Raw genomic sequence first — 65,405 nt, 5'->3', positions numbered from 1 at the left:
TCGTGATTTTCAACGTTTAGTAAATGAAATTTTTTTCGTCCCAGAGTCATACCTAAAGTGTTAATTTTGGGACGGTCTCATACATTCGTTAGTTTGGTTGTTAAGTCTTCCGTTAACTGATGACGTGGTGCTCATGTGGACAATGACTAGGTGTCACGTGTCTCCCAAATTTAAAATATCAAAATAATTAATTAAATAAAAGTAAAAAATAAAATAAAAAATAAAATTCCCAGTACCCCCTTCATATTCCCCACCCTCCATCCCTGTGAAACCCTCATAACCACCACTGTGAAACCCTCACAACCCCCTCATTCCACCGTGAATCTACACAAAATCCAAGAACCCAAAACCTCCCTCTTCGTCTTTACCAGAAAACCCTAACAGCTGCATCTTTCATTTGAGAAAAAGATAAAGGTCTTATCTTCTTCGTGGGTTTCTTCCGAGCAATGGGTGATATGGGACAGTTTTAGAGAAATGCCTCTGACTAGTTTTCAGTGCCGGCGTCTCTTGGGTTGAGTGGGGATGGCAGTTTGGGTCTCCCAGTTCCTTGAGTAGACAAGGGGAACCCCGTTAATCGCGCATGGTAGCATCCTCGACCTTGGTCAGATGACGGCGACTATCCTTGATTGTAGGTCTAAGGCTCTGTTGGACTATGTGGACCGAGAATTTAAGGAATGGACGCTCAGACATCTCTGATTTGAAGAAATCAGGGAAATCAGAGGCGTTGTTTGGGTTTTCTGCGAAATGGAAGATGCAGTTGTTAGGGTTTTTTGGTAAAGACGAAGAGGGAGGTTTTGGGTTCTTGAGTTTTGTGCAGATTCACGGTGGAGTGAGGGGGTTGTGAGGGTTTCACAGTGGTGGTTGTGCGGGTTTCACAGTGGTGGTTATGAGGGTTTCACAGGATGGAAGGGTGGAGGGGGTGGAGGGATGTCGGGTGGGCAAGACGAAGGGGTTTTTATTTTTTTATTTTTTATTTTTATTTAATTAATTATTTTAATATTTTGACACATGGCGTCCAATCATTGTCTACATGGGCACCACGTCATCAATTAATGGAGACTTAATAGTCAGACTAACTGATGTATGAGACTATCCCAAAATTAACACTTTAGGTATGACTCTGGGACGAAAAAAACTTCATGTACTAAATGTTGAAAACCATAAAACTTAAAAGTAGTAAATTAAGATTTACCCTTTAATTTATGTAAAAGCTCATGAAAAAATTTCAAGGATGCTATCTGATTTTCTTTCAAACACTTCACAACTTCCATATCCTGATAGTCTAATACGGGTTAGTAAAGCTTTGGAAATTTCAACACAATCTAATCGGAATAATTAACAAATAATCTTTTTTTAATTACTTTTCAAAGGAGGGTAGGCATGTGGCTATAAAATGATGACTCTTTCGGCGGTCACACTTTTGAAACCTTTAAACAAAGCTACTTGCTGACACACCTCTCTCTCTTCTAGTAACCTTTGTTATAATATTGCTTCTTCATCCAAGCCTTTTCAGCTCATGACCATTTCCAACTTTCAAATCTTACCAACTTTACCAAAGTTTCAGGTTTACATTTTTCTCTGTATTCACAATACAAATTCACTACATTAGGGGTTATAATATAAATAAATAAATAAATATTTTTAGTATCTCTTCGTTTATAATTTATATTAGTGTACCACCTTGTGTTCTACGGGTTATTGATAAATTGTCAATAACACATGAATTCCATCCAATATTAACAGTTAACAGGTAATGAGTTTTTGTTTCCACAACTTAATTTTGAAGTGTTTTTCACTAACATTACCATGTAACAATTAGAGGAACTGCACTAGTTAAATATATCTTTCAAATGGGTAAATTATTATTAGGAAATATGAATACAACTTTAATTTACATTTTTTGTTTCTTGGTGCTAGAAGCCACCTTAAAGAGCAGCCGAGTTGAGCCAAGTCAAAGGCTAGAGCCATCTATTTCCATGAAGAGCCCTTACATTTAAAATATATATACATTATATATATATATGTATATATTTAATGTCACACTTAGAAAAAATGTCATATTTTTACATGTCTATATATATACACACACACACACACACATTGCTTAAGCTAATTGATTATCTAGGTTCTACAGAGATTAATTAGGTGCACAAAACTCGGTCTTTGTCTTGGCAATGGGCATCAGAGAGTGGAGAAATTCACGCAGCCAAAGCATAAGGCTGGGACACAACTACGACATGCCAAGCAACTACAACAAGTCTCAACCAGGGTGGCAAAAATTCTGGAAACGATTCAAGATCGAGAGGAAAAAAAATTTCGGTTCAAGTACTGTCACGCCGCAGGCGCAGACGTCTTATGATCCGGAAACATATTCGAAGAATTTTGATCAAGGGACGGGATGGATGGAGCCGGATAACTTGCCCCGGTCTTTCTCAGCTCGTTTTGCTGATCCTTCTAGGGTTTTGCATGGCAATAGGAATTTACTGGATTGATGCTTTGAATGCTGAAGAAACTTTGTGTATATAGTTCTTGATCTTGGCACGTTGTAATTTTTTTTTTTCTGAATTTATTTGCTCCCTCTCTCTCTTTCTCTCTCTCTCTCTCTCCTCTTTCACATTCATCGTTCCATATATACAATAGCTAGTTACTTTAAATTTTGTTTAAGCATCAATATTATTGACCACATAACCTATAGGAAACGATAAAACTCTCCATATGGAAAGAAAATCCATGTAAAATAATTGAATTTGGCCAAGGTTTAGTCTTTGTACCTTAGCCTTATGATCTCAACCCAAGGAGAAAGATCTTTCCTACAAAGAGTATGCCACTGTTACGGCATTCTAAACAAATCGAACACTGTTATTTATTTTAACTTTTTTATGCAATAATGAGTAATTAATTTGAGATACCACCGCATTACATTCGGTATGTTTAAGTTTCTCTTAAATAGAAGGTAAAACCACAAGCTGAAGAACAACAAAATCTTGGTGGTGTCTGGAATGAAAAGACAAGAGGCAAAAGCTAAACATTAGATTGGTCCAACAAATCATGGCCGTTGATGAGAATCCTACGACTGAAAAAACTTTGCCAACATATTAAGCACACCAAAAAACCCTAGAAAATCAACTCCCAAGTTTCAACTTTCAATCCATCAAATCAGATCAGAAAATCAAACCAAATAATACAAAAAAAAAAAAAAAAATACAAGATAATAATTCACACCAATCCACTGCCCTCAAAAATTGAATTTTAAAGCAGACTGCCTGTGACTTGTAGATAAAGTAATGAACAATAAAAAAGCCAATATAAACCCAACGCGAAATCCGGTGGCCGGTGACTCAGACGATGGTTGCCGGTGATTCTGTGTTCACCAAGAGGTTGAGAATTAAAAATTAAAAGTTTATTCATGGCCGCACGATTGGTGTGAACGGTCAAGATTGAATGATCAGGAAAATATTTCCCTCAGTGGTGGAAACAGAATATAACAATAGTTGGGTTGTGATTTCTATATAAAAAAAGTTCATTGCACCATTCCATCAAGCATCTAGAGGGCACCTATCAAAATTTACCAACATTCGTTGAAAGTTTATGATGACATCTATCAATAGCTCCTTGTTCTTCTAGCATCTACATCTGTCAAAGGCTGGCAGACTGTCAAGACCTGCCTGCCAAGACTTTCTAAGCGAGCATTACAGCATCATGTGGTGCGCACAACTGGGTTGCAAACAAAAAAAGGAGAAGGAAGACAGGGGAAAGAAAGAAGAAACTTGGAGAAGGAAGAAGTAACGCTAGGCTGTAATTCAATGTTATTTACTCTCTTTAGTTGGAATCAAAGGTAAATATACCAACAAATAAACATAGAGTTAGGTAGTTGTTGGGGTCATAAGCAGCCATTGACGTCAGACTCTTCTACTTATCTCTCTTGTGCTATATATCATATATGTGCCTATGAAACTTGCGTAACTGTAAAGTTTTGGTGCTCAGCAAAATGGAGAGTGAAACTACTCACTGGAAAATGTTCTCAAAGAAACGCTGCCTCCACCGGATTCTGGCTGGCTCCCATGCACGGCTTATATAGTTTGAGAGAGAGAGAGAGAGAGAGATCATCAATAATCTCCACAAGAACACGAGCCGTCCTCAAACTTGTGAAACCTATTTGCATCTCTCACCAAAAACACCACCTTCAAAACCTTCGACAAGCCTATGATAAATGCATGGCAATCCCCACACACTCTCAAGTTCTTGAAAATCCGAATCGTCTTGTTCCCCTTCTCTGTCTCACCACGCACCAACGCCAGCCCGATTGCCAACTTCTCACTGTGAAATCTCAAGCTCTCCTCCTTCGACTCCTCTTCAACATCGTGCAGCGCAAACCTCACCCCGTGAACATAACCCAGCTCCGATTTTACTCTCTTCTCCATCTCCTTCAATACTTGATGAATCTTTTCTGTAAGCGGATGCGTCTCATCTCCGTTGTAGAAGAAGTAGACCTCCTTATCGATCTCCACCCAACTGCGTCCAGCCTCTTTCCTTAACCCTTTCATCTTAAACTGTTTTCTTATTTTCTCGCACTCTTTCCAGTACCCGGCATCAGCGTAGATGTTTGACAGCATCACATAGTTGACAGGGTTACTGCCGTCCATTCTCAGAAGTATCTCTCCTACTTCTCTACCTATTTCCAAGTCCCCATGTATTCTACAAGCACTAAGCAGAGTTTGCTGTATTCCAACGTTTGGTTTTAAAGGCATGGTGTCGATGAGATTCTTAGCTTCTTTTATGCGTCCGGCTCTTCCAAGGAGATCAACCATGCAAGCATAATGCTCTACATTCGGTTTAGAGTAATGCTATTCATACTATATTTTTGTACCACATTTCTATACCACTTTAGATGGCATCTGATGGGGACAGCTACATCATTTGAAAAATTTTGCAAAACCCAAGAAAAGGAATAAGAAAGACTCATCGTATACCACAATCATCATTTAATTAACTAGTTTTTCTTAATTATTAGTTTATTAAATAATGAGCTAAATTTAAAAATCTGATTAATTCAAATAATGTAACTGTCCACATCAAATATCAACCAATGTGGTATAAAAATATGATACAAACATATGGTATGAATAGCACTACTATCCGGTTGTCGCAGCACAATCTTGAGAAGTATTCTTGGCATTCTTTGACTAGTCCAGAATGGCTACAGGCTGAGAGCACGGCTAAGTAAGTCACTCCATCTGTATTCTTGCATTTTCCTAAACAAAACCAAAGCTCTCTCCCCATTTCCTTCAAGTGTGAATCCGGCTATCATCGCGTTCCAACTGATAAGATTCTTAACTGGCATCACATCAAACATCCGTGCTGCTTCGCAAAATTTTCCACATTTCGCATACATGTCGAGGATAGAATTGCTCACCACTGTCCAAGACTATTGTGTCTTGGACAGCAAGGGTTTCAGGGTATACGAAAATCTGGTGCTACGCGGATACTTTGGATATTTTCTGGCGAATGCAAATACTGGGTATTGAAACCGGATGAGATCAGTTTTGTTTCCGTCTTGCTGGCATGCGCGCAGCCTGGAGTCGGTTTGTGTTCGCAATTCCCCGATTGAAATTTATGTGAAATGTGGCTGCACTGACCACGCTTGGCAGTTATTTGATCAGATGTTGGAGACGTATGTATTTCTTGGAGTACCATGGTTGCAGGGATGCCGAATTGCGGGAAAGCTCGCGGAGAGGTTGAACTGTTCCAAAAGATGATGCAAAGAGCAAAGGTTGAGCAACCCAATGGCATTACATTTCCAGGTCTTTTATCAGCCTGCAACAACGTACCTAGACACGTGGCAACACTACAACAACGTTCCTAGAGTCCCCCATCGACTATATACAAGAATGAGGGGCTCTGCTCACTCATGAAAGGAGACTTCTCTCCCACAATTAAGCTCTTGGATCTTAGGACCACTAGTCCAGGCTTGGTCCTCTACTTATGCTTAGACCATTCCATTGTATACAGTACATTATTAATGAAAACTCTTATAAATGTGGACGTAGTCACGTACCCTAACTTATGATGAATCACTTACATCTCGTGTTTTATCTCTCTATCCTTATCTTTTTACATATGATATCACTATAACTTAGTGACCAAAGCACCCTTGCAAAAAGTTACCAAACCACTCTTTACGTTACCTCAAGGTCGACCGAATTTTGTACATCAACAAAGTCAACAAATTTCAGGAAAAAAAAAAAAAACTTGTTCATAAACAAAATTCAAAAGCATTTGTAGTTATTTATATATGCATGCTGTCGTAAGCAATTTTAATTATATAAAAAGCTCATGACAAAATAAATAAATAAATAAATAAAGGTGCTGTCTGATTTGCTATCAAACACTTGATGACTTCACATGTTTGATAATCTAATCCAGTTTAGTATTTCAACACAATTATGAATTAACAAATAATCTTTCTTTAGTTACTTTTCAAAGGAAGATAGCCATGCGGCTATAAAATGATGACTCTTTCGGGGTTTACACTATTGAACCCTTTAAAGGAAAACAAGGCTGCTTGCTGACACACCTCTCTCTGCTAGTAACCTTTGTCTCATAATATGCCTTCTTCATCCAAGCTTCTTCAGCCCAAGACCATTTCCAACTTTCAAATGCTGACCAACTTTACCACAGTACTAAATCTAGATTTTTCTATGTATTTGATGTCATAATAAAAGTGAAAAAAATAATATATCTTTCCGAATTCCTCTATTTGTATTAAGTAGTGTACCATCTTGTATTTCACGGATTTTTCACAAATCGTCACTAACATAAGAAATATTAATTTGAAGAAAAAATCCATATGAAACACCCAGTGTTAACAGTTAACAGGTAATGAGTTTTTTTTTTTTTTTTCTTTCTACAATTTAATTTTGAAGTGTTTTGCACTAATATTAACGTGTAACGGATAGAGGAACTGCACTAGTTAAATATATTTGTCAAATGGGTAAATAATTATTAGGAATACAAGGGTAGTTTATATTTTTTGTTTTTTTGGTGCTAGAAGCCACTTTTTTATTTTTATTTTTTTTAAACAAACGATATTATCTACACTAAAAGGAGGAGTGAGTTAAACTTAAGTTAACAATAATGTAGAAGAATACTACTACATTACTAGACCTAGACGGTAATACTAAGTGGTAGAAGGCACCTTAACCTTAATCCAACTTTAAGAGCATCCAAGTTGAGCCAAGTCAAAAGCTAGAGCCATCTATTCCAAGAAGAGCTGTGTGTGTGTGTATGTCACACTTAGAAAAAGATGACATATATATATATATATATATATGTCACACTTAGAAAAAGATGTCATATATATATATATATATATATATATATATATATATCACACTTAGAAAAAGATGTCATATCTTTACATGTCTATACACACACACGCACATTGCTTTAGCTAATTGATTATCTAGATTCTACAGAGATTAATTAGGTGCACAAAACTGAGTCTTTGTCTTGGCAATGGGCATCAGAGAGTGGAGAAATTCACGCAGCCAAAGCATAAGGCTGGGACACAACTACGACATGCCAAGCAACTACAACAAGTCTCAACCAGGGTGGCAAAAATTCTGGAAAAGATTCAAGATTGAGAGGAAGAAAATTTTCGGTTCAAGTACGGTCATGCCACAGGCGCAGGCGTCTTATGATCCGGATACATATTCAAAGAATTTCGATCAAGGGACGCAATGGATGGAGCCGGATAACTTGCCGAGGTCTTTCTCAGCTCGTTTCGCTGATCCTTCTAGGGTTTTGCACGGCAATAGGAATTTACTGGATTGATGCTTTGAATGCCAAAGAAACGTTGTGTATGTAGTTCTTGATCTTGGTATATTGGAATGTTTTTTTTCTGAATTTTATTTGCTCTCTCTCTCCCCTCTTTCACGTTCATGGTTCCACATATATGATAATTACTTTAAATTTTGTTTAAGCATCAATATTATCGACCACATAACCTATAGAAAATGATTAAACTTTCCATATGGAAATAAAATCCATGTAAAATGATTGAATTTGGCCAAGGTTTAGTCTTTGTACCTTAGCTTAATTTTTTATCTCAACCCAAGGATAAAGAACTTTCCTACAAAGAGTATATATGTCACTGTTTCCGCATTCTAAACCAATTTGTTATGTGTTTCAACTTTTTTACGTGATAGTGCATAACTGACTTGAAATACCGTCACAATGACATTTCCGTGTATATAAGTTTCTTTCATATAAGGTAAAAACACAAGCCGAAGAACAACAAAATCTAGGTAATCTCTGGAATGAAAAGACAATAAGGCAAAAGATTTAGATTGGTCCAACAAATCATAGCCGTTGATGCGAATCTTACAACTGAAAAACTTTGCCAACAAATTAAGCACACCAAAAACCCCAGAAAATCAACTTCCAAGTTTCAATCCATCAAATCAGATTAGAAAATCAAACCAATAATACCGAATAAAAAAAATAAAAGAGAATAATTCACACCAATCCACTGCCCTAAAAAATTGAATATTAAAGCAGATTGCATGTGACTTGTAGATAAAGTAATGAACAATAAAAAAGCCAATATAATCCCAACACGAAATCCGGTGGTCCGTGACTCAGACGACGGTTGCCGCACTAGTGGTGTGAACGGCCAGGATTGAATGATTCGGAAAAGTTCTCTCTCATTGGCGGAACCAGAATTTTACAAATAGTAGGGTCATGATTTCTATAAAAAAAAAAAAAAAAAAAAAAAAAAAAAAAAGGTTCATTGCACCATTTCATCAAGTCTTTGGTGGGCACCTATCAAAATTTACTAACATTCGCTGAAAACTTGTGATGACATCTATCGATGGCTGCTTATTCTTCTAACATCTACATATGCCAAGCTGCGCCTAGGCTAGCAAACTGTCAAGACCTGCCTGCCAAGACTTTCTGAGCGAGCATTACAACATCATGTGGTGCGCACAACTGGGTTGCACACAAAAAAAGGAGAAGGAAGACACGGGAAAGAAAGAAGAAACTTGGAGAAGAAAGAAGTAATGCTAGACTGTAATTCAACGTTGTTCACTCTCTTTTTAGTTGGGATCATAGGTAAATATACCAACAAATATACATGGAGTCAGGTAGTTGTTGGGGTCATAAGCAGCCATTGACCTCAAGCTGACTGCTCTACTGATCTCTCTTTTGCTATATATCATATAAGTGCGTATGAGACTTGCGTAACTGGAAAGTTTTGGTGCAAAATGGAGAGTGAAACTACTCACCGGAAAATGTTCTCAAAAGAAACTCTGCCTCCACCGGATTCTGGCTGGCTGCCATGCACGGCTTATATAGTTTTAGAGAGAGAGAGAGGTCACCAATAATCTCCACAAGAACACGAGCCGTCCTCAAACTTGTGAAACCTATTTGCATCTCTCACCAGAAACACCACCTTCAAAACCTTCGACAAGCCTTTGATAAATGCATGGCAATCCCCACACACTCTCAAGTTCTTGAAAATCCTAATCGTCTTGTTCCCCTTCTCAGTCTCACAGCGCACCAACGCCAGCCCGATTGCCAACTTCTCACTGTGAAATCTCAAGCTCTCCTCCTTCGACTCCTCTTCCACATCGTGCAGCGCAAACCTCACCCCGTGAACATAACCCAGCTCCGATTTTATTCTGTTCTCCATCTCCTTCAATACTTTATGAATCTTTTCTGTAAGCGGATGCATCTCATCTCCGTTGTAGAAGAAGTGGACCTCCTTATCGATCTCCACCCAACTACGTCCAGCCTCTTTCCTTAACCCTTTCATCTTAAACAGTTTTCTTATTCTCTCGCACTCTTTCCAGTACCCGGCATCAGCGTAGATGTTTGACAGCATCACATAGTTGACAGGGTTATTGCCGTCCATTCTCAGGAGTGTCTCTCCTACGTCTCTACCTATTTCCAATTCCCCATGTACTCTACAAGCACTAAGCAGAGTTTGCTGTATTCCAACGTTTGGTTTTAAAGGCATGGTGTCGATGAGATTCTTAGCTTCTTTTACGCGTCCGGCTCTTCCAAGGAGATCAACCATGCAAGCATAATGCTCTACATTCGGTTTAATCCGGTTGTCGCAGCACAATCTTGAGAAGTATTCTTGGCATTCTTCGACTAGTCCAGAATGGCTACAGGCTGAGAGCGCGGCTAAGTAAGTCACTCCATCGGGTTCAATGTCATCTGATAGCATCTGGTCGAAAAGATAAACAGATTTCTTTCCAAGACCATGCTTTCCGTAGCCAGTGATCATAATCGTCCAAGAAATTACATTCCTCGCTGGAGTTTCATTAAACAGTCTTTCTGCCTCGTTTGTCAATCCACACTTGAGATACATATCCAGAATTGAATTAGTCACTGATATGTCTAAACCAGAGGGGATTTTAATGGTGAAAGCATGCATTTGCTTACCTTGTTCTATAAGAGCAAAATCAGCAAATACACCCATAAGGCTTGATAGAACAAACCCGTCTACTTGATGGTCGACACTAACCCTGAGCTGCCTAAACAAGTCCATAGCTTGTAGTAGATTGCGTTCTTGAGCATAACCAAGAATCAGGGAACTCCAGGACACTAAATTTTTCTGTTCGATTTGATCGAATACTCTCTGAGCTTCAGTTAAGTGCCCGCATTTGACATACAGATCAACAAGAGCACCAGCAACAGTAGTCCGAACTGAACACAGGAATCCTCTTGTGATTAAGGAGGAATGTATTTGGCTTCCTTGCCGAATTGCTCCGAGGCCACTACAAGCCTTGAGCGTGCTTGTAATCGTATACTCATCGGGCACTTCCCCAAGCCCTTGCATTTTCCTAAACAAAACCAAAGCTCTCTCCCCATTTCCTTCAAGTGTGAATCCGGCTATCATCGTGTTCCAACTAATAAGATTAACTGGCATCACATCAAACATCCGTGCTGCTTCGCGAAATTTTCCACATTTCGCATACATGTCGAGGATAGAATTGCTCACCACTGTCACCCATTCAAAACCAGATTTGATGCACATATTGTGAATCTGCATTCCATTCTCAGCAATTCCCACAAATCCAGACGCCTTGAGATTGATTGAAAAAGTGAACTCGTTTGGTTTAATCCCTGAAAAACCCATTTTGCTAAAATGAGACAGTGACCCACTGGCATTGCCATTCTGTAAGTAGCCACACATTAAAGCCGTCCACGAAACCACATTTCTCTCAGGCATTCTATCAAACAATTCACAGGCAATCCCCATTCTACCACATTTGCCATACATATCTATAAGATCATTGTTTAACATCAAATCAAACCCGAATCCCATTCTCATCACCATCCCATGAGCCTGCATTCCCTGATGAAGTAGCAAATTCCTCGAACAGTTTCGAAGGAGATTCGCCAACCTCTGCCGCTCATTCATCCTTCCGAGCAACCCCGTTCCGCAAAGTCCCCGACGAGAATCAGCGCCTTGTCTGTCAGAGAATTGGAAAATTCCTTCGTACCCAAGTTATTAAATTGCAAAATCACAAAAGGGTTGCAGAGCATCCACGCTCAGATTGTGAAGCTCTCGTTATCACAGAGCAATTTCTTGGTTACCAAAATGCTGGATGTGTGTGACTGCATTGGGGATTTGCGCTACGCTGGTTCGTTATTCAAGCAAGTTACGGAGCCGAACGTGGTTCTGTTCAACGGGATCAGAGCTTATACGCATAATCACATATATGATTTAACAATCAATTTGTATAAGCAAACGCTCAGAGAAGCAGAGAACCAATTTTTCCTGACAAATTCACGTTCTCGTTTGTGATAAAATCTTGTGCCGCGATTTTATATGAAGTTTTGGGGAGGCTGGTTCATGCCCAAGTGTGAATTTTGGCCGAAGTCGCATTTGCTGATAGAGACGCGTTGATGGGTTTGTATACGAAGTGATAATTTAGAAGATGCACATAAGGTGTTTGATAGAATGTCTGAACGGGATGTGATTTCTTGGAATAGTCTCCTTTCTGGGTATGTTAGATTGGCGCAGATGACAAGGGCAAGAGCTCTGTTTGAAGAAATTCCTAACAAGACTATTGTGTCTTGGACAGATGGTTTCAGGGCATACGAGAATCGAGTGCTACCTGGATGCTTTGGATATTTTCCGGCCAATGCAAATACTGGGTATTGAAACCGGATGAGATCAGTATTCTTTCCGTTTTGCCGGCATGAGCGCAGCTTGGAGCTTTGGAGGTTGGGAAATGGATTCACATGTACTCGGATAAGAAGTGGCCATTGCAGTCGGGGTTTGTGTTTGCAATGCCCTGATTGAAATGTATGGGAAATGTGGCTGCATGGACCAGGCTTGGCAGTTGTTTGACTGCAGGGCTGGCGAATAACGGGAAAGCTCGCAAAGCAGTTGAACTGTGTTCAAGAGATGCAAAGAGCAAGGGTTGAACCTAATGCATTACATTTCTAGGTCTTTTATCAGCCTGCGCACATGCTGGTTTATGGAATGACGGAGTCAAATATTTTGATTCTATGGGAGAAGATCATAATATAGAGCCGGAAATTGAGCATTATGGTTGTTTAGTTGATCTTCTGGGACGTGCCGGACACCTTGATCAGGCTCTTCACGGAAAAAAGAAGATGCCGATGAATCCGGGCTCAAAAGTTTGGGTTCGTTGTTAAGTTCCTGCACGGCTCACTGCAATCTCGAGATTGCCATTACCGCGAGGGAGTGCCTTTCGGAGCTTGAACCAGAGGATGCAGGGAACTATGTGTTAATTTCCAATATCCATGCAGACCTGGGGAAGTGGGAGGATGTGTCGAGGATGAGGAAACTCATAAGAAGCAAGCGCACGAAGAGAACCCCGGGTTGCAGTTCAATCGAGGTTAACAACGTGGTTATGGAATTTGTAGCAGGCGACGATTTAAAACCATTCGTAAAAGACATTTTCCATGCTAGAGCTGCTCGTTTCTGAGCAGAATATACAAGATGATAAGTTAGAACCTACACAAAATAACACGACAATAAAAATATCGGAACTTCGAAAGCAAAGTTGATAAATTTGACTGATATAATTAAATTTCCAAAGAAAAACATACAAATCCTAATCCTAGCTGAAATGCTGTGCAAAAGAGAGGCCACATACAACAATTATTGCATACACAGCACAATCCATAAACAGAGTATCAAGTACCTTCTTCCCCTTCAAGCCTATCCCCAAAGCCATGCCTAACCGCTCAGCCCACTCATACTCGGTGCCACTAAGATTTTGACAATCACCGAATACGGCAGGCAATCTGGAGAGTCTTTGTGGACCGCTGTCGAAAATTCGTGCCAGCACAAGTGTGACATTGGTCACCAAGACCAGGAACATAGGCCTAAAATCCAGAAGGGTTTTAACCATTTTACTTCCAAGTAAAGGAAAACCAAAATGGGCAAAAACCACCAGGAGTGCAACAGCCATGGAAATGTAAATTCGGGTCCTTTCTGATGCTTCAATGGCGCTACTTATTCTACTTGCAGTGAAAAGTCTAGGCTTCTCAAACGACAATGATGATGGTGGTAATTCATTCTGAACCGTTGATGGTGGTGATTCATTCTGAACCGTTGATGCTGATGACCGTATTTCCTCAATCTCAGGAGTGAAAACTGCAATCCACAACCGCCATTAGCAAACACAAGAACAACAACAACAGCAACTAAAGATGGAGACTTTTGGAGATAGAGGGAAAGAGGGTACCTGGGATTTGATCAGGGACGGGGGTTCTGGTCTGGAACGTCGGTGATTCATTCTGAACCGTTGATGATGATGACCGCTTTTCCTCAATCTCAGGAGTGAAAACTGCAGACCGACACGCCATTAGCAACTACACCAACAGCAGCAACTAAAGATTAAGGCTTTTGGAGATAGAGAGAAAACGGGTACCTGGGATATGATCAAGGACGTGGGTTTTGGGAATCTGATCAGGGGGAATCGACGGCTGGGATGGCGGGTCTGTATCTTCACTGTGAGTTGCTGGGTGTGGCGGTGCTGAACAAGAAGAAGAAGAGGGCAGGGTTTGGATCCGACCCGTGATTAGGGCAAGGCGGTTGGCCCCTCGCTCCATGATCTTCCTCCGTCGGGCTTCTCTGCTGTTTGTGGTCATATTTTTCAATCAATCGATAACCGCTTCGTCTTTTGCTTCTATCAGATATCAGTTCATACTTCTCACGAGTCTATCAGATATCAGTTCTGGTTCTGGGTCGGTTGGTTTTGGATACCGCTTTTGATTCGGATCCGAGTCCGATAGTTGTGAAATTCCCAACTTGACCTCATACATCAACCAGCCTTTTTTAATTTTTTTTTTTTTTCAAAAATATATTTTGTGAGATTTGAACTCAGGCCAGTTTCAACAAGTTGGAGATTGAGTTTCAGAGAGAACGGTTACCAGCTATTAATTATATCTAGGGGTGGTATTGGTGCGATTACCGTACCAAAACTCATGTACTAATTACTATACCAAACTTTTGGTATGATAAAATTTATTACCATTACCTTGTCAAACTTTTGGTATACCGAATTTCGGTATGCTAAATAATTCAGTTGACATGGTATGATAATGGTAATTACCACTTTGTTTTGGGCCAAATTTTGATTTTTTTTTTTTCAACCCAAATCAAGGCCCAAACTTGTTTAGGCTACTCTCTTTGGATTTCTAAAACTTTTTTATTTAATTATGAGAATTTTATAGAAATTCATTTAAGAAACAAGAAGTAAAATGGATGGAAGAATTGCTGAAGGAACCCAACATCCCTAAAAAAAATAGTACAAAGATTCCTAAATTCCATCTCTACATTTGTTAAAATTGTAAAAAAATTAATCTGATAGACGAAGCCAGGGAAAAAGACATCCTAATTTGATGAAGGAGAAGATGAGATGGACTGCGAAGAGAGAGAATTGCCGGAACGGGAGCAACATAGATGAAGCCGATGGCTAGATAAGTGAAAAGATGAAGAGTCGCAACGTAAGAAGGCTTAGGGTTTTTTTTTTATTGAGATTGTAGAGGTTAGGGGTGAGATGATTGGATAAATGACTAGGAAAAAAAATATAAGGTGCATATATAATGATAATAATACCTGAGTATATATATAAATGAATAAATAAATAATATAATATTAATAGGAGTGGTACGGTATGGTATACCACTGGTAATGGTTTCGAATACCATTACCGTATCAAAAATGTATGGTACGGTACCAATACCATACCATTACCAATGGTACAAATTTTTTGGCACAACTTTGGTATGGTATGGTTGGTAATTTCGTTGGTATGGTAATTTGGCAAAAAATTCCACCCCTAATTATATCAACTTCTATTTTGTAGTTCAATTATTTAATCAAAATCATTCATTGAAAGTGAGAAGCATGTATTTTGGCAGATTTTAAAAGACATTTTGGCAGATTTATATGATTTTAAAAGATTTTTTTATAAGTGACAGATTTTAAAGGATTTTAATGGATTATATAACTCTATATGGATTTTGGCAAATTTAGATAGATTTCTATGGATTTGTATGAACTTCTTTTATGAATTACGTAGGATTTTAAATATTTTTATAACATTAGAAGAATACATAACAGTGGATATCATACTAGTTCGGATTTCAACAACTCAACTCTCTCCAGCAAGTCTGAGATACAATGCTTCAATGTCTTGGAAAGATGGGAAATATATTAGAAATGAAATAATAGCCATGCATGTCTTCTTGTCAATAGATTCCTAGGCCTTAATGGAACATGGCATTGATAGTTCTTCCCACGATAGAAACTAGATTGGTTAAGTAAAGCTGGTTATTATGACATGCAAGGCAATTCACATGAAATCGAAGCTAAGACTAGTAAAACAATTAGGAAGTTAATGTCAAAAGGCTCCTTAAGTAATTAAGCTTGGATTGAAATAGCGAGCCTAAACAATTATCACAAATAAACCAACAGTCATTACTTACACACCAACAACAATAACAGCAATATGTGAAATAAAAAAAAAAAAAAACCATACAAGAATTTGGAAGAGAAAATCAATACGTTGAAGGATGAGGGAATCAGGAATAAAACCAGCAGTCATTACTTTTCTATATCTGAGAGAAGAGGACTGTTCTTATTCTAGAGCATGAAAAGAAATAAAAAATCAGAGGGGGAGGGTTGGATTCTTGATGGCATTTGGTATTTATACCACCATCCTTAAATCTATCAAAATCCTTCACTTATTAAAATCCTAGAAAATCACTGGTATTTTGACTACACCTAGACATTTGTGGACATTTTTAAAATCCTAATCGACTACCGGTAGATTTGGATGTATTCTTTAAAATCTTCTTAAATCCTAATTTAACTACACCATTTTTAAAATCCTCTTTAAAAAATCTTAATGGACTACACTCAGATTTTAAAATCTATTAAAATCCTAATTTAATTACATTCCTTTGAAATCATCTGAAATTCAAATTGACTACACCACTAAAAAAAATCGAGACTGACTTTCTTTGACAATGGTTATCCACTATTAATCTTGAATCAACGATAACTTTTTGGTTCAATTATTTAATCATAATCATTCATTCAACAATAATGTTATTTTTACCATATTTTTGTACCACAATTGTATACCATCTTAAGTAGCATGTGATGTGGACAGCTATATCATCTAAATTAATTAGCATTTAATTTCAAAATGTTAATCAATAATTAATAAAAAGATTGTTAATTAATTGATGATTATGGTATACGAGGAGTCTCTTTCTTCTACCTAAGATTATTTAAGTGTTTTAATTAATAAAAAGATTGAAATTAAAGGATGTAGCTTGTCTAACTCATCTGCTACCTAAGATGGTAAAAAAATATGATATAAAATTGTGGTAAGAATAACATTTATCTTCATTCAAATTGTGAGAATATGCGTGTATTACCAGACAAACTAGCATTGGTTATTAACCAGTTATTAATGACAAATGATCGATTCAATAAGCTAATCACCGTTTGCAAAGAAGGGTGAGATATGGGCAATTTTTAGAAGTACAAGTACAACCAGTGCAATTTTCCTGCCAATTACCAACTTTGATAAGTATTAACTATTGACTATTAACTATGACTATAATCCGATAATACATATTAATATGACCATACAAATGGCAAATATTGATACTGAATCATGGTTGTAAGTAAAATTAATAATCTCAAATATAAGTGATGGGATGAGAAATAGCGTAACGCAAAAATTAGTAAATCAAAGATTTCAAAGACCAGATGATCTTCTCAAGAGTACTTAGCAAACTCAGCCAAAGGAAAGAATAATCCACTACAATTTTTAAGTTAATCAACCCGTTTGTCGACTAAGATAAAACACCCGAAGTCATAGAGATGGTGCAATGCGTCTGTAAACCGCTCGGAAAGTCTGTCCTCCATTTCTGTCAACCTTCTGTCCTTCCTCGGTTGCAGAACTCAAGAGCTTCGTGACTGGATCTGCTTTGAGCTCTTCGTCTGTGAGAGCTTCAAACATGGGGTGATTCTCCAAGCAAGTCTTCATCCAGTCTCCAAGCTCCTCAACATCCGTAATTGTGTATATGATCCCACCAACTTCTAGAACATAAGCATACTCATCCAGCAAGAATGGACTGATCACTCTACGACGATGATTTTTCTCTTTGAAGTGAGGATCCGGAAAGAGAAAAAACATCTTCGAAAGCTGTCCTTTCTCAAAGTAATTTGGAATGTATTTCATGGAATTAGTCCGAACCACTGAGATATTTTGGTATTGACCAGGATTTGTCACCCTTAAAGCCAAGATCCTTTCTTTGACATACTCTGTCACTTTGTCCCTAAGCTCCATCCCGATCATCAAAGTCTCGGGGAAAAGGGTTGACAGACTTATCAGAAGCCCCCCAAAACCACAACCGATATCTGCAAACTGAATCTTCTTACAGCTATCAACTTGATCGGACGAGGGGAAGTATTGTGGGTAATGAACAGAATAATCTACATGACGCGGGGAGACAGGCACTGGAAAGTGGGAGTCACTCAGAGGGTTGCTGTGTGCTCTTGCTCTGTAGAAGCGCTTCCGAGGCAGGCCAGTTGACTTGCTAAATGTCGGGTTTGTTTCCTTTCCCGACATGACTTTTTTTCAGCTAACTGCAGAATAGTAACAAGCAGGAAGTTCAGGACATCATGCTAAATTATGAAGGGAATCACAAAATGCAAACTAAGTAAAAATTTCCCTCTTGTTGCTTAGGCAACTTAAACCCTCAACAAAGTGAGGTGTGCAGCGAAAGGCCTAACTCCACGACTGTTGATATACACTGCCGGTAAGGACCGAGTAAGTTTCACTACATACCAGTCTTGTACAAAAGATATCAGGGAAAGCAAAATGCAATCACCATTGTAAATCTTAGAAAAGTAAACCAATTGCAAGCATTGCCTCAACCATTAACGAAATCCCTATTCCTTGGATTCTACCTAGAAAAACCAAATCGTAAGAAAAGGGTTTTCCTTCGGATAGTTAAATTCACACTCCTGTAACTCCCGAAAATAACTTCAAAAGGCATTATCACAAACAGGTGGTGGGCATATCTAACATACATCAGTTTCAATAAATAACGGTAGATGAACATTTACGACGTAAAAAATTAGCAAAACTGATTAAATCCTCTAAATCGTTCGAATGAAGCTGTAGAGCATTAATGGGCGTCGTTCAGAAGAAGCCTCAGATGGCCGTAAAACCACAAAAACAATGGAAAACCAGAGAGAGAGGGTTTAAAGAGAAGGAACACAGACCTGGGTATCTAATTGGAGGTGAAACCCAACAAAATTTTGAAGCTTTTTCGAAGATGGAGAAGCTCTACTACCAAGTCTCGGAGGCCGGTAGGGAAAGTGCTGAGCGACTGGAATTTATTTTACAGCGCCAGAGGCAGTCTGAAGGGTCGGAACGAAACGAAAGAAGAGATTAAAGTTGGGCTGTCCTTCAGGTTTGGGCTCTGGTGTATTGCGAATGGACTCATACCCTAGCCCAATTTGTTTAGGGTTATATGATCCGGCCCATCTCGCTACAAGAAAAAAAAAGTGCCACAAGGCCCACGGGCCACAACTTATCGACAATGATGGCGCAATTTTTCAAGCCACGCTCTTTTGACACACGAAATTTACACATTTGTTGGCACATTCTATAATATATATGAGTCTCACGTATAGGTGTGTTGATTTTGTGTTTAAGAGCTCGTTTGTTACGAGAGGGCCAGAATCAATAACGGAAGAAGCACATGAGAAATGTTTTTACATAAAATCACTAAGAAATGTGTTTCTTAATAAATCTCAAAAGTAATTTTCCAAGTGATTTTATTGTCATTTTAGTACAACCTAATATGGGGTGTGGAGGAATCAAACACATGATGATAGATGTGTGAGAATGTGAAGGTAAAAAAAAGTCCTACATCGGTGAAAGGAGACACCTTGTAAAGGGTTTATAAGAGTTTGGGCTACTTTTTATATTACTAATGGTTTATGGTGGAACCTCAACTTTCTTAAAGATATCAAAGCAAGTTGGTCCACATGTGAAGCTCAACGGCCACACATAATCCATGTCAGCCAATTTATGTTGTCCACGCATTTGGTTTAAAAATTTGACACACTTGAAGGGGCGTGTGAGGATGTGAAGATAAAGTGAAGCTCAATGGTCACACATGCTCCACGTCACCCAATTTGTGTTGTCCATGTGTTTGGCTTGAAAATTCGACACACTTGAGGGGGCGTGTGAGGATGTGAAGGTAAAAGAGTCTCACATCAGTGGGGGAAAAAAAACTTGCAAGGGCATATAAGAGGTCAGACTACTCTTCATATTGCCAATTAATTTTCTAGCATATAAGAGATTGTGCTACTCTTTATATTGTCAACTGATTTTATGATGGAATATCAAATTTCTTCAAGGTGCAAGGGGTCAAACAAAGCATCACGGATGTAGAAGTATTGCACTTTAATCACTTAGCTTCAAACCCCTTGTTAAAAAAAAAGATTTTAAACAAAAATTCAAGCCCCAAACTCCCAGCACTAAAACTGCCAAAATCCACCTAGTGCTCCTAAAATTCAAACTTCAAATATGCAGTTGTGCTAAACAAACTACATATTACAATTCAATTCAATCCAATCCAATAAAAAATAGTATAATCCAACACGTCGCGTGCTGAGACTCTAGTATATAAGTTATTACATAATGACAATACGTCTAATAATGATCAAATCATGTCTTGAACATACTCTGATCTTAGTTTTCTTTTTTCTTCTGTTCTGAATTAGACATCTACATACATAGTAGGAACCTACATATATATATATATATATATATATATGCAGGCAGTAGCAATTAACTTCCCGTCCCTCTCACACACATTAATGGAAAAGATGACCCGAAAATTCATGCGACGATAACAACATTCCAACGTATGTGTGCTTCTCAGAATTATATACATGTTTATATATACTAGGATATTTAAATTTAGTAAAACCTAATCTCAGTACTCAACTGAAATCAGGCAAAACGTGTCCCTTAATTGGTTTGAGTTTCTCTCCATAGTTAGCTAGCTGTGGAAGTACAAAGTGATATGCAGGCATGCATGGCTCTAGCTTCTAATTAAGTTCTAATTAATGTCTAATTTCTCACCTAACTTAACTAATAAGCATCCTGTGTTGATATATTTTGGACAAGAAATTCCAATAAATCAACTACTATATATAAATTACGTACATATATACGTACGTAGTCAGTTTATCAAGCACTGATTAAGTTTAGCACTGGTATTGCTCCACAAAACTATCTATTAACTGCAACAAGGACCAGAATTATATAGACTTAATCTGCGTATACAACATTGGCTACGTGGCTTCATGAAATCTTTACATACAACTACTCTTTTGAAAATTTGCATCCCTTTTGGGAACAATATTATCTCAACCTTATGCTGTCTTTGTGATCTTTCTTGCACCCTTTCCATCCCCAACAACTTAAATATATACCTAATAGTTAATTTAAAATTTTGCTTAATTATTTTGTGCACTGCAGGAAAGATGCAAACACATGCATGTGAGATTAACAGCAGCCTGGTATTTTATTGTGAAGTGTTTGACAAGTAGCATGTCTGACGAAAATGGTGAGACTGGTTTAGGGGTTAGGGTTCTTCAATCATTCTAGATAGTCTTCTTTGATATAAACCTATTAACTACTACTACTACTAATGTTACGAAAGTGGACAAAGTCGTCCCAATTTTCAAAAGTGAATCGTTGAGCGTTAGAGAATGTGATCAAACACGTCTCCTCTCTAATCATGTATCCTAAATCACTCGATTTATAATTTTCTTTACGTTGTTTGTAGATGCACGCTAACTTAAATAAATTTTTTAATTTAGTACATATAAAATATGATAAATTGGTTAAATAACTAGATGACTTGTTCCATGAATATATATCTATGTGAGCAACAGATTAACTCAGTCGTAACAAACGCATAATCATTTATTCATATCCCAATTTATTGAATGAAACTGTGATATTAATCATGTTTGTGAAAGCTTCTCTGACAAGTAGCTTAATTAATGTAGTCAACCAAAACCCTAGCAAGCTAATATATATACATAATCAATATGTCTTTCAATTTTAATCCTTGAGAGGCAGATAAATTTGTTTGGATAAATATTGTTGTTACTGGAGGCTTAAATAATTAAATGTTTCAACAAAATTACACACTTTAAAACATTTTTATAATCTTGAAAGGAGGATGACAGATGGTAATCGTTTCTGCTAATCAATTTGTCTCCTACTATAAATATTGATGGTTACACAGACAAACGTCTAACAACTACTTTGATCATCATCCTCGCTAATCTTCTTTGCCACAGATTATGATAATTTGGTCCCAAAAATTGGATTACCAAGAAGAGAGGTTGAAAGTGCCCAAGTCCTTAATTGTTTTCCTTTGCAATGTGGAAAGTGTCCTAAACGTTTGAAACATTTCACAATTGCAACTTTAACTCCTTTATTGTAGTGATGAGGTTAGTTATGATTATGGAAAGATTGAGAGCTTTAGAACAGAATTATTGAGCATTTCGGTCCACAGCTTTACGAGAATTTAATTAATTAAGCACAGTATGTATGTAGAAGTAATCCATCACAATCTCTCTCTAGATTACTTGATAGACACTTCAAATAAGAAATTGGTATAGGGGTCTTGATCAAACTCACCCGTTCTTCATGACCATCCAATGCTTTAGCGATCACAACTTGCTAATATTTCATAACGAAACTACGAGGATTATGTGCGATTGACCGAAATTTTGGGTCATTGGAAAGGGAAATCAAATAAATTTAAGTATTTGTTATATAGGATTGATTAAAAGGTGATAGTACACAGATTCAATTTCATGTATATACCACTGCAGAAGCATTTCTCTTGTTTTCTTCTCTTTCCTTTCTGCCAAAGACCTTCATCGGGCCACTCCACGAGCATATTGATTTGATGCATTAAGCACTTGAAGGGCATGAAGGATATGTGTGTGTGTGTGTGTGTGTGTTTCGGGTTTTATATAATGTGTATATATATGTATAGCGTATAAAAGAATATCATATATACTCCTATCTTGGTGTTGAACAAGTATACTAGTTGCTCTCTCTACGACTTCTCGTCTACTAGCAACCACAAAACGGACCCTTCACTAGTGTCAAACAAGAAAGTACCACCCTTGATAAATTGTCGAGCAAGAAGCCAAAACATAGAAAGAAACGGATCGAAGTTGTAATTATTACTGTTGGGTTTTCTGTAATGATAATACATATACATTCTAACGATCACTCTTGAGATCAATAATTATAGGGTAAATGTCAATTTTCGAAGAATTGTAATAGTCATCAATTCATATATTTCTGCATTGCAGAATGCATCATGGGAGTATTTACCTTGGTTCAGGCATTAACATCTGAACTACTTATGTGGAGATACGATTGTACATATTTGGTTGAGGATATTGAGCTTAATTAATATATATCATTCGGACGTATCCATGAATATATTTTGGACATAATCTATAGCTAGGCTTCTATCCCTAGGAATAAATAAAAAGATTTGAGCTCGTCTAACCAATTTGCTATTAGACAAAATAAGGATGAGAACTTTTGGGGGTGGTGCCATGAAACTGGGGCTCCTGTTCTCCAAGATGACATATATATATTGATCAAGACTAATTTCCTAGTGAAGAATAAGCATAATGTATCAGTACTAATTATAATTATGGATATATATTAACATAAAAGAGCCAAAACACAAAGGAACCAACTACCAAGGGCAAGGGAATCCAGGGGTTGTGTCTGGCCTAAACCCTATTCCTCTCTTATTTTTCAGTACTCTTCAAGCATGTGACTCTCTCCGAGTCCTGCCAGTAAACGCCCTTGTTATTGTTTATACTAATGGTACCAAAATTTTAAATTAAATTTGTAAACTAAATGATGTGTCATTAATAAAAAATAAGCACGTTATATCAACACTTAAGTAATAATTCAATTATCAACAACCATATCATTTGGTTTACAGAATTTGATATAAAAATTTGATCTTCCTAGAATTACCCTATTGTTTATACGTACATGTTAGCAACTTATATATGAGAAACAAATTAATGAGATAAAAGTTAATCTGAGAATTGAATAAATCATCGAATATATAACAGTCTCAGCGTTTGGTCAACAAAATTTAGCAAGTACATTTGAGCTCATATTTAGTCATCACTCTGAATCATAATTAGTCGTCGCGGGGCGATGTAATGACACATGTCATGCACTAATTGGTGAAACCATATTATACTCATATGGAAGGGCATTCATTAGACATTATGTCCAAGTATGACCTAGCTAGCACGCTGGCTACCTCTGTCTAGAGAAATTTTTAGTTGTGACGGGAACACAGATGGTACACCACTTGTTTTTATGTAAGTGGTGGAAAATTTTAATTTTTAAGTTATTAACTTTTTAACACACATATATCACCATTTATATAACAACACGTAATGTACTACACCGTATGACGGTCACACTAAAAAATATCTCTTCTATCTTAATCTGAACGCTACGTGAAGCAATGGATATATATACAGTGGTCGTCTGCACATGATTTGTCTTATTTGCATGTAGATGGTGTGGACACAAATTTCTGCCTTCTCCTTCTTGGACAAAATCGCACTTACAAAACAAATCACACCTTTGGTCAAGGCCAAAAAGCCTCACGCGCCCATGATGAATGGGCGGGGGCTTTGGCTGAAGAACCTCCAATGCCAAAGTTAGAATTTTGAGGGAAGAGTGTTTGGAGAATTTTGTAGAGTTTTGCAAGAGACTTGGAAGTAGTTTTTTGAGAGAATGGAGAGCTATTTATAGGGATATGGTCGGCCCTATTAGGAGAATAGGGACCGGCCATTTGTAGTATTTTTTGGGTGTAATTTGTAGTTAATTAGCCATTAATAGATTAATTAGGTAATAAATCCATTAATTTACTAATTAACATAATTTAAAAGAAATGTTTTGGGGGTTATGGAATAATTACCTTGTGGAGAATATAGGATGAGGGTGGATGAAATAGTTTTGAATTTGTTACCTATTTTGGGCATTTTTGACTTGGTTGAGAGATGATTTCCCGTTGCTGCGCGTAGGAATCCTGGTATGCCTTAAGGGTATTTTTGTCCTTTTCTATCCAAAAATCCACATGTTGCCTTGTGATTATTTTTGGCTCCACAAATGTCCCCACACCTATTGGACTGCTCGCAGAAAAGGGCAATAGGTGTAGAGATTTTCTTGCTTTAGGAAACTTTGGACTGCTTCCTATTTTGATGTAAATTCCCTCTTTAATAGGAAATTAGATCATTCTAGGAAAAAAAAAAAATTTTCTCTCAAAGCCTATTTAAGTCCACCTTAAGTGTGTTATTAAATCAACTTTGAAGAGCGATTTATTCTACCCTACAAGAGAGAGAGAGCTTAAAGGATATGTGTTCCCCTCCTCTAGCAATCTTCTACATCTTGCCTATGCAAAGGACTGTCTTTCATTGCTTTCTTCGTTTTCTCCATGCCGCACTGATGTAAGAAAAATTTCATTTTTCTTGTCTTCTTCGTGGATAGTGCTGTAACTGGGCAGCCGTCAAGGTGGTACGACACATCGGCTGGCAGGGGCCATTTCTTGTGCTACTCGGCTTGATTGAAGCCAAGGATTGGCTCGGCATGGGCCGAGGAAGTGGCGTGGCGTGGGTAACGCTTTGGGTTGCCACGTCTGGGCTACTTGCCAAAATTGAGGAAACTGCTTAAGTTTGATTTCTCAGCTGCTGTAGATGGAGCAGTCAATGATGGAGCTACCAAGATCGGAGTTGCTAAAGATGAAGTGTCGAATGAGTGAACTGTTAAGTGTAAAAGTGGATGCTGCCCCTAACCATTTCTTGGTTAGTTGATCTTCAAGCATTCGATCTTTTGAGCTATATGGCCTTCTTGCATTGAAGAGCTTACCCAGATGGGTGTCGGGGATTTAGCTTACCCTTTCGCTCTAGAGAGCAATTAGTTTACCTTCTCGCACTGGAGAGCAAATCCATATGGGTGTCGGGGAATTGGTTTACCTTATCGCATTGGAAAAAAATTAGTTTATCCTTTCGCGCCGGAAAGCAGACCCATATGGGTGTTGGGGACTTGGTTTACCCTCTCACACTGGAAAGCAATTAGTTTATCCTCTCGCGCTGGAGAGCAGACCATTTTGGGTGTTGGGGAATTGGTTTACCCTCTCGCACTAGAGAGCAATTAGTTTATCCTCTCTTGCACTGGAGAGCAATTAGTTTATCATTTTGTGCTAGAGAGCAGACCCATATGGGTGTCGGGGAATTGGTTTACCTTTTTGCACTACAGAGCATGGAAATCATTGTCGTGAGTGCAGTTGAGGAAAGTTGGACTGTCGGGATAACTGAAATAATCCTTAGCCTGCCCCCGGTTCTTGGTAGTTGGGCTGGTGTGTCCTACTGGTACTCGTCTGCCCATGGCGTGCCATTAGGCTAAGCTCTTACATTTGTCGGAACAAAAGTAGTCTTTATATCCAGCAATCTATATGGGGTAGTCCCGTCTGCTCGATCTTGTCATTGAAAGATGACTCGCTTATGTTGGTCATGTCTCATCGGAACGCTTTGTCAATAGCTTCGTTGTACGGAAAATTGCACAATCGCTCGGTTATGAGTCTTTCTACTTCTTCCTGAATTTACCTTTGTTGGGGTGGCAGAGCTCTCAGATGCCCCTGGCCGTGACCTGTTGGTTTAGGCTACTCTTCCATGTGTTCAGCTCGTCTATGTCGCGGCTGCGGTGGGTGTGGTATGTTCCTAGCAGGCGAGCGGGTAACTCGCAGGCTGCTAGTTGAACTTGAACCGGATTAAGTGATTGTTTATCTTTGTCCTCTGTGTTGCTTACTTTGATGCGAGGTGGATGATGTTTCTTGCGGGCCTTGCCGCAAATGAACACTTCGCCTAGAAGGTTGCTTATGTTGATTATCGGAGTGTGGCCCCAACCGTGAGTGTATGTTTGTCCATGGACCTAACTGAGAATGCATGTTCCTCCACGCGTTAAGACGGGAGTATATGTTATCTCGGGGGTCCAGTCGGGAGTGTACTATGTTAGAACACTCGGTTCGTGACTGGTCAAGTGGCTGTTTGCCGGGATGCTAGTGGAGAGGTTCGTCTGCCCTTGTCCTTCTTCGGGATAGCTCGTTCGGGGCACATTGGATATCGGTGCATTGAAAGAGTTGATTCACCAAGGTTGTCTGTTGTGCAAGGGCACTCGTCAACTCTATGACTTGTCGAGACAAGTGTTGTTTGCCATTTGGATTGGAAGAGCTTGGAAGAAATATGCCTCATTGAGCAATGGAAGTGTGGTAGGCTCCGGGCATGAGATTTGAATTATGAAATGTCAAATCTACTAAGAAACGTGGTGAAAATGCCCCCGGCTCGATGGTTGGTCCAGATGGTTGAGATAGTCTTGGGCCGATTTGGGCTGTTTAGAATGTCGCAAGAGCAGGCTGGGCCACGAGAGTGGGCTGCTCGGTAGGAGTAAGCTGCTGGGCGGGAGCAGGCTAGGCCACGGGAGTGGGCTGCTCAGCGTATGAATCACGCAGGTGCGAGGCTTGGGCTCGCGTTGGGCGTGGAGTGACATGGCTTGGGTCGTGGCCTTAATGTCGTGAGCAACCTTGGATAGCATGGCTCGGGCCGTGGTGGTGACACTATGGACCTCGCCGCGGGTGGCTACCATGGTAGCCGCCATGGTGGTTCCCGTGGTGGAAACTTATGGTGGTGGTGCCGCTCCACCTATTGTCACATTTAGCCTCGTGGATCACTGTGGTCCCATCTCTTGGGTGTTGAAATTTTCATTTGTTGAATTTTCTAAATTTCTAACCATTGTACTTCTCTTTTACGTTTTATCAAAGAATTTTTGCAAATAAAAAATTCTAATAATAAGAATGTACGAGAAATCTACAAATGGACAAGAATATAGAAAACCTTGGATGCGAGAGTCTTCTATGAGTGTGGGACTCAATCTCAATGAAAGCACCAATTTGTGGATGCAATTTTCTGCCTTCTCCTTTTTGGATAAATTGCAGCTACAAAACAAATCACACTTTTGGCCAAGGCCAAAAAGCCTCATGCGTCCACGATGAATGGGCGGGGGCTTTAGCCGAAGAACATCTGATGCCAAAGTTTTGATTAAATAGGGACCGGCCATTTGTGGTATTTTTTGGGTGTAATTTGTAGTTAATTAGCCATTAATAGATTAATTAGGTAATAAATCCATTAATTGACTAATTAACATAATTTAAAAGAAATGTTTTGGGGGTTATAGAATAATTACCTTGTGGAGAATATAGGAAGAGGATGGATGAAAAAGTTTTGAATTTGTTACCTATTTTGGGCACTTTTGACTTGATTAAGGGATGATTGCCCATTGCTTGTGCGTAGGAATCCCGGTATGCCTCAAGGGTATTTTTGTCCTCTTCTATCCAAAAATCCACATATCGTCTTTTAATTATTTTTGGCTCCACAGCTGTAACTAAGAATTATAATTTAATCTGTTATCATTTGCATCTTACTGCAGTACTGCATATATATTCACTTATTCAGCTTCTTCGTCTAAGCTTCCAGTCACAATTACGAAAATAACCCTCCAACCTTCGCTAGCATATATAGTACATGTACGTACGTATTCGTGATATCACACTTTGAATTAATTTTTATTCCAAAAATATCTAAGAATATAGTTGTAAAATCAAATTCAAACTTCTCATATGCAAGTTGTCATTTACTACAGTGGAGAAAGGTGTTGTCATTGTATGACAGCGTGAGTTCAAATCTCATCAGTAACTAATCTAACATATAACTTACTAACACTATCGCTCAAAACAAAAATAAAAATAAAATCGAACTTCTCATATGTATATCCAAAGAGGAAGATCCCAGCTTCATTAACTGTAGGATGTATACTTGAAAACCAAAAATTGAATGTGTGCGTGGGCCTAATCAATCACAAAGGTCATTTCTGTCAATTCGCACTTCATGAATGCAGGTAGACAATCATGCAATAATCCCAAAACAAGGATTTCGTCCCTGATCCTTGATAATATTAAAACACTAAACCTGGCACCCTTGTATCTCAATACCCATAGTAGGTGAGAACTTCACCATCACACACAGGCCCCCATTTACTTTTCTTCACACCAGCTACTAGAAAGTTTAAATTCCAAATTTCTTGTGCATGCTGAGCAAGAAAAGCCCTATTTAGCCTCACCCTCTCGCTCTCTCCCTCTTTTGCACCTTCATGATTCATCCGTTGTACCGCTCGTGCATCGGATCTCTTGATATTTTATGCCCAAAACAAAAAGGTTTTGAAAAGTGTCAAGAAACCTAATCAACATGTATGTACAGATATAGCTCTCCATGCAAGGAAGATACCTAGTTGCTTTTTATTTTATTTTTTCCTTTTGGTTTTTAGCTCCTACAAGTCTCCAGTACCCACATAGGGTTTATGTTGTTGAGTATTTTTAGGAGATGAAGAAAAATTAGATAGTTTTTTTTCCACCTTAGCAAGTTTCAAAGTGAGCAATTCTCAGTAGTATTCTTGATCATCGATCTCATATAATTATCTTTGTGATATATGCAGAAGCCAAACAAGCCGGCCGGAAGGGGAAAACCCTAAAAGGAAATTTGAGTTATCTTCACATCATGACAGCAGAACCAAAGGAGGACTTGCCACCAGGATTCAGATTTCATCCTTCAGATGAAGAGCTTATCACCTTCTATCTCATGAACAAGATAAATGATGCCACTTTTACTGGAAGGGCGATTGCCGATGTTGATCTCAACAAATGCGAACCCTGGGAACTTCCTGGTAAATATATATTGTTGTTCCAATCTAACCCTTGTTTTCAATTCATGCATCACATGCACAAATTTGATCTATTTCTATATATCCAAAGTTTTGAAGTTTGTGCTGCAGTCAGCTCTTTCTTAGTTTTGTACGTATATGTGATCTGAGGGATCAGGAAGGGGGAATTCGGATTTGTGAAGAGAAATAGCAATAGAGCAGTAGCTAAATCTTGCTTACTTTTATCAGTTCTTTGTTGGATTTAATTTCTTTTACTTATTGATATTATTAATTAAATTTTAATTTGGACCAAATTTTTTATGAAACGTATTTAACTCGTGTGAACTTTGCATATGAACATTACATGTTTCGTAGTATGTACTCTTCTTCGATCAAAAGTTTACATTCTTTAAATTATGTGTACTTACGAGATATTGTTGTGAAAACATTTCTTGTAACATTGATAATGGAAAACAACTAAACATTTTCCCATAAATATAATGGGTATATATTTCTATATTCTCACCAGCTTGCATAGACAAATTAGCTTCTTGTCTGATTTAGTAAGGTGCTGATGAACTTGTAATTTCTTGGATCAACTATTGTAGCAAAAGCGAAAATGGGAGAAAAGGAGTGGTACTTCTTCAGCCTACGAGATCGGAAGTACCCCACAGGAGTGAGAACAAACCGAGCAACAAGTACAGGTTACTGGAAGACCACAGGGAAAGACAAGGAGATCTTCAACAGTATCACATCTGAGCTGTTTGGGATGAAAAAGACCCTTGTTTTCTACAGAGGCCGAGCTCCTCGTGGTGAAAAATCCAACTGGGTCATGCACGAATATCGCATTCATTCTAAATCTGGCTTTAGAACATCAAAGGTACCTAATTAAATTGATTAATACCATCTAAGTATAAGTTGAATTAAGGATCTAAAACAACTAGTTTTAAGTTCCATTTTAACTAATCTTATAATTAGTTGAAATCATCTTTGACATCAATAGAACTAGGGCTGATGAACTTGTGAAACTGAAATTCCAACCTCTCTCTAGCTCTCTCTCTCTCTCTCTCTCTCTCTCTCTCTCTCTCTAGATGGAGCTAGGGAGATAAACTTGTGAATACATGCACACATTGAGTTAAGCACAAGTTACATATTTATATATAGCATGATTCCATGCAAGATTTGTGAAACGTTGTTGATAGACGACAGTCCATAAATATTCCACGTATATATAATACCTATATAATATCGGGTTTTACAACTAGCTAGTACTTGTACCTTGAACATAATAATATTCCGACCAACTTAGACGATTAATACAGTAGCCAAGTCGACTTATTGCATGAAGTTAACGATAAAGTATAGTACATTAACCTTAAAACTATTATGTTTCAAGTTATAGTATCATGTACATTACCGATATTTTGTTGATATTTTAAATAGATCAATCAAATTAATGTCAATAAGATATCCACAAAAACCTAAAGCATACAAAATTAACAACATATCATACAATATAAAATTAGGGTTACGCTATCCACACATGTCTTTTTATCTTTTACGCACTCCTCCCAATTTTATTGTTGGATGGAATAAATTTGAGAAGATCAAAAAATAAAAATTAACAGAAATGTGTGAGCGGTAAAAAAAAGTTTTGGTTAGCACCACCCTAAAATTATGAATTGCTAATATACAATATCCAAAAATATAGCGAACAATAAATCATCTATGTGAAAAGTAAAAGAACATAGATATGCATGCCCCCGTGATTTATGTCTTCCACTCCATATTATTCCATGCAACTAGATTTGATATTATGGATCAATTAATGATTAATTAACTGATCTGACTAGATTAATGTTGTATTAGCAGGATGAATGGGTGGTTTGCCGAGTCTTCCAAAAGAGCGCAGGCATAAAAAAGTACCCAACAAACCAATCAAGAGCGGCCAATCCCTACAACCTAGAAATAGGACCAAGTATGGTACCATCACCCCTAATGCAGCTAGGTGATCCAAACCACCATCAGTTCCCCTATGGCAGAAACTACATGACAAGTGCTGAGATGGCCGAGCTTTCAAGAGTCTTCAGAGGTGGTGGTGGTGGCGGTGGTGGATCATCAAGTAGCACTATCAACCTACCAATCCAACCCCAATTCAATTACCCAATTGATGGAGGAGGTGGTGGTGGTGGTGTTGGAGGAGGAGCAGGTGGGTTTACAATATCTGGGTTGAACTTGAATCTTGGTGGGCCAGCATCACAGCCTACGTTGAGGACAATGCCACCAGCACAGATGCATCATCATGGCCCTCCATCTATGAATCATCATCATCAAGTGCAAGATGTTACTATGATGAACGGTCCAGATCATCAAGCTGGATACGGAACAATAGACATGAATAACAGCAACAACGCAACCGGTGGGAGTGGAAGCAGGTTTATGAACATGGATCCTTGTGCTGATCTTGAGAACTACTGGCCTTCCTATTAGGGTACTTAAGAGTATCCACCAATTAATTCCCAAGGCCAATTAAGTTAGAGACGAGCTTTATTATTATTACTTATTGTTATAATTTAGGTATAAAATCGATATACTTTTCCTTCCCAGTTAGGGTAATCAAGAACTAAGAACCCAGCAACTAAGGTCAGATATATTATATATAGTCCTGTGAATTAGAGTCAAGTGACTACTCTCGTTCAGGAACGTTACGTCTTTGGTTATTCAATTTACTTCCATCAACTTAATGTCTTTCAACAATTATTAAGCTTATTTATAAAGTTGGTTTTGCCTTAACACACATTTGCCATCCCTTTTGCATTTTTTGAGTTGCTTATTATTACATTTCAACATGATTCACAATATCCAAATCGATGCTACGATTATGCACATAGAAGGAGAAGTTGTGGCTATTGGGTCGTGGCCATGCTATACTGAAATAAAGTCACGTGGCGCAACCAGTATTTAAAATATTCACGAAATTGTAGAATATTTTCGTCGAAATATTCAAAAAATCAAGAATCAATATGGAAAGAGGATGAAATGTAAACTTCACCCTATATCGGCGATATATAGAAAAATTAATAAATATCGATGATATTTAATTATCGATTCACTATAAAAAATTTGCCATAACTTATTGCAGATTTCAAACTTTTGATTTATTTTTTATTTTTAGAAACTTTTCTTTAATTCTCTGAAAGAGTTGATATACCTATTCCATTGCAAATTTCTATAATTTCCGTAGAAAACAACCGATATTGAAAATACATATCGATGTTTTAAACAGTTGTTGTAACTAATATATATGTATTATTATTATATGGGAATACAATTAGTTTTGTTCTAGGGAATAGTTTGATGGACATGCTATAACATACGATGTATTGTACTATGCATGTGTCCATATTACACAATATCTTGTGTCTAATATATAAATCGCCTAATATGTATAGTTTAAGCACTCCACCTTTGTTACACCACCTCCAATCATTGGTCTAAAGACATGCATTGGGAAGTTTTTTTTGGCTAAAAATTCAAATTTTAAGACAAACTGCCAACTAGCGTGCGGAGGGAGGGATAACTCCTACACTTGCACAAGGAATATCGACAGGCCAAAGAAAAAATCCCAAAAATAAAGAAAACTAATGAAAAGGACTTGAAAACTTTGAGTTTTAACGATAAAGACAAAATAAAGGGTAAAGTGAATAGTACCAGAATTGACTTTTTAGTGTAAAAATATAATTTTTCGTTAAAATAAATAGTACCGTGAACTTTTTGTTAAAACTCCCTATTAAAAAAGGCAATATCGACAAAGCGTTGAGGGCAGTAGGTCACAAAACAGCACCAGTTTCACAAGAAATGCAGCCCATCAAACCAAACGGGCTTAATGATTGAAAAGAGTCATCCATTTTATGCACGTACAATTCGTGCAGCAACATCAGCATTTGGATTATTAGTCTCCGTCGTAACCAATGCACGCGTCCATCCTGTGCCATTGGTGTTGAAAGGATCTCCGGTAAAGAAACCATTAACCACAATCACGTATGCTAAAAGGAGCTCACACAAATTAACCACCATCATTAACATTCAATAGCTTTGTTAACCACATAAATCGGTCTTCTTCACTAAAATATTGATTCTCCAGAGTGCTTCAAAGTTCGAAAGAAAAGACAAAGCGCGATATGAAGAAAAAGAAATAAAAATAGGACGAACAAATGTTATAGTTTAAAAAACAAGAAAGAGTAGGCACGACAATCCTTTCGGCTGTGACTGTAAGAATAAAGATGAAACTAAAATACACCTTTCAACAACATGAGTAAAAACTGCCCACTCTACACACCAACTCCTAAACTTATCTTAACATCGAACTTGCGTATCACAGTTTCTAAAATTTTACGCAGACGATTCAACCTTCACGAAAAAAGGACATGTAAACAACGCCAGTAGTCGCTTACTTCTCTGGATGGCCCCTTTTAACCTTACGTCGTGTATGGTTGGTACCTCGAACGGGTTTTTTAGTCTTTGTACTGCATAACGACGCACAAAGTCGTAATGAGCAAACAGAAATATGTTGGGATTACTCTTCATTAGAGAATGGGGTGTTCATCCATAAGCACGTATAAGTAACTAACCCGAAAAGTGAGGAGAAAATTCTGAACAGAATTATGATGGGCAGGGCCAACAAAGCCGAGGCCTGCAACATTTTAATTGCGACTAAATAAGGCGATCAAACCTAAATTTCAAAGAAAGAAAACAGAACAAAGAACGAAAAGCAAAAAGATTGATTTCATTATACGTACCGCAAACCACTCCAACTCCTTTGTAGCAAGAGGTCTTGTCAGTTCATGCCTCTTCAGCAAATCTTTTACTGTCCCTTGAACCTTGAAGAAATATTGATTACAAAATTAAATAACACTATAGCTGGTTCAGTGAATAGCTTAAGCTACGGGTGCATCCACCACGGCAAGAACATCCAAAGAAATAAAATAACACACAATTCATTCACAACATGCAGTACGTCTTCAACAGAATATAACATAGACCGTTCAACGCGGTCACTAAAGATAGTAGACAAAACATATATGTCATCTTATGTCACGATGAAGTGATTGGTCAAAGCAGTTGATAATTAAATGTTAATTATTGTCATCAAATGGAAAAGAAAAAGAAAATGGAAAAACAAGGAATAATAAATGAACTTGCAGCAATCAGCCTTTAAATAATTTGTATCTAACTAACAGTAGCATATTGAATGGAGTTATTTTGAATTGCTGTTGATACCTGATGATGGTATGTTGTTGCAGATTTGAGAAACTTCTCGTAGGCAATAACTGCCTTCTTTGTATAAGGCTTCAATACTACTCGAACCTTATCGACATGAGGTTTTGCCACAGTGGCCACCTGATCAACATACGGCTTGCTGAACCTTTTTGCTTCCTGTCACCCAAAAATACAGCTGTAGGATGTATGTAGGCAACATGAATGGACCAAATTCTTTGTCTAAAGAAATGTATGTGAAAATATAGATACCTGAAAATAAGGATCAACAACTTCCTGCGCTTTTAGAACATGTGGAGCTAGTGTAGTCTTTGAAACCTCATAAACTTCAATAGTTTTTGCACTAAACGATTTCACATGAGGTTCAACAGTATCCTTCACCACCACCCATTGTTCCTTGATTGCCGGGACCCATTTCTTTAATAGGACAGACATGAAAAAGGGGAGAAAATAAAGTTTAGTGAGAAAGGCAAACCATTTCTTATAAACAAGGCATAAACCACAACCAAATGGGAGAACATACTAGCATTCATACATGCATACAAGCATACTAACATAAATGTAAACATACTAGCATGCATATGTGTGTGTGTATCCTGCGTAACATTATTAACGCCATGGAACGATTTTATAGCTAGAGTCGGTGGAAACAGCAACACCATCAATCTCAGGTTCTCATTTAGTGTTATGACTCAAAGCTCTACATTGTTACACAAAAGTGGAAATCAAAAATAAAATAAATTAGCTTACAGTTTTTAATGTTTCCACATGGGGCTCAGCCCACTTTTCAGCCTGGGCTTTTTTCTCCAGAGCCTGAACAAATTTGAAGGACCTCGTCAGTTGTTGAAGGATAATACTAAGTAAATTCAGCATAAACTTGTAAAAGAGAAAATTGTAGGAGTGACGTATCAGATTCTTCAAGTGACCATACAGCAATTAATTGTAATACCTTCTGAATTGCAATATCCACTGCTGGTTTTCCATGAACTTTCCAGTGTGTCTCTAGAAAGGACTGCAAGTTGATAATAACGTCAATTCCTTGAAAAAAAAGCTTATATTTACTACAGTAAAATGTACTCAGTTTACCTGGCACTGCATAAAATGTACAGCAAGCCATGGTGGAATCCATGCTCCATGCACCTGATTCAAAAAAACAAAATATCCTTTAGGGCTCACAACCAAAACCTAATCACCATACGATATATAACATAAGGGGAAAGATGTGTGAAATCATATGATATATAAAGACCAGGGAAAAAAAACAGCATATGTGTGACTGTGAATTGAAAGAAAATAAGCAAACTAAACTTTCGTATCACTTTCAGATTCCAACTGAACCATTGACAGATGAGTTATATAAATTACTGAAAAAAAATTGAGAAATGAACTTTAAAGAACCTTAATTCTATGACAAGCTTAAACAAAACCTTCTATTTCTTAAGAAACTCACTTGAATGATTTTTTCTGAATTTACAACTAGCTCAGAAAGAATATAGACAAACATTGAGAGATAGTTAAAATGACAGAGAGAATCATGCAACTTAATACCTCATTTAACTCTTTTGCTTTTTGAGTAGCTTCAAACTTTGCCCTTAACATTTCCTCCTGAAGACAAATTTAGAAACATAGACTAAGCATAAGCGCCAACCCCCACCTACAACAATGTGCTTCCGCAGAGACTTAAAAATTACCTCAGCCACTTTAAGAGCACGCTCAGTATTACGGATTTTGGTCTTCTGCTCATCATTAGTCTTCTCAATCTGTAAAAAGATCATCAAATATCATTCTACTATCCCCACGGGATAACATTAAGCAAATCTCGAGTAGCATTACACCTAGCATAAAATGATACGAAAGAAAAAAAAGAAGTAGAATTTTTTGTTCATCATTGTATAGAAGTCAAGAAGGTAATACAAAACACTTCTTTTTTGTTCATCATTGTATAGAAGTCAAGAAAGTAATACAAAACACTTCTTTTTTGTTCATCATTGTATAGAAGTCAAGAAAGTAACACAAAAAACACCACAGCATCCCAAATTGTGTCTACATTGGTGCTAAAGAAGGATGTAAACTAACAATATTGTTTTGCCCACCAACAGCTTACATTCTAATATTCTATACAAAAGACATTCATATTAACAAACTTATTTCTGTGGGAATAAACAGAGGACTCATCACAAAAAGGACATGAAACGTATTGACAATATCTACAGAGTCACAAAAATACAAACCAAAACAAAATGGTGATCAATTGACAGAGTTAGTTAAAAATATGACAACTTTTGGTATCCTTTATGTTACTATCATTCTTTACTTAATACAGAAACAATATTCTTATAATCAGAATCACTAAGGACTTTCACTATGAGCACATTCAGCTACAAAATAACTTAAATCCCAAATGAGAAAAAAATAACTCACCTTCCCTATTTTTAAAAGCAAAACATCGATCTTCTTCTCAGCTTCATTTGCCCGGGCTTCCAAGCCCTCTTTCTCCTTACGTTGCGATTGTAATTCCTTTTTAAGTTCATTAACCTGCATAGGAGAATGAATTGGCAATTCAGTGGCATTCTCTCTTTTCGCCAACAAGAATGTAGTGGTTTCCACCGAGTAAAACAGTCCACTTTATCATATCTAACCTTTTTCTCTAGTTCACCGGCACGTGCATGAGCCTTCCCAACCAGCTGCTCAGCATCTAATGACCCTTTTTTCTAAAATACAGAAACATAGACACCAATCAATATGTAGATAAACAAACTGTTACTCGAAAAACAGATTGGGTAATTGGTTTTCTGGCATTTCATGGAAAAATGCCTAACCTGGAGAGACTCGATTTCACTCTGCAACGAAGAAATGCTATCCGAGTTCTCTTGAATGACTTTCTCCTTCTCTTCTATAAGCTCATTCTTCCTTTTTAGTTCCTTAATCTTCTCACCGACCTCGAATTCTTCAACATTAAACAAACACAAACCGTCAGCCAGGGAAACCCCAAACAGCACTCAAAACACTTAAAAATGCTCGAAATCGAAATTCGACTAATATCGATGTTGTTTCTACTCACAAAGTAACAAGCAATTAAGCATTTTTACTGCTCTGATTACAATTATAACAGATTGAAAAACCAAAGCTGTACAAGTAAGCACCAGAGCTCGGCTAATATGCAGTATTACTTGGATTCCAAAACAAAAACACAAAACTATAAGTAGAAATAAATTAAAACACTTCCCAATTGAAAGACCAGAGGATCTCTAATTTTAGTAACATTGGATGGCGAGAAAACCGAGGGAAAAATGGAAATCTGCAAACACTTGAAAACTCACAAATTTCTTCCCATAAACCCTAGAATTCGCAGAAGACGACAGAAACGAACCTAGGGAGTGGATCTTAGCCCTGAGCTGATCCAACTCGATCTTCAGAGCGGACGAATCAGGGCCGTCCGATCGGAGGAGCTTCACTGGCTCGTCTTCCTCCGCCGGGACTGAAGCGTCAGCGCTAATCTGGGAGCAAATTAGGGCAAGAAAGATTGAGAGAATCGCGAGCTTGGAGGCCGCCATGGGAGCATGCAATCACAGCCAACCAAACTCTCACAGCGACAGTTTATTCGATTTTTTGAGTTGGAGTTCGATTTCTTCCGACTACAAATAGTAAATCTCCTTCATATTTTTTTAGGATATACAAGCACTAAATCGTACCATAAAAAATTATTTTATTACCTTCGGGGGAAATATGGAAACTGAAATTTAAATGGCACGTGTCGGTTGATAAAGCGCATGTGGACGAGTGGGGATGCGTGGATTTTTGACTCGTGGCAGTTGAGGTACTTGTCAATGAAGGTGGGCCGTTTGGTGCACGTAGCGGGGTGGGTGAGGGTTGGTGATGGTATAAATTGGAAAGTCTCGTATTATTTCAAACATAAGAGTATCCGTCCACAAACGCAAGTAAGGGCACACATGGCATTCGTGCATACATATAAGTATATCCGTCCGCAGACAAAAAAAAATGACATCCCTCCACGAGTATAAGACCTGGTTTGGTACTGAGGTGATTCTGAAAAAAACTGTTATCAAAAAAAGCTGGGAGCTGTTTTTGTGTTTGATAAACACTCAGCTTCAGTTTTTTTTCACAGTTTTGGATGAAAAAAAGTCAAAAACAAGAAGCTGCAAAACCTAACTTTGAAAAACCGGCTCTTTTTCACATCTGTTTTACATAAAAGTTTACCAAACACTCTAATACTGCTTTTTTTTTTTCAAAAGCACTTTTACAAAAAAGTTTACCAAACACTCTGCTGCTTTATTTCACAGCTACTTATTCTCACAACACAGCAGAAGCAGCTTTTTTTCAAAGCACAGCAATACCAAACCAACCCTAAGTAAGGGGATCCGTCTACAAACACTGTATGTGCATGCCTCCACAAACACAAGTATAGTACAATGCGGCTCACTTAAGGTCTTCATTTTGAGAACACGCAAAATCTTTTTTTTTTCTTTTCTAAACAAGCTCTCTGATTAATCTTGCAGTAGATTAAACTATCAACTTAATTAATCTTTGTTATATCGAAACATAATAATTCTGTAAAGTGATTAAATAAAAAATAATAGTTCTCGCGTAAAACCTTTGGTTTTCTTCCCCTTCCGCCTCTCTTCCACATCCCCTTCCTCTCTCCCTCTCTCTCTCAATCGCTCACCCACCTTCTCTCCTCCCAAGTTCCTTATTTTTTTTCTTTTTGCGTATGAAAGGGGAGAGGGACGTGTTTAAAAATTTCATTGTCAGAATATTTCATATGAAAATAAAAAAGTTCACACGTTTAATAAGAAGAGGACCCTAATTTTCAAATACACACAATCCTAGTTTTTTTTTTTTTTTTTTTTGGCTTTATAACTAACTGGGTTTGAATATTATGACAAAAGATTATATGAAATTGGTTGTGTAAAATTATTAGGGTTTTATGCAATTGGATTTGATAGGTTTAAATATTCAATGAGAAGATTAAGTTTTGCACATGGACAGGATTCATATGACTTTAAACATTCTTTTCATAGCGTCCCTAACAGTGGACTACCATGGTTTGGCCACCAGCTAGTACCTCTTTTTGAAGGGAAAAAAAAATAATGAAACTCACTTCTCTCTACTTATTTTGTTCTTTGTTTCTAGTTTTTGGTTTTATCAATTAGTATTTTGTTTCGGTGTAACATAAATTATTTTAGTTGCTAACTTCATCTACCGTAAGATTAAACTGAAAAATCATATGAAAAAGTTATTAATGAGTGTAGAAAGTTAAACAATGTCATTTTTTAAAATTAATAAGTGTGTTATAAGAATTAAAAATATTCATTAAATAGTCAACTATATTTTTTTAATAAAGCAGCTTTTTGCTTTTAAACGGGCCAAAATCTTTTAATGATATGTAATTGAGACCACGAGTTTGAGTTGATGTTCTTTTAGGTTTGAACGTGTAAAAGTGCTGAAATTGTAGAAAGTAGAAGGAATCAAGCTAAAAAGGAAAGTCATAGTTTCAACTAGCAATAGTGCCCACGCGTTGCTGCGGATCTTAAAACTACTGGATGTAAAAGAAGAAAACAGGTAGTACAAACTTGTAACGGATAGTCTGTAATTAACAGGTTTTTAGTATGTTCATGCTATTTAAACGCAGAAAATATAATAAGAAAAAGAAGCAGAGTGTTGACAAAAAGTGATACACTAAAATTTCAACAGTCGACTATTACAAATATACAAATTAACAAAATGCAAATCAAAACTGACCAATTCAATTAGATAATACTGCAGATTTCATAGGTATTTGTTAAGGTGTAAGCTTAAGGCATTAAATTTATGCAAACACGTTAAGTACGTGTAATCTATCATAAATCAAATGTAAACAAAATATGAAAAAATAAATAGGTAAATACGCTTTAAAATCAGTTCACAAAAAAGGGAATTAACAAGCCATCACAACTTTTCAAACCGCTATTTTATTTCTTAGGTCTCACCTTCAACCTTCAAGTGCTCTAAAATCGTGGGAGGTGTTGCATATGTCCTTTACTTTGCAAAAATGACACGTGCAAAACAAACCGCCAAATGAAACCTGTAATCATAAATTTTAGAAGCATCAGAACCATAATAACTTGTTGTTTCATACACCTTAATTCCCTTAAGGAAATAAACTTTGAAAGAAATGGAGCAACTCGAAAACAGCAACTAATATTTCTAACAAAAAACCTCTTTGCTTACCAGCATAGAATATACTACAAATATTGCCCACACGTTGCTGCGGGATTCGAAACCATATGAAATAAATATGTTTTAAAGTTATAAGAGATTGTTAAAGAAGGTTAACGTTATTTACACTGAAAGATGTTTGAGCTTTTTGAAAGAATTTTTACATGAAGAACAGAAATTGGGTGAATTAAGTTCTTGGAATTCTTTAAACCACTCTATAAATAGCATGACGTGTGAGTGATTGATTCTGTAACAAAAATTAGTAAAAGAGTGTAAGAGTATTATATGTATTATATATGAAACTATATTATTGGAACCACTTAATGGAAAGTTGTAGTGCTATGGTATACTCAGTTATAGTTTCAAACCCAATAAAAGAATGCAAGCCAGAATATATACATATAAAAGTAAAGACTATTAAGTTTGAAAGATACGAACAATTGATTGCAGAAAACATGGAGAGCAATTGAGAAAAGGGAGCACTAAATTAACTGTTTTTCCTTTCCTTCCCTTCCCTCGCTACATAAACAGTAGAGTAGCTCTATTTTTTCAGTTTTTATTCACGCCATTCTTCATGCCAAGCCAAAATCAACAACTAAATTATAACATGCATGTTAATAATACCATGAAAAATTCCACTTCATTATACATGCATATTATTTTCTTAGTTCATATATGAATTAGATATTATCTCTTCCAAAACCACCAACCAAAATCACTTCTCAAAGAGATTATAAATAGAAGAGAGTGGAAGCTTACCCAAAGCCAATTTCACATAGTGTTGTGCTACTCTCTCCATTTTCTTATTTTTGACCCAACAATCTCTGCATTTAAATGCATAATGGTTTTTTTTTATAAAAAAATTTCAGTAAGCCCATGTCAATTCCAGAAAAGTTTAAGTTTAAAACCAAAATTAGGCATAATCAAAGATGGACCATTTCATCATCATATGCGAAAGGCAACAAAAACAAATTAAACGCAGAAACTCAACAACATAAACAATTTAGAGGTTAAGCATCTAAAAGGTACAATCTTAAAGATCATAGAAAATAAGAACTTACTGAGATTATCAGGCAGTTTCTGGTTTTTGAATTTCGGATTAAATGATTCAAATAAGCACTTGAAAGAGTGATTGATAACAAAAATCTGAAGTCAACACAACATGCAGTCATCTACAGAGCTCAAATACACATTCACTAAACATAGTCCACCATCAATCCACACACATATTTGGTTAAAGTAAAAAAGCGAGTTTAACCTGTTTTGCCACCAAAACATCTTGCGGATCATCCGTGAGGAGCAGAAAGCAAAGTTTGTACAAAAAGATGTGCTGTTTTCAATGTTAGGGTGCCTTCAACATATGAGATACATACACCAAAAAAACATTATTAGTGATCCCTATGCATATTGTTTCTCTGAGTATTCCAATTCAGCAGTCCTAGAATCTTACACAGTAGCACTTGGCTGTTTCTCTTACTCTATGAACTGTTTTTTCTTTAAAGCACATTCTGCTGTCAAATAGATTATTCACAAAAATTATGAAATACAATTGTACATTAAGTGCTAATAATTTTCATAAATTGGCTAGTTACATTTCCTCACAACTTGAGTGATGTCTAAAATAAATGATGGAGGAGGTTATAGTTTATAAGTTTCACATTTACATTTACCCACAATTTAAGTGGTATATTTTAACTCCAAACGATGCATAGGTTATCAAGCAGTTACATCATTATTTTAAAAATTCACATCCAATAAGAGTGTAAATACACCTAATTGGTAATATCTTGAGAGATAGATACCTGACTATGGGTCGACTTGCAATGAATGGTGATGGGTCAACTTGCAATGAACTAAAGAACTCAACTTTTTCTTATGATTACATCACTACCTTCAAGAAATACATTAATCAGTAAAATCAGAAGCGACAACACAAAAGAAAATCCCAAGTAAAGTTCTCATTAGCAGTGAAAATATTAGTATTGCACAAAAAGAATTGGAGATAAGGAGATAATGATTTAAACAATATTATCTCAATCATCATTATGATAAAGAGAATATGTTACTTGTCCAAAACTACCAATCAAGACCACGGATCAAAACTAACTGTCAAAGCCTTCTATAATAGTAAATTATTGTTCTTTCTTAAGATTCCAAATACTTGGATACACAATCCTTTTATAGTTTATATGGATACTTGACACTCATCAGTCTTTATATACTCCCCTCGTGGCCATGGGACTTTTTTGTGAGAGCATTAGATAGAAGGGCATGCTTTGAGTATTCAAAAATTTTCAATTTCTCAGTTTTCTCTAAACCTCATGATATGCCGATAATAGTTAAAGATGAATAAACAAAATTTAAAAAAAACAAAAAAAAAAAGGGTTAAAACCAAAGGAGAACTAAAATAGAGAAACGAAGAAAGAAAACCATAAATGGAACCCAAACGCAAAGAGAGTGAAAGAGTTAAACCCAAAAGCTTAACCCAATCTCATTGGCATACCATTTGACCATATTAAGGATAGAGGATACTCACATCGTTGTAGTAGTACTCTTCTTTGTTATGCTTTTCCTCAAAACTGCCATAAAAAACCCAGAAAGCATAAAAATTTAAAAGCAGAACAGAAAAGGTTCAAAATTGCAATTGGAAATGCAGAATGTACAGATGGAAACCAAATTGAATTATTATGCCCTCTCTCCTCCTCTCTCCTCCTTCCTCCATATACTGGTAGTTACAGTCAATCTATTTAATTTATTGCCAACTTCATCAAAACAACCAAGAAGTATAAAACAGCAAGGTTAATTCTCACTTTCTTTAATCAAAATGAATTCTACTTCTTCCCATCTATTTGCACATCCCTTCAACACTCTCAATTAATATTAAGACAGAAAACAAATTGTTGCAAGAAAGAAGCGAGAGGAAACATCGAGAAGGGAAGCCGAACAGTGAACAACCTGTGTAATTTTGTGAAGATTGGCAAAGAGATCCTATAGAGATGGGAGCAAATGACACTGAAATAGGAATCCCAACCCAAATATCATCCCAGAAACAAAACCTCCCCATTTACAACTGTGAAAGGAAGATTACAAAAGAACATGGAAAGGACCTGAGCTTGTCTTTCCATGGGCATCCCCACGACCCTCTAATAAACTCGAATAAGTCATATCATGCAACATGTATTTACTCCATAGTCCATACAACAAAATTCCACACAAAATTAGTTCCCAAGAGTAGCGAAGAAATTATCAATGTTATTTCGCCATACCTTTTCATATATACTTGAGCAATATTACCCTCACCAGTCATTTCCAAGTCAATCCATACCAGTGGCATTTTGCACTCTTCTGGAGGTATCTCTGTAATTTGCTTACTCTGCTTCTCATTTACCAGCGACATGTTATCAGAGTCATTGACTTTTTTCTTGTTATTGCCTACCTCAAAAGATGCATAATGAGAACAAAGATACTCATATTTTTCAATCCGCATAGAGGGATTATCAACAAATATTCACCTAAGTAAATCATTTATTATGGTTATTACTTATTATATATGCCCAATGCCTAGTTTATCATGAATGTGGCTTACATTTCAAGAAAAAATAGGCTAAGAAATAAGTTTTTTTTGTTGTTTATAAATAAAAATTTATACCTCAGCTTCATCAAAATTGCAGGATCCATTCAAAAAGTACGAACTTTTTTAGAGAAATATTAAGAAAAATAACCTAAAATGGTAGTTCATAGATTCAGTTTTGTTGTAAATGTTAGTATACAGCATCCAAATATATTGGAAAGATAAAAGTAAATAGTAATCAACGAAATTTTCCTAGTAGAACTTAGCCCTGGAAATAGTGGAAACCAGCTCAATTTACTGGAATCAAACAGAGGATAAGAGAAAATTGGTCCGAGAAAATACCATGGTTGCGGATGAGCTGACAACAACAAAAGGGAGAGACAGCGGCGAAGGGCTGGAGTCTCTGGAACTCTCATCGTCTGCTGTGTGGAGTAAAGCCTAAAACACTAATGTGCGATTTGTAGTAGGTCTTTGGGTAGAACCAAAAAATCAGCCCTACGCCCATCCCTCCCTCACTCTCTGTCTGTCTCCAATCGCTCAATCCTACCACTTTTAGGACAACCATACTTCTCCCTCTCTCTCTGTCTCTGTCATTTCAAAGTCACATTCTTTATCAAATTCAACAACTGGATTTTGACAAAAAAGAAAAGAAAAAAAAAGTGGATAATTCACACAGATTCAAAAAAAACCTACTCACATCGAGAGTCGAGACAGAGATATTTCGGAAGCAGCGCAAAGCAGTCATATGGAAGATCAAAGATGTTCTGCATAGGAAATAATAATATTGAAAAAAAAATCAAAATTTTAAATTACAACTAAATTTATTCATTTCTTAATTGAAATCCAGAAAAAAATATGCAAAATTTAAGCAAAGCAGAGAAAACCCAGATCCCATAACAAATTTGTACTCGAAGCCTTTTTACAAATCACCCAACCATGAATCAGAGAAGAAGTAGAGGATTGAGTATGGGGGAGGAGAGACTGCAAGAGAGAGAAAGAGAAGAGAGAGAGAGAGAGTGTGTGTGTGTTTGAGCGCAGTGGTGTTGTTGCAGACGGCACAAAGGGATAAACCCAAACCTCAAAGCTAAAAAAAACCCAGAAATCCCCAACAACCTAGACCATAGATTTGAACAATCAAGAAGCTGCTGAATCAAAAAAAAAAAACCTTCAGGGGTTTCTCAGGCAAGAAAAACCGCCGTCGGCAGAGATTTGCGAGCCGATTGAAGCAGAGATTTGTGACAGAGAAGTGGAAACGGAAGGAAAAGTCGAGAAACTTCTAGCCGCTCTAGGGTTTTCAATGAAAGAAATTCGCAAAAGAGTGGGGCAGTTTTCCGGGAAGAAAACCGCCGTGGATAATCGGCGAGAGAAAGATGCGAACGTTTGACGTTTGATAAGAAGAAGCGGAGGAACAGCGTCAGTGAACTCTTGAGCTTTCTAAGAAAGAAAAGTCGAGAGAAGCAGAAAAGAAAGAAGAAGAGCGCGACCCGTCAATTCCTTTTCCACGATGACCAACACGTGGATATCGGGGCAAAATGTAAATTCAATGTTCAAAACAGAGAAAAAAGCTTGAGAATTAGCAGCAGCCAAGGGCATTTTTGCCACTTTACTGTCCGTAAACAGTACACCCGAGTTTGGGTTTTAGTATAGAAATAATTTTAAGATACAGTAGAAACACAAAACACTCTTCGGTAAAAAGAAATTAAGAATCTGGAAAAGTCATTCGAATAATGTGAGACTTAAACTTTTTAATGCATATTTCCAATATGTACAAATTGTTTTATTTTATATGATCAAATTTTAATCTAATTTAATCAGAAAATTCTAATCTAATTTGATATAATATACATGTCCCCAAGGATTTGATCATATTACCAATTATCAAATCACATTCTCTGTTTCTCTCTTTTAACATTTTTCTACTCAGTTTCCAACTCATTTCAAACTTATTCAAAAGGCCAATTCAGTCTACTTATCTATATGCTGCTGGGTTTTCCTGTGCGAGCTAGCTTACCACCAAAGTTCAAATCTTTACCAATATCCCAACACAATTCTCTCTCTCTCTCTCTCTCTCTCTCTCAACATTTTCTACTCAGTTTCCAACTCATTCAAATGCAAAGGAAAGCTGAATCTGCATGCAGTAGCTAAAGCTCAAATCTTTACCAAGTAATTTTCTCTTTCTTCATCTAATTATATACCAAAATATGAAGCTTTACCCTTTCAATTTCTTCTTCTTCTCATTTCTTCCCAAAAAATACAAATCCATTTTAATCCAACAATTGTCAATGCATCTACAAACTGGTTCCTTGAAAACCATTAAAGTAGAGTTGGAAAAAGTGGGTTAGTCATGACGAAATTTAAGAAGTCACTAAAACGAAAGCTCGTACAGATAACAAAGTTCAAATGTTGTGCAAATAATCGAAAATCGTAAATGTGGAAATTGGTGAAATTGCAAACCTCCTTGTATTCCATGTATCCAATGACTGCAAAAAATAATAATAAAACAAAGATCGATCTCATGCACTAAAAAAACAACAAACAAATATCAGAGCAGCATTAACATAATAATAACGACATACCAGGGGCACCAGCAGAAGTGGCAGATACTAAAAAAACAACAAACAAATAGAAAAAAAAATAGTAAGCAGTCAATCTTAATTTCCAAAAAATCTATAATAAATAAATAATAAAAAGAGAGGAGAGAAGAAAGACAAACATCCACAGTCGGCCACAGAAGGAGAGGAGACGTTGGAAGCGGCGGGGAGGGAGGCGGCTCTTGTGATGTTCAAAACGACACAAAACAGAGCGTTGCTCATGAAGACAGTAGTTATGAATCACACCTCAGTTGTATAAAATTTATTTCCCAACGATCTAAAGACAGTCGGCGCTCAAACGGAGAAGAAAACAGGAAACAGATCCGGCCAAAATTCGCGAATCCCAGACAAAGACGAACGCAAAACCTATGAAACATGTCCCCTGATCGCAACTCTAGAAATAGAGACCAATTTTATGAGGATGGACACAACACCCACAACTCCATGTTTAAAAAGATGCAAAACCCTCCTCAAATTAGAGACCAAAAATAAGATCTCTTAAAACACGAAAAGCAGGAACTTTCCCCCAATATTTTTCGATGCAGAGACCATAATATTTAAGAAGCAGATAGAAGCACATTTTCGTGACTGAGATCACAAGGTGGGAGAGCGAGAGAAGGCAGCGTTGGAGAGCGAGAGAGACAGAAGTAGAGAATTGTGAGAGAAAGAAATCCGGAAACGGAAGAAAAAAGTCGAGAAGAAAAGTGGAACCAGTCGATGCACTACGATGATCGACGACGCGTGGAAAGCATGTACTGAAAAGGCAGAGCAAAACCCAAAAAAAGAAAAAGACCAGAGACGGAGGAATGAGAGATGGGCTCCCAGCAAGGACAAAACGGACTTCTTACTATAGTAAAGTGTGAACAGTACGGGGACCAAAGCATAAACCAAGGGTAGTTCCGCCCTTTCACTGTTAGTATATAGATAATTTGCAATTTGGGCTTTCTAAGTCCCAGCTAAAGATCCATACTAAAGTGCGGAAGAACAAAGACATTAGAATTTCCCTTGCGCGGTTTGAGTTGGCTATAACTTACAATTTGGACTTGCAATTTGGGCTGCCTATGTCACAACTTAACGAATTCATACAATCATTCAAAGCATAGAAATACAAATTGATACACATTTCAATATGAGAGGGGTACAAAATGGCTATAACTTATCTTCAATCGAAAAGACTAAATATAATACTGTCTAGAATTATATTCCTCCAAAAATTATTGCTAAATGAACAGTGTCAGACTATACTCATATATCATCTTCAACCGAATGGGCTAAATATAGCCCCCTCAATAATTTATTAGTTTTAAGTTCATACTTTAAATTTATTGATTAATTTAATTAAACTATTGTTGAATATTTTCAAATCTAGCTATTAAATTTAAATAAGTTATTGGAGCTAGGCCAAGAAAAAAAAAAGCTAAAAGAAGGGTTACATTTGACCAGCCTGGTGCTCATTTGACTGGACTCCATAGAATTATAGTCCAGTCATCGGTTGGATATGAATTTTTGAGCAAATTAGGCAATTTTTTGTTTTTTGGACTTTTAACCCTCTTCATTGGGGATATCTTAATATCCATGAGGTAAGTGCTTCAGTTTTGGTTGGGTTTACTTATGTATGCTTTAATTCTATTTGTTACTGGTTTTTATTATTATTATTATGCTACTCCGTACTTGGAAGGAGGTTGTCAAACCGATCGAAGGAGGTTATGTTGGTCCTCTATGTACCTTCAGTTTGATTACAATCAAGCAAGAGGTGGATAAAATTAGAACTATCTGAAATCCACTTGCAGAAATTTCATCTTATTTTACTTTTTTTTAGGTTTTCTTGTGTCATGTGTGGTGTGTTCACAATCGACTGCCTTAAATTAATCCACATGCAACAATTATTGAATCAAAACTTCATGAAACAGTAAACTCGTTTTATGTAACTTAAAACGCTTCAATAGCACACCAAAAACGCTTTACTTTCTCCAAAGAAAACTTTTCAACCTTGAATTTAAAATCATTTTTATATGCAGCATTGGTTTTTTGATTTTTTGTTACTTTCTTTCTGTGCCCACTGCGGGACAGCAGTGTAGTCTGCAACCTCTCCACATAAGGCTTCTTTACACTTGACTGGCTGTAACTAAGTTCTGCGGTCTCAATTCGTATCTGCATCTTAATAATTTCTGTCCTTTTTTGTTCCTACCAAATTATACCAGATTTTAAATTCCTCAGTTGACATACATACACTTAAGAATTTGTGATACGTGAATTCTAACATGCACTTTAGAATTGTCATTTTCTTAAATTAATTTTATAGGTTTTTTTAGCAACGTTTCTTAGAACTTGTATCTAATTTCATTTTACTTCCTGTAACTCAAAAGTCATCATTTTATTCTCTAAAACTCAAAGTTCGCTAAACTTTGCCCATTGAAACTCGATTTTAATCTCATTTTGTCCCATGAAATTTGAAAATCGTCTCTATAAAACTCAAAATTCGCTCCACATTACCTTAGATATTTTAATTTATTATGTGGGATTGATTCGGGTGTGTCAGGCTAATCAATTTCTTTTTTCTTTTTTTTGCATCTCTTCAATTTTTTTTGAAATTTAATATTATCTTATTGTTGAATGTTAACGCATAATGAAGATTTATAATCAAATTTGTTGCATATGTAGCATAGTCTTATTGGGTGTTGGGTCTCACTTATGTTTTATGAGGCTACCCACTTATGTTTAAGGATGCTACCTATAAGTTTCAAGAGAAGAGAGAGTCCACAAGTTAAAGTGAAACACTTTTTGTGTTTCAGGAAGCAAAATGGTAACTTTTGAGCTATAGAGGGCAAAGTGATTGAAATGAAGTTCCAGATGGTGTAACTAAAAATAAGTTTAACTTATAATACAAATTTAAGTTGGAGTGTTAATATTTTTCATGTAATTTCTTACACTTTAGTCATCTAACATTTTCAACATTTTATGCATTGTAGACATGACATGTGCTTGCAAAAAAACTAGTTGCAACACTGTTTATGACTTGTAATAACCCAAGCAACTTTACAAAATTGCACAACTTCATGTAATTTCTTACACTTTAGTGACCACATTGTTGTAAAATAAACCAAAAACCAATCAAGCAATATACAAAAACACAACGATTTCAGAGTTCCTCCAATATAGAAGTACCTCTGAAGCTTTATTGATTACCAACAAATACAAGAGAACTCATAAACACAAAATATTCTCAAGTATACAAACTTATGCCTCTCAAAAACTATCACACATCCATCTATTTATACTAATAGATGTCATAGCTTTACACAACGTCCCTAGAATATAGGAAACCAAATCCTATACTAAAACCAAATCCCAAACCAACTAGGAAACATAAATCCAAATATCTTGCGTCCAAGATATCCTAATTCTTTTTAGTTTAGGCTCGTTGATTTAATGCCAAATCAAACAATCTCCACCTTGGCATGAAATCCATAACGAGGCATCAAATAACTTCCGTTGCTCCACCATATTGCAAGATCAAACTTGCTTCACTGCACCAAATCCAAGCAGTGCTTGAACTTAGCTGCATTAACCACTTTTGTCAACATATGAGCTGGATTATCTTCTGTAGCAACTTTTTTTAGATGAATCTCACCTTCAGCTACCACTTCTCTCACAAAATGATATCGTACATCAATGTGCTTATTCATAGCCTAATGTACCTGATATTTGGCAAAATGAATGGCATTTTGGCTGTCACAATATACATCCAGCTTGTGTTGTTCTACACCTAAATCTCCTAACAACCCCAGAGTCCACATTGCTTCTTTGATAACTTCAGCGATCGCCATGTATTCTGCTTCTATGGTTGATAGTATCACCTTTGGTTGTAATATGATCTCCAACATACAAGACCTTTTGCCATAGTAAACGCATACCCAGTCATCGATCGTCTCTTGTCTAAGTCTCCAGCAAAGTTTGAGTCCACATATCCAACTGAGAACTTATCAATTCCTTCATCACATCTTTCAAAATAAATACCTTTGTCCCTCGTTCCATGTAAATACCTTAGTATCCACTTAGCAGCATTCCAATGCTCTCTTCCAGGATTATGCATGAATCTATTAACAATTCCAGCTGCATGTGCAATATCAGAACGAGTACACACCATAGCATACATTAATCCTCCAACCAAATTAACATATGGAATACCATCCATCTTCATCTTTTCTTTATCAGTTTTGGGACATTGTTGACTGCTCAACTTGAAGTGAACACCTAATGGAGTTCCTACAGGCTTAGTGTCCTTTGTTACTCCAAACTTTTGTAACAGCTTCTCAAGATATTGCTTCTAAGACAAACACACCAAACCTTTTTGTCTATCCTTTGTGATTTCCATTCCCAATATTTTCTTGGCTTCACCGAGATCCTTCATTTCGAACTCCCTTCTCATTCGCTCCTTCAACTTTTCTGTCTTTCAAATATTGTTTGAGGCAATGAGCATGTCGTCCACATGGATTAACAAGTACACGAACGAACAATCTTTCAACTTCTTGTGATAAACACAGTGATCATAGTGACTTCTTGTCTAGTCTTGACCCTTCATAAACTTGTCAAATCTTAAATACCACTGCATGGGTGATTGCTTCAAACCATAAAGAGATTTTCTAAGCTTACAAATCAATCTTTCTTTGCCTTCCACTTGATACCCCTCGGGTTGTCTCATATAAATCTCTCCATCCAAATTACCATGAAAGAATGCAATCTTCACGTCTAGTTGTACCAATTCAAGGTTGAATTGTGCAACTAGAGCAAGCAATATTCGAATGGAGGAGTGCTTAACCACAGGAGAAAAAAATCTCATTGTAATCTATTCCCTCATTCTGAGCATATCCTTTAACCACTAGCCTAGCTTTAAATATTACCAAGCTCTTGTCATCCACTCCATCCTTCTTTGCATAAACCCATTTGCAGGCAATTGTTTTCCTTCCTTTAAGCAGCTCCACCAATTCCCAAGTCTTATTCTTGTGAAGGGAGAACATTTCATCGTCCATTGCATCATGCCATTTACTCTCTTTTTCACTATTTACTACTTCTTCAAAATTAGTGGGAATTTCAGCCTTAATTACTAGCAATGTATATACCATGTAGGCCATGCAATCTTTATATCTCACAGGTAAGGATATGTCTCTTTTTTCCTTCTTTTTGGTTATGCAATCATCTTGTATCTTTATTTTTTATTTTTTTATGGTGGTTCTTCTTTGTGATCACTCTCTTCATGTTCAAGTTGATCACCTTATCTTTCTTCTTCCACAACTTTATTACTTGGCTGTGAATTCACAACTACTTGTTCCTCAAGCTCCACAATCTGAATATCTTCCTTCAATTTCACGTCACTTTCATCGAATGTCACATCTCTACTTACTATAATCTTGTACAACTTGGGACACCAAAGTCTAAAGCTTTTCACACCACTATTGAATCCCATAAAGACAACTTTCTTGTCTCATGAATCTAGTTTGTTTTCCTTCACATGAAAGTAGGCATTGCATCCAAACACTTGTAGCTTATCGTAGTCCTGAGCTGGTTCTCCAAACCACACTTCAATGGGTGTTCTACCCTCCAATGTTGTTGATGGTACTCGATTAAGCACATGACATGCATAACTCAAAGCTTTTGCCCAAAATCTCTTTAGTAGCTTAGCTTGAGATAGCATATAACGAACTTTCTCGAGCAAAGTCCTATTTAGCATCTCTACAATCCTATTATGCTGTGGAGTATGTCTAACATTGAAATGTCGAGTAATCCCTTCCTTTTTACACACTTTGAAGAAATGATCAGAGGTATATTCTCCTCTATTGTCACTTCTCAATATCTTAATCTTTTTTCCAGTCTTGTTCTCCACCATGTTCTTCCATTCCACGAAGATGTCAAGAACCTTGTCTTTTTGTTTCATCATATATATCCATGATCTGCGAGAGTAGTCATCAATAAAAAATACAAACCATATTTTTCCACCTAAAGAAACATTCTGTGCAAGCCCCCAAACATCAGAGTGAACATAGTCCAAAATCCATTTCGTTTGATTAACAGCTAAGCCAAATTTCACCTTTATTTGTTTGCCAAGAACGCAGTACTCACAGAACTCTATCTTTCTAGTTTTTGCTCCTTTTAAACACCTTTGCTTGATCAATCCTTGCAATACTTTTTCTCCACAAACATAAGTAAGTATACAATGCGGCTCACTTAAGGTCTTCATTTTGAGAACACACAAAGTTTTTATTTTATTTTTATTTTTTTAAATGAGCTCTCAGATTAATCTTGCAGTAGATTAAACTATCAATTTAATTAATCTTTGCTATACCGAAACACAATAATTCTGCAAAGTGATTAAAAGAAAAATAATAGTTCTTGCGTGAAACCTTCCATTTTCTTCCCCTTCCGCCTCTCTTCCACATCCCCTTCCTCTCTCCATCTCTCTCTCAATCGCTCACCCACCTTCTCTCCTCCTAAGTTTCTTAATTTTCCCTTTTGCGTATGAAAAAGCGAGAGGGACGCGTTTCAAAATTCCATCGTCGGAAAATTTCATATGAATAAAAAGTTCACACGTTTAATAAGAAGAAGATCCTAATTTTCAAAACCACACAATCACAGTTTTTTTTTTTGTTGTTTTATAACTAACTAGGTTTGAATATTATGATAAAAGATTGGATGAAATTGGTTGTGTAAAATTATTAGGGTTTTATGCAATTGGATTTGATAGGTTTAAATATTCAATGAGAAAATTAAGTTTTGCACATGGATATGATTCATATGACCTTAAACCTTCTTTTCCTAGCGTCCATAACGGTGGACTACCATGGCTTGGCCACCAGCTAGTACCTCTTTTTGAAGGGGGAAAAAAAGAAGGAAACCCTCTTCTCTCTACTTATTTTGTTTTTTGTTTCTGGTTTTTGGTTTTATGAATTAGTATTTTGTTTCGGTGTAACAGAGATTATTTAAGTTGCTAACTTCATCTACCGTAAGATTTAACTGAAGGATCATATAAAAATAGATTAATGAGTGTAAAAGGTTAAACAATGTCGTTTTTTAAAACTAACAGGTGTGTTACAAGAATTAAAAATATTCTTAAATAATCAACTATGTTTTTTTTATTAAAGCAGTTTTTTGCTTTTAAACGGACCTAAATCTTTAATGATATGTAATTGAGAACACGAGTTTGAATTGGTGTTCATTTTTATGTTGATCTTTTAGGTTTGAACGTGTAAAAGTGTTGAAATTGTAGAAAGTAGAAGGAATCAAGCAAGAAAGGAAAGTCATAGTTCCAACTAGAGCCAAAACCCTTTACATACGGGACCTAAGAAGGAAAACCCACCAAGAAAAGCTCAGGGATACGCAAAAATTCCCGAGAAAAATTCAAAAATTTCGGCAAAGATGGTGTTTTTTCAATTTGTTGGAGGGCTTCAGGGTTCTTGGGATTTGTTGGTTTTAGGGTGAGATTAATGTGGGAAGCAAATGAAAAAACGTACTGGAAAATTACCTGAAGGAATAATAGAGGGAAAGATGAAAAATTATGGTTCTTTTAGTATAGAATGAGAGTCAGAGGAAGAGTGAGAGATGAGAGGAGGAGAGGAGAGATGACCGCAGAGTGAGAGAGGAGTGGAAACGGAAAGAAATGTCAAGAAAAAATCGAAGTAGAGCCTTCGACGATGATCGACGCATGGGCAGCCTAAAGGGGAAATGGTGAACAACATGTGTATAAGAGGATAGAACCAAAAAGAAGATGGAACCAAAAAGCACATGGATGACAGACGCGTGGGCTAGAATGGCAAAGGCGTCTTTTAGCGGTGTAAAAAATGAAAAAAATGGCTGATAACAAAGGAATAGGAGGGCAATTCAGTCCGTTCACTGCTGGTGAACAGGAGCCCCTCTCACATGATGAACAGTGGAGGGGAACTGAGTTTTAGTAGATGGTAATTTGCAATTTAGGCTTTCGAAGTCCCAGCTAAAGATCCATACTAAAGTGCCGAAGAACAAAGCCATGAGAATTTGCCCTTGCGCGGTTTGAGTTGGCTATAACTTACAATTTGGACTTGCAATTTGGGCTACCTATGTCACAACTTATCGAATTCATACAATCATTCAAAGCATAGAAATACAACTTGATACACATTTCAATATGTGAAGGTACAAAATGGCTATAACTTATCTCCAATCGAAAAGACTAAATATAATACTATCTAGAATTATAGTCTTGTAAACATTATTGTTAAATGAATAGTGTCAGACCATACTCATATATTATCTCCGACCGAATGAGCTAAATATAGTCCCCTCAATAATTTATTAGTTTTAAGTTCATACTTTAAAGTTATTGGTTAATTCAATTAAACTATTATTGGATGTTTTCAAATCTAGCCATTGAATTTAAATAAGTTATTGGACCAGCCTGGTGCTCATTTGATTGAGCTCCATAGAATTATAGCCCAGTCATCGGTTGGAGGTGAGTTTTTGAGCAAATTAGGTCATTTTTTGTTTTTTAAACTTTTAACCCTCTTCATTGGAGATATCTTAATATCCATGAGGTAAGTGCTTCAGTTTTGGTTGGGTTGACTTATGTATGCTTTAATTCTATTTGTTATATTGGTTTATTTATTTATTTATTTATTATTATGCCCCTACGTACTTGAAAGGAGGTTATGAAACCGATCGAAGGAGGTTATGTTGGTCCTCTAATGTATCTTGAGTTTGATTACAATCAAGCAACAGGTGGATAAAATTAGACCTATCTGAAATCCACTTGCAGAAATATTATTTTATTTTACTTTTTCCTAGGTTTTCTTGTCTCATGCGTAGTGTTCACAATCGACTGTCTTGAATTGATCCACATGCAACAATTATTTTGTTCTTCAAGATTTGTGTTATTTTTTTTAACACCTGACATTATATTATTGAATACAAACTTTATAAAACAGTAAACTCATTTTATGTAACTTAAAACGTTTCAATAGCATACCAAAAACGATTTACTTTCTCAAAAGAAAACTTTCCAACCTTGATTTAAAATCATTTGTATATGCAGCATTGGTTTTTTGATTTTTTTTGTTACTTTGTTTCTGTGCCCACTGCGGGACTGCAGTGCAGTCTGCAACCTCTCCACATAAGGCTTCTTTACACTTGACTGGCTGCAATAAGGTCAGCAGTCTCTATTCGTATCTCTATCTTAATAATTTATGTCCTTTTTTGTTCCTACCAAAGTATACCAGATTTTAAATTCCTAAGTTGACATACATACACTTAAGAATTTGTGATACGTGAATTCTAACATGCACTTTAGAATTGTCATTTTCTTACATTAATTTTATAGGTTTTTTTTTTTAGCTACTCCTCGAAGACTTGTATCTAATTTCATTTTGCTCTCTGTAACTCAAAAGTCATCATTTTACTCTTTAAAACTCAAAGTTTGCTTAACTTTGCCCATTGAAACTCGATTTTAATCTTATTTTGCCCCATGAAACTTGAAAGTCTCCTCTATAAAACTCAAAATTCGCTCTACATTGCCTTTAGATATGTTAACTTCTTATGTCGGATTGATTTGGGTGCGCCAGGCTAATCAATTTCTTTTTTATTTTTTTTGTCTTTTCAATTTGTTTAAAACTTAATATTATCTGATTGTTGAATGTTAACGCATAATGGAGATTTATAATTAAATTTGTTGCACAAGTAGTATAGTCTTATTGGGTATTGGGTCTCACTTATGTTTTAGGAGGCTACCCAATTATGTTTTAGGAGGCTACCTATAAGTTTCAAGAGAAGAGAGAGTCAACAAGTTAAAGTGAAACGCTTTTTGTGTTTCAAAGAGCAAAGTGATGACTTTTGAGTTACAGGGGGCAAAATAATTGAAATGAAGTAGCAGAAAACGTAACTAAAAATAAGCCTAACTTATAATACAAATTTAAGTGGGAGTGTTAATATTTTTCATGTAATTTCTTACACTTTAGTTATCTAACATTTTCAACATTTTATGCATTGTAGACATGACATGTGCTTACAACAAAACTAGTTGCAACACTGCTTATGACTTGTAATAACCCAAGCAACTTCACAAAATTGCACAACTTCATGTAATTTCTTACACTTTAGTGACCACGTAATATATGTGTGTATAGTACACATCTGTTCATATTTGAAAATTGCACAACTTCATCACTCAAATAAACATTCATCTACTAGTAACATTATATGACATCATTTTTACAGAAGTGTTATTGATTATATTCGGCATCGTGCTTGTAAACGTACTTTTTGCTATAAAAAAAAAAAATTAAAGGTAAAGAAGTTGAGGTTCCACCAAAAAATTAATTGGCAATATGGAAAGTATGTGGAACAATTGTCCTCACATCATCAACTCTCAACACATCCCTGCATGTGTGACGAATTTTCAAGTCTATACGTGGACAACAAATTGGGTTATGTGTAAGCACGTGTGGCCGTTGGGTTTTAACACGACACTTGAGACAATCTAGTTCTGATACCATGAAGGATTTAAGTTTCTGCTATAAAATTAATTGAAAATATGGAGAGTATCCTAACATTTTATAAGCACTTACATTGACTTGCCCCTCACCCACACATTATCAACTGTCAACAAAAGAACTTGTACACACTATCTAAAAACACAAATTTTGCTATAAAAATTGAAGCGGGCTTTTCAAACATTTTTCGAGAGAAAAAAACGTGTTGCTATCTTGCCATCTTAATTAGAGCATCTCCAATACAAACACACTAACATTCTCACAATAAGAAAGTTTAAATTTCGTACGTGATTAATTCAATTATTTGCAATTTATTTTTTATGTATTCGCAGCTCTTTATGAGTTAAATTTTGTCTATGTTATTCTTGATTTATTTTAAGAAGATTTACACTTGAAACTCTTTAAATTCTGAAAAGAGGAAAAAATATGGATGAGGTCAAGACTCAAATTTAGAATGAGGAGTAGGGTAGTGCTAGGGAGACTAAAATTTTAATCTAATTTGTAAACCAAATGATGTGGTTGTTGATGATTTGATTGTTGCTTAAGTGTAAATTTATAGTGCTTATTTCCTATTGGTAACGTATCATTTGATTTGAAAATTTAGTTTAAAGATTTGGTTTCCTTAGCATTATCCTAAAGAGTATGTACGCGTTATTTCAAAGTCGTTGCCCGCCACTTGCATGTACAGCTAACACCCTTTTGGCACTATTTTTGCCAGGGGTCCCACTAAATTGGGTCTTTTTTTTTGGGTTGTATTTTTTATCGCTACCTTGAGGGGGTGATAATGCTCACCAACTTACTTATTATCATTGGATGTGATTAAATTTTGATATTTATATCTATCCACTCTCTCTCTCTCTCTCTCTCTATATATATATATATATCAAATTTAAACTCATCTAACGGTGATAAATAAGATGGTGAGTATCACCATCACTTGATAGTGGTGAGAAAATATTCCCTCATGTGCATGTATGACTCTCTGAAAATTTTGATAATTCAACACACACTGCAACATAATTTTTGATATGGTACCTGGCGTAACGACATTTGATTGGTGGATATTGAAGTTTGGTTTATGTGTGTATTAGAGTTGGTTGGTTATTTGTATATTAAAGTTTGGTTGGTGTGTGTATATTAAAGTTTGGTTGGTGCGTGCATTGAAGTTTTGTTGGTGTGTTTATTGAAATATGGGTGGTTGGTTTGTTTATAGAAATTTGGTTGGTTGTTTGTATTTTGAAGTTTGATGGGTTGATTGATGTGTTTTATTCGGTTTTGAAAATTTTGTCAAAATTTAATTTTTAGGTCAAAATTTTGTAAAATTAAATTAATATGACCTAATTCAAAGTTTAAAAAAAAAAAAAAACAAAAATCCTTACTGAAAAAATTAGGGTTAAAATCAGTGTAGGACAATTAATGCATTTAGGTCTAAAATTGAGGTTCGAATGATTGGATGATGTTCACTGTTTCAAAGACTTAAATTTTGTATTTTAGTGGACTTAAATATTTGAATTTGAGTCCAAACTGATGGAGTTGGTCATAGAGAGAAAACCTAGGAAGAGGATCCTCTTCTAAGCTCAGCATGAGGATCCTCCTAATTATAAAATTCAGATCGTTCAAAATTAAACCAATGGTTCCAAATAGGAAAGTTCTCTAAAAGTTATAATAATTACAATTGTTGAATTAAAATCGAACGATCTGGATTTCGTGATCTGGAGGATTACCATTATGTGCTCAGGAGAGGTTTCTCTTCCAAAACCTAAACCTTGATGGAGTTGGTGACAGTTGTTAGCTACCTGTCATACAACAGATGCTTTTCAGAGATGGAGATAATTGCATGTGTAGGACTTTTTTGTATGCTTGCAAATAACTTTTGACTTGACTGTTTTCTCTGCAAGAAAAGTACCAATTCATTTTAAATTGAACAATTAATTCAGCCACGTTAACCTTTTAATTTGATTTTTTTTAGACAAAGGCAAAGTGTGAAATGAGTGAGAATTCTATTTCTTCTCCGCATGCTATTAAAATGCACTGACATTACAGTGCATCTGTAAAATCTTTGACTGACAAGGCCAAAAGATTTTCTTAAGAAAGGCAACGGGCTCAATGTTCGCAGTTGAAACCATGGCAAACACTGAGGATTAATTATGATAAGGGATTAAGGCGAGAGCAGGAATCCCATATAAAACAATAGGCTTCACCTTCTTCATGTTCTCCACCCACATCTTCCTTCCTCCGCATTTTAGTCACCAGAGTCCGAAAGTTCTGTGCCAGTTGATGGAGGTTTTTTCCGCCACCATATTTCCTCTTGATTCATCTACAACCACCCAGCCCCTTGAGTTTTGTTCCCCTCTCTTTCTTCATATTTTTCTTTGAGTTTTGTTCCTCTCTCTTTCTTCACATTGTACTAATGACAGAAAACTACTACAAAATATATTAGAAATGGTGCAAACAAAAATAGAGAATACCGATCTCGTCGTCGTATGTGGCCGTACTGCTCGTCGTTGTCCTCATCTTGTCTGTATATGGAGGGAAATATGGTGAAAGTGGTGGATGATTTTGTGCTTGTTGATGAAGGTTTTTTCCGCCATGATATTTCCTCTTGATTCACTTACAACCACCCAGCCCTTTGAGTTTTGTTCTTCCACTATATGTCGCTCCATTCTTCCATCCTATGTCCCTCCATATACTGATGACAAGTACGGCCATGTACATGATGAGGTTAGTATTCTCTATTTTTGTTTGCACCATTTCTAATATATTTTGTAGTAGTTTTCATTGTCATTACCCCTTGAAATTAATTTTTTTGGAATAGGTAAATTAATTTAAATGTAGGTAAATTAGTATAATATTTTATATCAGTAGGCTCTTGAAATTGGGGTGGATTCAGTGGTTATGAATGTTGAAGGATTGATTCGGTGAGAGCAACAAAACCAAACCATGCTTGACGATGAATTTTAAACTAAAAAAAAAACGGATGGATGGATTGGAGCGACCAGTGATGGAAAAAAAGATTAAATTACCCAATGTCTGTCTTTTAATTTTTATCTAATGTCTTTTTTTTTTTGTTTTTCTCAACTTTTTATATTCTTCTTCTTTCCAAAAGATTATGAATTACACAATACATCTAAATTGACCTATGTATTAGTTACATGATATATATCACAAACACAAAATTAATTTATCAAGAAGAAATTACGAGTTACACAATACATCCAACTGTTTGAGGTTCACTGTTTAGACAAAAGTCCTCATTTTTTTTATGGTTGCATATATAGGATCTGGAATCCGGTGGTACAACAAACATGGTTTGATCTATGGAAAACATGCATGCATGTGATACTGGCAGCCGACTCCAGGGCGAATAAATATGACATTTTCAGTAAGTTTATTTACGTTTTTTTTTTCTTCTTGTTTTACGGTTTCTTTATTTCTTAATTTAGTGTTTTTGTATTTTATATTATTGAGACAGTGGATTAGTAAAGCAGCTATTAGTGGAATGTCAGAGCTCCAATAGATTAGGCAAACAAAGTAGGTAAAATTATAGTTTATTATTTTTTTCGTCTATAATATCTACTTTCACCTTTAATTTTTTGTCATCTTCCTCCACAAAAAGTAGTACGATAAAAAGAGGTATGGTCTCCATTTGCCACTCATGCTCTTGTAGGCAACATTACCTACATAGGAGAGTAGTCAAAATTTGCAAACCCTGCCTATACCATTGATGCTAATTTTTGCCTATGACTATGTAGCTAATCAAAATGAATTTTCCTCCTCAATTGTCTACAACATTGGAGATGCTTTTATATGACAGCCAATTTACCTACGGTTTGCCAAGAAATGCAAAAAAAGCAAAGAGTCATGATTAAATTAATTAGTAATTTAGTTTGCGAGCATCATAATGTCATCATACCAACCATTTAATTTACTAGCACAAAAATTCATTAGCAATGATAAGGGCAATGAAACAAGTTAAAAAGGTAGGGTAGACTTTCTTTATATATACAGAACCATTTGCTGTAAATAATCAATCATTAGATTCATTACACCCAAAGTGATGCACTTGCAATACTTGTAAACATAACAACTACATGGACTAGATCTTCCTCTGACTACGAGAAACAGTCATATTCATCCAGCAGCACCTCAGTCCCAATAAACTTACCACTAGTTACTCACCAAGACAAGGTCCGGACCAATTCATTGTTTTGGGCATGGACTCGCATTCTTCAGTCCAGTGGCTACAGTAATCCTCACACCAATCACAATACTTCAAAATAGAACGTCCTTCATAGTCTACATTAAGCTCACCTTTGTGCTTAGAAACATGCTCACCACAGTATATACAAACTATATCACAGTGTTCACCAACAAGAGTGCCCTTTGGGACCAAAAGAAAGTACGGGCAATTGTGACTCTAGTGGTCCTCAACTTCCTCACAACAAACTTTATAGTAATTACGCTTTTTTTGTAGTTAGAGTTGAGCCATTGGGTCTCCAATCGCCTTTTGTATACCTTCCTCTTCAATGAAACTTTAAACAAACTGATGAGGAAGGTATAGAAAAGGCGATTGGAGACCTTGGCTCGACTCCAACTACGAAAAAAGCGTAATTAATGTGAAGTTTGTTGTGAGGAAGTTTAGGACCACAAGACTCACAATTGCCCATACTTTGTTTTGGTCCCAAATGGCGATCGTGTTGGCAAACACTGAGATATAGTTTGTACATAATGTGGTGAGCATGTTTCTAAGCACAAAGGTGAGCTTAATGTGGACCATGAAGGATGTGCTATTTTGAAGTACTGTGATTGGTGTGAGGATTACCATAGCCACTGGATTGAAGAATGCGAGTCCATGCCCAAAATAGTGAATTGGTCTAGACCTTGTCTTGGTGAGTAACTAGTGGTAAGTTTGTTGGGACTGAGGTGCTGCTCAATGAAGATGATTGGTTCTCGTAGTCGGAGGAAGATCGAGTGCCTGTAGTTGTTATGTTTACAAATCTTGTAAGCACATCACTTTGGGTGTAATGAATCTAATGATATGGTTATTTGCAGCAGATGGTTCTGTATGTATAAAAGGGTTACCCTACCTTTTTAACTTGTTTCATTGCTTATGAATTTTTGTGCTAATAAATTAAATGGTTGGTATGATGACATTGTGATGCTCTCAAACTCAATTACTAATTAATCTAATCATGACTCTTTGATTTTCTAGCATTTCTTGGCAAACCGTGGGTAAATCGGCTGTCACGTAAAAACATTTCCAATGGTGTAGACAATTGAGTAGGAAAATTCATTTTGATTAGCTACATAGTCATAGGCAAAAATTAGCTTCAATGGCATAGGCGTTTGGGTTTGCAAATTTTGTTTACTCTGCTAAGTAGGTAATGTTGCCTACAAGACCATGAGTGGCAAATGGAGCCCATATCTTTTTTTATTGGAGGAAGATGACAAAACTTAAAAGTGAAAGTAGATGTTATAGACGGAAAAAAATAATAAAATATAAATTTGCTTACTTGGTTTGCCTAATCTATTGGAGCTCTGTCATTGCACACTGTTAGCTGCTTTACTAATCCACTATCTCAATAATGATTTGATATACGAGAAAATTTTTGTGTGGACTTGAATTATTGTTGGACCATGTTGAGCAGCACTACAACCCACTCAAAACTTGTCATTTGTTAACCCAAAATAAGAAAAACTCTCATTTTTAGTATCAATGCATGTGCACCATTCTACCTTCCCAAGAGATCGAGTATATACTATCATCTCTCTTTTCTATCATCCACTACCATCTTAGTCTTCTGTAGGTGTCGAAAGTTAAGAGGGTTCGTAACTTGGAACCTTGGAGAACACATGCAAGGAAGATCAAGAGCAGAAGATTGGAGCTTGGAGAAGGAGGCTTGTGGCGTGGACTTTGTAGGAAGGAGCTTGGACAAACAACGAGGGCTTAGAAAGCAACAAAGGGAAGCTTCGCAACTTTCTTTTATGTGTTTGTTTGAAGCATGCATGTATATATTTCTACTAAGCCATGATTCATGGAAGGGGGATCTAGGAAGTTCGATATTCATGCTTCCGTTTTATCTATTTGCATGTATGTTGAATCTTTGCATGCATGTTGTTCTAGAGCCCTTCATGAAATTCCATCGCTCAATTAAAATAAATTTTAAATTGTCACCTTTTAAGACTAGCTAGCTTAGTCTCCCAAACTAAATATAGTTTAGAAACTTAATTTTTTCACTTGGGTACTTATTCGAGACCAAATCGACAATTAATCCAACTTTATTTTACAGTGTTTTTATATCGGTACCCAACTTTTAGTTAAGTTCACCCAAATCCAATCTGTTCGCCCAACCACCTTTAGTAAAGCTTATAAAATTCTATAAGTGCACCCAGCACTTTCCACAAATACTCTTATTGAAACGCATTGTCATTCAACTCTTAAGTGTTATGAACTTATTCCGATAAAAAGATTTTCGAGATATTCCGACTTTTTATAGTTATTTACTCATATCATATATTTTGTATTTGTTGTTATTTTGGATACATTTTGTTCATTGTTTTTATATTAATGTATACTTATATATATTGAAAAGGACAAGCATACTAGTATAACACAAAATTAATTGAATTTATACATATATGTGGATGCAAATTTCTGGCTTCTTCTTCTTGGACGAAAATGCATTGCAAAACAATTAACACCTTAGGTTAAGGCCAAGAGTCTCACGCGCCCACGATAAATGGAAAGGGGGCTTTGGCCGAAGAATGTAGTATCCCACATCGCCCGTGAGGGCGTGGTCTTTGGGCCTTATATATCCATTGCCAACCTTAAGTTTCAACTAGGCCTTTTGTGGACTCCCTGAGGGGAGAGCAGGCGCTGGCTACGGCTGAGTACCGGTCCACAGAAACAAAACCGTGCGGTAGCTCTGTCTTCGGGCAGGGAATGCCAAAGCGGACAATATAGTTGGAGCTGAGGGTTGGGATGTGACAATTTGGTATCAGAGCCAGACTCACGGTCGTGGTGTGCCGACGAGGACGTCGGGCTCCCTAAGGGGGGTGGATTGTAGTATCCCACATCGCCCGTGAGGGCGTGGTCTTTGGGCCTTATATATCCATTGCCAACCTTAAGTTTCAACTAGGCCTTTTGTGGACTCCCTGAGGGGAGAGCAGGCGCTGGCTACGGCTGAGTACCGGTCCACAGAAACAAAACCGTGCGGTAGCTCTGTCTTCGGGCAGGGAATGCCAAAGCGGACAATATAGTTGGAGCTGAGGGTTGGGATGTGACAAAGAACCTCCAATGCCAAAGTGGGCAGGGAATGCCAAAGCGGACAATATAGTTGGAGCTGAGGGTTGGGATGTGACAAAGAACCTCCAATGCCAAAGTTAGAATTTGAGAGAGAAAGTGTTTAGAGAAATTTGGAGAATTTTAGAAGAGAATTGGATTTAGGTTTTTGGGAGAAATATGAGCTATTTATAGGGGTGCGGCTGACCATTATTTGGAGAAAAGGTGTCCGGCCACTTATGGTTGTTTTTGGGTGTAATTGCAAGATATCATGTCAAAAATAATATATTGCAATCAATTAGGAAATTAATTAATTAATTAGGAAATTAATTAATTAATTAGGAAATTAATCAATTAATTTAGGTAATTAACCCTAATTTGAATGAATAATTGAGGGTTACCTTATGGGAAGGATTTGATGAGGATGGATAAAATAGGTTTTGAATAAATACCTATTTTGATCACTTTTGACCTTGATTGAGTTGTGATTGTTCGCTGCTTGCGCATGGGAGTTCTGGTGTGCCTCGA

At 36.6% G+C, this 65,405-nt stretch overlaps 5 protein-coding genes, 2 long non-coding RNA genes and 1 pseudogene across 60 annotated transcripts; 2 read left to right on the top strand and 6 right to left on the bottom strand.

Moving 5' to 3' along the window:
- Window positions 1-4,106: 4,106 nt before the first annotated feature.
- LOC137717007 (putative pentatricopeptide repeat-containing protein At3g15130) lies at window positions 4,107-4,808 on the bottom strand. The gene has a single exon (XM_068456329.2). It carries the CDS (start codon window positions 4,806-4,808, stop codon window positions 4,107-4,109), a length of 702 nt encoding a protein of 233 aa, XP_068312430.2.
- A 4,241-nt stretch (window positions 4,809-9,049) lies between these two features.
- LOC137718408 (putative pentatricopeptide repeat-containing protein At3g15130 pseudogene) lies at window positions 9,050-12,514 on the bottom strand (annotated as a pseudogene). The gene has a single exon (XR_015965773.1). The product of XR_015965773.1 is annotated as a putative pentatricopeptide repeat-containing protein At3g15130 pseudogene (transcript).
- Window positions 12,515-13,052: 538 nt separating this feature from the next.
- LOC137718409 (uncharacterized) lies at window positions 13,053-14,211 on the bottom strand. Its single transcript, XM_068457951.2, has 3 exons — window positions 13,926-14,211; window positions 13,740-13,841; window positions 13,053-13,648 (listed from the first exon to the last, which is right to left on the bottom strand). Exons 1-3 carry the CDS (start codon window positions 14,143-14,145, stop codon window positions 13,110-13,112), a joined length of 861 nt encoding a protein of 286 aa, XP_068314052.2. The 5' UTR covers window positions 14,146-14,211; the 3' UTR covers window positions 13,053-13,109.
- A 3,022-nt stretch (window positions 14,212-17,233) lies between these two features.
- LOC137718454 (tRNA (guanine-N-7) methyltransferase) lies at window positions 17,234-18,949 on the bottom strand. Its single transcript, XM_068458008.2, has 2 exons — window positions 18,809-18,949; window positions 17,234-18,166 (listed from the first exon to the last, which is right to left on the bottom strand). Exon 2 carries the CDS (start codon window positions 18,147-18,149, stop codon window positions 17,391-17,393), a length of 759 nt encoding a protein of 252 aa, XP_068314109.1. The 5' UTR covers window positions 18,150-18,166; window positions 18,809-18,949; the 3' UTR covers window positions 17,234-17,390.
- A 9,776-nt stretch (window positions 18,950-28,725) lies between these two features.
- LOC137718765 (NAC domain-containing protein 100) lies at window positions 28,726-32,222 on the top strand. 3 transcript variants are annotated; one of them, XM_068458301.2, is made up of 4 exons: window positions 28,726-28,980; window positions 29,226-29,453; window positions 30,038-30,309; window positions 31,299-32,222. In XM_068458301.2, exons 2-4 carry the CDS (start codon window positions 29,288-29,290, stop codon window positions 31,917-31,919), a joined length of 1,059 nt encoding a protein of 352 aa, XP_068314402.2. In that variant the 5' UTR covers window positions 28,726-28,980; window positions 29,226-29,287; the 3' UTR covers window positions 31,920-32,222. The 3 variants fall into 3 exon arrangements, with proteins under 3 accessions (XP_068314402.2, XP_068314403.2, XP_088554330.1); XM_068458302.2 differs by having other exon boundaries at window positions 28,727-28,980; window positions 31,302-32,222; XM_088698204.1 differs by lacking the exon at window positions 28,726-28,980 and having other exon boundaries at window positions 28,998-29,453; window positions 31,302-32,222.
- A 1,301-nt stretch (window positions 32,223-33,523) lies between these two features.
- On the bottom strand, window positions 33,524-38,555 carry LOC137717695 (uncharacterized). The gene is made up of 14 exons (XM_068457139.2): window positions 38,077-38,555; window positions 37,526-37,653; window positions 37,346-37,417; window positions 37,128-37,241; window positions 36,398-36,466; window positions 36,255-36,311; window positions 35,793-35,846; window positions 35,656-35,718; window positions 35,457-35,519; window positions 34,959-35,123; window positions 34,710-34,865; window positions 34,229-34,309; window positions 34,061-34,122; window positions 33,524-33,955 (listed from the first exon to the last, which is right to left on the bottom strand). The coding sequence occupies exons 1-14, from the start codon at window positions 38,258-38,260 to the stop codon at window positions 33,880-33,882; spliced, it is 1,344 nt and encodes a 447-aa protein (XP_068313240.1). The 5' UTR covers window positions 38,261-38,555; the 3' UTR covers window positions 33,524-33,879.
- Window positions 38,556-40,385: 1,830 nt separating this feature from the next.
- LOC137709140 (uncharacterized) lies at window positions 40,386-46,139 on the bottom strand. Of its 50 annotated transcripts, none has more exons than XR_015965321.1 (9): window positions 45,659-46,130; window positions 45,191-45,257; window positions 44,836-45,080; window positions 43,459-44,354; window positions 42,725-42,813; window positions 42,181-42,273; window positions 41,984-42,068; window positions 41,682-41,746; window positions 40,386-40,788 (listed from the first exon to the last, which is right to left on the bottom strand). It is a non-coding gene; the product is annotated as an uncharacterized LOC137709140 (long non-coding RNA). The 50 variants fall into 50 exon arrangements; XR_015965318.1 differs by having other exon boundaries at window positions 42,373-42,813; window positions 45,659-46,127; XR_015965311.1 differs by having other exon boundaries at window positions 40,450-40,788; window positions 42,181-42,813; window positions 43,459-43,501; window positions 44,189-44,354; window positions 45,659-46,100.
- A 13,454-nt stretch (window positions 46,140-59,593) lies between these two features.
- LOC148695170 (uncharacterized) lies at window positions 59,594-64,741 on the top strand. Of its 2 annotated transcripts, none has more exons than XR_015965082.1 (3): window positions 59,594-60,316; window positions 60,874-60,977; window positions 63,403-64,741. It is a non-coding gene; the product is annotated as an uncharacterized LOC148695170 (long non-coding RNA). The 2 variants fall into 2 exon arrangements; XR_015965081.1 differs by having other exon boundaries at window positions 63,393-64,741.
- The last annotated feature ends 664 nt before the right edge of the window (window positions 64,742-65,405 follow it).

The sequence above is a fragment of the Pyrus communis genome, chromosome 8 (assembly GCF_041283825.1).
Source record: "Pyrus communis isolate YQ-2024b chromosome 8, ASM4128382v1, whole genome shotgun sequence".
NCBI classification, from domain to species: Eukaryota; Viridiplantae; Streptophyta; class Magnoliopsida; order Rosales; family Rosaceae; genus Pyrus; species Pyrus communis.
This window is presented reverse-complemented; position numbering and strand designations above follow the sequence as displayed.

Bases quoted from the DNA above. Each gene is read 5' to 3' on its own strand.
- LOC137717007 (XM_068456329.2), bottom strand. From the start codon at position 4,808: ATGGTTGATCTCCTTGGAAGAGCCGGACGCATAAAAGAAGCTAAGAAT.
- LOC137718409 (XM_068457951.2), bottom strand. From the start codon at position 14,145: ATGACCACAAACAGCAGAGAAGCCCGACGGAGGAAGATCATGGAGCGA. The intron at 13,842-13,925 runs GTACCCGTTTTC...GTCGGTCTGCAG, and splicing joins CGTCCTTGATCATATCCCAG to TTTTCACTCCTGAGATTGAG. The intron at 13,649-13,739 runs GTACCCTCTTTC...TGTGGATTGCAG, and splicing joins CGTCCCTGATCAAATCCCAG to TTTTCACTCCTGAGATTGAG.
- LOC137718454 (XM_068458008.2), bottom strand. From the start codon at position 18,149: ATGTCGGGAAAGGAAACAAACCCGACATTTAGCAAGTCAACTGGCCTG.
- LOC137718765 (XM_068458301.2), top strand. From the start codon at position 29,288: ATGACAGCAGAACCAAAGGAGGACTTGCCACCAGGATTCAGATTTCAT. The intron at 29,454-30,037 runs GTAAATATATAT...CAACTATTGTAG, and splicing joins CGAACCCTGGGAACTTCCTG to CAAAAGCGAAAATGGGAGAA. The intron at 30,310-31,298 runs GTACCTAATTAA...ATGTTGTATTAG, and splicing joins CTGGCTTTAGAACATCAAAG to CAGGATGAATGGGTGGTTTG.
- LOC137717695 (XM_068457139.2), bottom strand. From the start codon at position 38,260: ATGGCGGCCTCCAAGCTCGCGATTCTCTCAATCTTTCTTGCCCTAATT. The intron at 36,467-37,127 runs GTGAGTTATTTT...ATCTTTTTACAG, and splicing joins TGCTTTTAAAAATAGGGAAG to ATTGAGAAGACTAATGATGA. The intron at 34,123-34,228 runs GTACGTATAATG...AAAATGTTGCAG, and splicing joins AGGAGTTGGAGTGGTTTGCG to GCCTCGGCTTTGTTGGCCCT.